Source organism: Quercus robur, chromosome 10 (genome assembly GCF_932294415.1).
Source record: "Quercus robur chromosome 10, dhQueRobu3.1, whole genome shotgun sequence".
NCBI classification, from domain to species: Eukaryota; Viridiplantae; Streptophyta; class Magnoliopsida; order Fagales; family Fagaceae; genus Quercus; species Quercus robur.
In genome coordinates this window covers 8,916,320-8,988,408 of record NC_065543.1, presented here as the reverse complement: position 1 = coordinate 8,988,408, position 72,089 = coordinate 8,916,320, and the positions used below count along the sequence as shown (strand labels likewise).

The 72,089-nt window shown below is 33.7% G+C and overlaps 1 protein-coding gene and 1 long non-coding RNA gene across 2 annotated transcripts; one reads left to right on the top strand and one right to left on the bottom strand.

Moving 5' to 3' along the window:
* Window positions 1-25,956: 25,956 nt before the first annotated feature.
* Window positions 25,957-27,541, top strand: LOC126702182 (uncharacterized). Its single transcript, XR_007647673.1, has 2 exons — window positions 25,957-26,300; window positions 27,095-27,541. It is a non-coding gene; the product is annotated as an uncharacterized LOC126702182 (long non-coding RNA).
* A 30,825-nt stretch (window positions 27,542-58,366) lies between these two features.
* LOC126703059 (uncharacterized protein At2g29880-like) lies at window positions 58,367-60,930 on the bottom strand. Its single transcript, XM_050401967.1, has 4 exons — window positions 60,727-60,930; window positions 60,581-60,627; window positions 59,307-59,633; window positions 58,367-59,206 (listed from the first exon to the last, which is right to left on the bottom strand). Exons 3-4 carry the CDS (start codon window positions 59,631-59,633, stop codon window positions 58,601-58,603), a joined length of 933 nt encoding a protein of 310 aa, XP_050257924.1. The 5' UTR covers window positions 60,581-60,627; window positions 60,727-60,930; the 3' UTR covers window positions 58,367-58,600.
* Between the last annotated feature and the right edge of the window lie 11,159 nt (window positions 60,931-72,089).

The window sequence follows — 72,089 nt, the reverse complement described above, 5'->3', positions numbered from 1 at the left end:
TTTTTCTTCTTCTTTAGATTCATGATCTAATCTAATGGGCAATAATTGAATGAGTAAATAAACAAAATTAGATGGATGTAATCATCCTCTATGAAAATATGCAGCTATATTTCATTCTATGTGACTGGATACATATATTATACGGATAATAAAAGTGAAGATAACATGACAACATCCATAATTTTATAATTATCTTGTTGAAAATTGATGCATGTAAATCAAGCCTAAAACAACTGCAATCACATAACTAACAGTAAAGTATTATGTGGACATGCATGGACCAATCCCATAAATGGTCGATAATAGATGAATGAGTTCCCAAGCAGATAACAACTACAGTATATATATCAAATTTCTTGATAGTTGGATAGTAGCAGGAAAGAACATGAATATGATCTCTGAAACCAGAGCCTTCTTCTTTTTAATACAAGAAACTTGAAGAATCTAAAGGACCATGTTTTTTGTTTAATAACATAGAAGTCTTCCATGGAAATAGCACTCAATCAGTTGCAGATAAAATTGTCAACCACTCATGTGGCGTCAGTTTTGGGTTGGAATCATATTAACCATATATTGTTTGGATAGGCTTTTTTTCTTTTAGATTATTAGCTTATTTGTTTGTACACAATGTTTTAAAGCCTTACTTTTTTTTCTACATACAGCTATACTTTTGCCCCTTTTAGGGGATTAGCATCACGTTAATCCAAACGGACCTCAAAAAAGTCAACTGATATAGCAGATACACATAACCTTGTTTTTGTTGAGAATCTGTTACGTTGTAGGTGTGCTCATTCAGCTCATGGCTAGAGCAAACTACTCTACTTCGAACTTTTGTGCTTTTTATTTACTTTGATTTGCCATGGGAAGTGATAATTTGTAAGAGCTTATTCTAGCACTACTCAAAACAAAAGCACACCAAAAGAATATAAACCATCCCCAAGCCAGTACTAAAGTTTTTTTTTTTTAATTATTTTTTTATTATTTAATTATTTTTTTTAATTTTAATTTTAATTTTTAATGCCATAACTTCCTAGCCAATAAGAAATTTTAATGATTGGGAGATTGATAGCGGCTTCATTTTTCCATCTACTAGATTCTTATATCTCACTAGGGAGGGGAGTGATAGGATGAGATGGAAGTTAAAGAGTAGTGAAGATTTCACTATTCGATCATTTTATGAGTTTTTATGGGGCTCACAATCTATTTCCTTCCCTTGGAAAGCCATTGGGATTTGGGAGAATAAAGGCTCCTAGGAAGGGTTTTTTTTTTTTTTTTTTTTTTTTTTTTTGCGTGTGTGTGTGTGTAGACAGCAGTTAGGAGAAAATTCTCATCTGCGAGAACCTCATCAAGAGGATTTACTCAATAGTGAGTTGGTGTTGTATGTGCCGTTGTAGTGGGGAGACAATAAATAACCTCTTGATTCATTGTAGTGTGGCCTCTTGAATTGTGGAGTTTGATATTCACGATGTTTGGGGTTTAGTGGGTACTACCAGGGCAGAGAAGGTTCTTGATTTAGTGTGTGAGTGGTAGAGTAAGGGAAAGAAATCAACGTACCTTTGAAGATGTGGAGCGCAAATCAACATAATTGCAAGCATCCTTCGTTAGTTCTCCTTATGAGAGGTCCTTTGTGTTGGATCTCATAGATAGTAACTCTATTCATTCTTTCATAGATTCAATCCATGTGTAGATAGTTTTCCATTTGTAATTCTTTAGGCTACTTCGTGACCATTTTCACTAGGTAACACAGTTTATAAAATTGTCATGAAGATTATTGTAGGCCACCTAAGACCTTATTTAGAGAAGCTTGTCTCCTCTCTCCAATCGGCGTTTGTTCCTGGCAGGAAAGGAATAGATAATGCTATCATTGTCCAAGAATTAATCCACTCAATTAGCAGGAAAAAGGGTGCAGTGGGGTACATGGCAATTAAATTAGATCTTGAAAAAGCCTATGATAAGCTAGAATGGAGTTTTATCAGAGAGAGGCTTTTGGAGATTAATCTGCCCTAAGAATTAATTGAGCTTATTATGAGTTGTGTGTGCTTGGTTTCATCCTCTGTTCTTTTTAATGGTGGAAGTTTGGACCCCTTCTTCCCATTGAGAGGAATTAGATAGGGGGACCCCTTGTCTCCATATCTTTTCATTTTATGCATGGAGTATCTTGGTCATCTGATAGAGGAGAAGTGCAGCCAGAAGCTTTGGAACCCAATGAAATCTTCACAGGGAGGTTTGTTCTTCTCCCACCTTATGTTTGCAGGTGATGTGGTGTTATTTGCCAAGGTTGATCATGGCAATTGTGTGGCTATAAGGGATGCTCTTGATACATTTTGTAGTAGAACTGGCCAAACAATTAGTGAAGCAAAGTCTCGGGTCTTTTTTTTCTCCAAATGTGGACAGAGATAGTAGGGAGGTGCTTTGTGGTGTGCTGGGCTTTGCCTCAACTCCAAATTTAGGCAAATATCTCGGGATTCCCATTAAACTACTAATGGGTCGTCTTTGGGGAACCCAGGAAGTGCTGGTGGAAGTGGTGTTATTCGTGACTGGTCTGGGAGATGGGTGGCTGGATTTTCTAGGAAGATTGGCATTTCGACGAGCTTATTGGCTGAACTATGGGCCATTCGTGACGGTTTGATGCTTTGTGTTGATCATAATTTGGCTATGGTTGAAGTGGAGTTGGATGCTAAGGCAGTAGTGGACATGTTAGCTAATCCCCTGTACTCAAACAATGCCATTTCCCCTCTAATAGAGGACTGCAGGTTTCTTATTTCCCGAATTCCTCATGTTAGAATCAAACACTGCTATTGCGAGGCCAATAGGTGTGTGGACAATCTTGCTAGAATGGGTGCCAATCAGATTCTTGATTTTATTTTGTATGAAGATCTGCCTGGGGACTTAGGTGTGATTATGGAGGTTGATATTAATGGGGCGAGTATTGCCAGGTAGTGTCTTGGAAATTTTGTAATTCCTTAGCTTTTCCTTCTATTGTATCCAGATGACCAAAAAAAAAGAAGAAAAAATTTAAGCTCACACCCAAATTGACCACCCCTATCGGTGCTTTTCAATGGCCTTATACATTCAATTAGTTTTGGTGCAAAGGTGAATAAAATTGAGGGACTTGATTGGTGTGTGTGTATTTGTTTAAAATGTATTTGTATATACTTAAAAATTAAGATTGGAATATGTAAGTTTGTAAACAAGTTTATTAATTATTATTTTTAATTTATTAATAATATAAATAAAGATAAACTATATATTTGGTCCCTAACCTTTATATCATTTATCAATCCGATCCCTGACCTTTTAAATGTGTTAATTTGGTCCTTAATTTTTTAGTTTTGTATCAAAAGGACTTTGTCGTTAAGTGATGAATGGAAAATAATAATGTGGCTAATGGTCAAAATAAAATAATATTTTTATGCCAAGTGTATTGCCATGTTAACATAAACTTACAAAAAAAAAAAAAGAGTTAATGTTAATTTTCAGAATTGAAAGTATCTTTTTCATTCATTTCATTTTGCTTTGCTTTCTTGGGAATCAAATAGGGGTTAAAAACCCAGAATTGAAAGCTCAACTTCTTCTTCTGCCCTTATTTTCCCAGCAACCAAAAATAAAAAACAACTTTAAAGCATGGGAAGCCTCTTTTAACAGATATAAAAATCAACAAAAACGAACAAAAACCTTGTTTCAACCAAAATATAGTCTGATCCATCCTGTTTGAGGCTCAAAATTGAACTTTTACAGAAAACATAAAACAAAAAATCTCTATCAAAACAAAGAAAATGATAAATAAGGACAAATGTGATTTCATTAAGAACAAAATTTGGCAATGGTAAAAAAAAAAAAAGTATAGAGAGAATAATTTGGAGTAATAGTGTAAATATGCTTTAGTTCGGATTGATTCTTTTTTTTTTTTTTTTGATAATCTGTTTAGATTGATTCTTTGTGATAATATTAGTTGTAGTTTCCCCAAGAAATTTCAGTTAACCCATCCATAGAGGAGGCGGAATGCTATCAAGCATAAGCCATTTGGACAAATTAATATCTTAACTTCATTATGAATACCCGTCGTAAATTATAACCAAATACAAATAATGATATTTGATTTTTTATTCGATGAAGCGCATACCAAAAAAAAAAAAAAAAAAAAAAAAAGCAAAAAGAAGAAAATAAAAACTTGAGGAGAAGCCAATATATTGTTGTACTTATCTACATTGATTCTCCATAAGACCACACAACCTGCTATGCGACTTTCTTTTGAAGGATACTTCAAAATTCAACCATTATTAGAAACAACAATGCGACAGTCTCAAGACTCTCAACAATTGAGTTTGTGAATGGCCTCTACCCTTGCAAGGATGGTTTTTTTTTTCCTCCTTCCCAACCAAACAAGAAAACGGATTAAGTGAAGTAGAAAAACCAAAGAAATCACCACAACCAAACTACCCAGAACCCATATTTGTATACTAAAGACCTCCTTATATTTCAAATAGTATAGTGAGAATGGGGTCACCATGTAGACTGCAGTTATATAGGTAATTACCAGGAATGCGAGAGTGATACATAGAGTTATTGTCAAGAGGCCCATACAAATCTTATTCTTGACTGGGAATCCACTAACACTATACCAAAATAAGTTTATTAGATCAAGTGTTAATACAACAAAATTAGTATAGTGGTATTAGACATAATATCACATCTAAAAATTAAAAGTCATTGCAATAGTAACTTAAAAATAGTAAATTATTACATTAATAATAATTACTTGTAATAATTTATAATTTTCAGTTGCAATAGAGATTTTAATACTAAATTGAATTTAGAAAATTTTTTGCAATAACTTAAATTGAAGAAACCATTGTAATAACTTGATACCAATTATATATTTTGCGATATATTATAATAGATTGAAATTTCAAAGAGATGGCTTATTGCAACAAATTTAACATTGCAATAACTAAAATATCAATTATTTTACAATCTATTGCAATGACAAATATGAAGCTGCAATGAATATATTATTATAATGATCTAATTCCAATTATTTTACAATCTATTGTAAGAAAAAATATGAAAAATTTAACTATTACAATAAATATACCGTTGCAATAATTTGAACCCCAATTATTTTTGTCAATTCTTTACAATCTATTGTAATAAAATTCATGAAATAATAGTCTATTGCTACAAGATATTCGAAGTAATAAACTGTTTATTGCAATAGCAAATACATAATTACATCAAAATTTTCATTAAAATATTTAAGGTTTATTGCAACAAATTTTTTTTGTAGCACAAACTTATTACCTCAAATTTTATTATAACACTTTGCATAAACTATTGCAATGACTTTGATGTTATTGCAACAATTTTTTTGGTTATAATAAATATTTTTTGTTGTAGTGTAATTAGTAAGAAGGTGACAATGATCGATGCAATAAAAGAGATAGCGTTGAATATTATGAAATAGAAGTAGTATAACGGATTGATAGAACCTATAACTGACATTCCAGCATCAACTTTGATGTTATGACCAGTATAAAAAGTAACATTTCCACTTTGTGACCAAACACCGCTTGGGGGGCTAGTTGCCTGTTGGAAAGTGAGAGTTGTAATCACAATAGCCACTACCATTATATAGCCACGATTCTCTTCTACCCAATTACCTCGGTATTTCAAGTGTTTCGACAAATTCTTCCACCATTTCTTCCTTGATTGTGTTGTTTTTGCTGATTCACTTGGATTATTCACTCTTTCAACCCTAGCACCGGCATCCAATAACATGTTGCGAATGGTAAAGCTATTGAAATCTTTTGGACAATTCTGCAACATTTTTAAGGTTATAAAATCCTTGTTGTTCTGGGAATCTACTTCTTTTTTCACTTTAGTCACCGAAAGTAAGTATTTTACTATCTGCAAATTAAAGCTTAAAGTGTTATAATTTTGAAAATATTTGTTTTTGAGAACCATAACGTAAAGATCAATGCTACTTAGATAGAGAATTTCTCTATTAGCAAAAAAGAAATTGTGATATATACAACAAATGTAGAAAATGGTTATTAACCAGAAGCAAGTCAATGTGGGATTTTAAAATCCTGCCTGCACCAAAAACGGCAGTATTCTAAACTTGATACAATATATCCTTTGGAATCAAATATAAGAGGAATATCGTCTGAAAAACCAAAGAAAAAACTAGGGGGTCAATTCCTTAAAAAAAAAAAAAATAGAAACCAAATCTCAATTATAAGACTAATATTAATAGAATTATAAATTCATAAAAAATTTTCTTCTCTAATTAACTATATATAGTTATTGGAAGCTAATATCACTATAATTAGACCATAAATTAATTAACTATAGCTAATTTAAAGTTGAAATCCTTGCAACTCTTGGATATATGTTTCACTGAAAAATCATTAGAGTAGATTATAAATATTTTTCATAATTTTAATTAATATCTTACATACTCAAAACATTTGACAAATTCAAACAAAGATAGTTAATCACAATTGGCACAAATTGGCTTATCCAATAGTAAATAATTAATTTTGTAGATACTATAAATATTTAAAATACCAAAAAAAAAATCAAATAAATACACAATATGCAAATTTACGTGATTTAGTTATGGACCTATGGGTGCTCATGAGTGGGGGTAAAATTATTTTTACTTAATTTATTTTTGCATTTATATTCAAGAAATAAATAAAAAGCTACCTCAATTTGTTTTTGCATCACAGCTAAATGCAAGATAGTGTTGCCATCATTAGAGGTTTTGAAATTGAGAAAATCCCCATCGTCATTCAAGGATTTCACCAATAGGTCCAAAGCCTTTAATTAATTGTACTTAACACACAAGTGCAAAGCGGGTCTGTAGCTGCGTTTCTAAAAACGCAGCTATATGTCCACGGCTTATAGCCACAGTTATAAAAATGCGGCTATAGACTCGTGAGGGGCTATTTCTAGCCGCGTTTTTGGGGTCTATAGCTGTGTTTTTGAAACGCGGCTATAGACCCCCTTTTTTGTAGTGTAGTAAGGCCAACACAAATTAAAGGATGAGAGAGGGTAAAACATGGAATAAACAAACTGTATACGGCAAATGTTGTGTGCATGCTCTCTGATTAATTTTTATTTTTTTGGTTTTAAGCTTTGGCCTCCCCAGGTTCGAATCTTGGTTCCGTCCCTTGTTGAAGAATTCAAAGGTTCTAAAGTGGTTGTAAGACTTCTCTTACTATAGTAAATTGCTTATTTGGAGAAGGTTTCCTATGTAGTGGTTTTCCCTCAGACAAATATTTATCAGTTTTTCACTTTGTCACCATATCGTGTGTCTTGTATTTTTATTATTTTATTATTTTATTTTCATAGAAGAAGTGTCTTATATTTATTGTGATTGGTTGATTTGCAATTGGTGTGACTACTTATGCTTATATTTTCTTAGTGATTAAAACCTAACTAAATAATTTGGCATAATCAAACTTAATAGGTAAAATTCATTGCATAATAAAATTTAGGGCCTAAATAGCCTTCTTAATTAGTGACGCCTTGTTCTTATACTTTTCTTAGTGATGATAATGTGAGGAATTTTCTACTTTGTTTTATTTTATTTTTTCCATTTTATTTTAAGTTTAAAATATAATTCTAATAAAATAGAATTCCTGAAAAAAAAAAAAAAAAAAAAAAAACTGTTTTGTTTTTGCCCAAAAATTTAAGCTCACACCCAAATTGACCACCCCATCGGTGCGATTCAATGGCCTTATACATTCAGTTTTAGTGCAATGGTGAATTAAATTGAGGGACTTGATTTGGGGTGTGTGTGTATTTGTTTAAAATGTATTTGTATATACTTAAAGAATTAAGATTGGAATATATATATGTTTGTAAATGAGTTTATTAGATAACAAATTATTATTTTTAATTTATTAATAATATAAATAAAGATAAACTATATATATGGTCCCTAATCTTTACATCATTTCTCAATTTGATCACTGACCTTTTAAATGTGGTAATTTGGTCCCTAAATTTTAGTTTTGTATCAAAAAAGTCTTTACCGTTAAGTGATGAATGAAAAATAATAATGTGACTAGCGGTCAAAATAAAATAATATTTTTATGCCACGTGTATTGCCATGTTAACATAATGTTACCCCCCCCCCCCCCCCCAAAAAAAGTTAAGGTTAATTTTTAGAATTGAAAGTATCTTTTTCATTCATTTCATTTTGCTTTGCTTTTTTGGAAATCAAATAAGGGTTAAATACCCAAAATTGAAAGCTTAGCTTCTTCTTCTGCCCTTATTTTCCTAGTAACCAAAAATAAAAAAAACAACTTTAAAGCACAGGAAGCCCCTCTTAACAGATATAAAAATCAACAAAAACCTTGTTTCAACCAGAATATACTCCGATCCATCCTGTTTGAGGCTCAAAATTGAACTTTTACAGAAAAAATAAACAAAAAATCTCTATAAAAAAAAAGAAAAGGATAAACATGATTTCATCAAGAACAAAATTTGGCAATGGTAAAAAAAAAAAAAAGTATAGAGAGAATAGTTTGGAGTAATAGTGTAAATATGCTTTAGTTCGGATTGATTATTTATTTATTTTTTTTGATAATCTGTTTAGATTGATTCTTTGTGATGATATTAGTCGTAGTTTTGATAAAACTAGATTTGCTTCTTTGTGAAGATCTAGACCTGCTTTGTTAGATTGTCAGGGTTTTACTTCTTCCAAAATGTCACCTTAATTAGTTTTAATAGTAATATTTTTTTAAGGGTTTAGTTATCACTAGAGCGGGGATGTAAGAGAGGCTCAAGGCCTATTTGGTATGTAATTCCGTACAATAATTATCAATGTTTAAACATTGAAAACTCTGGTTCTAAAAAATTAAAAGCTTCCTAACCTTCAAAGTTGGTTTTTTCTTGTTTGGTTTCGAGGAAAATAAGGGAAGAAAAGGAAGTTGAGCTTTCAATTTTGGGTTTTAACCCCTATTTGGTTCCTAAGAAAAAAAAAATGAAATGAATGAAACATATAATTTCAATTTAGAAAATTAACCTTAACTTTTTATATTTATAAAAAAAATTATACTAACGTGGCAATACATGTGGCATAAAAAATATTATTTTATTTTAACCGTTAGTCACATCATCATTTTCCACCCATCACTTAATGGTATTGGGACCCGTTTTTACATAATACCAAAAGGTTATGAACCAAATTGACACGTTTGAAAGGTCATAGACCAAATTGACAAACGATGTAAACGTTAAGGATCAAATACGTAGTTTACTCTATAAATAATCCATTTTATAGTAAAATAATATATAAGGATTCATCAGGAAAAAAAAATGATAATATAGGAATAATTACAAATTACTCATTAGCAGTTTGGTTCAATTTCACTTTACCTATTTATGGTTTAAAAATTATCATTCTACCTATTTGAGTTTAACTTTGAAGTGAAGTCGGATGCCAAAAAACCGTTATTTTTTCAATGTCTCATAGGATGTCTGATGTTGTTCATCTGGCAAATCACTCTGTTTGCATTTCAGAGCAAGTGGTCAAATATATACTAATATTTTTACAAGATTGGCTGCTTTTAATAGTGAATTGGACGTTAACCATGTCATGCACGAAAAATTATTAAGTTTCACAATTTAACCAAATTGAATAGTGATGTATATTTGGGCAATTTGAAACTTTTATTTTATTTATTTTATTTTTTTTAAAAAGAGTTTCAATCTATGATTTCCGCTCCTAATAGTAGTTCTTTATCATCAGACCAAGATATCAATTGATTTTTGGTGTAAACGGAAATTGGATCTTAGATTTCTTATTCAACTATCGGAGACTTTATCAGTTGAGCTAACTAAAATCCATTGGACAATCTGAAATTCAAATAGTATACATATATATATATATATTATATAAATAAAAAAAAAATTAACTGATATAGCTTTGCTCAATTTTTTTTTTTTTAATAGGAACTCATCATTTCAATTGATGGTTAATCAACTAATTCAAACATTATCAAGGAATAGAGTTATTCAACATGTTAATAACAGCTATGGAAATTTTCTTTTCCATTTGTTCTTGCTTATATCCTTCTAATCATGTCTGGTCAACCCCATAAATATTTCTTATGTTGTGGAAAATAAACCTTGTGCTTGGAAGCCTAATCAATCTTGACAAAACATGCATTTTTGTGAGTGGTATAATGCCTTTTCATTTTTCCGAGTATGTTGGGTGTATTATTAGCTATAAAGCACTGATATTAACAGGACACACGGCGATAGAGCAATTAATATATTAATCAAATATTTATTTTTAAGCACATATTATATATTTGTCGGTCTAATATATCTTAAAATTTGAAGATAAGTATCAACAGGCAAATAATAGATTGCAAAAGTAGTATATTTATACCCATTAAATGATGTTTAAAGTAAAAAATAAGAGTTCAAATAATTCAATTTAATAAATTGAAATAATACAAGTAAATGATCCTGCCCGATATATATAGTTATATTTGTATATTACAACTTACCATAAATAAAACAACAAACAAACAAATATAGAAGCAAAAATCACTAATCACGACTCACTAGCCACTCCCTAGTCCCTAGCCACAAAAAAAAAAAAAAAAAAAAAAAAAAAAAAAAAAAAAAAAAAACAATGAGAGAGTGGGAGACTATGTTGGCGTGGTATCTGTGTTCAACATGGACACATTACCCAATTTGGTTTGTTCATGTTTCCCAAATTATTCATGATACCCATTTATTTATTTGATGGTCTAGGGAAAGAAAGAATTAAGAGACAAGTAAAAAAAAAGAATAAGAAAAGATAAGCCTTATTTGATAAGGGAAGATGGGAAAGTTACATATGGATCAAGATAAATTTCCAAGCACCAAATCAAAATGCAACACCTCTAAAATATAAGGAGATATGTGGGTATAATATCGGTTGGATGATCAGGTTTTCGAGCAAAATTTTATTATGCACATAAACCTGACTGACCATTTGAATAAACTATATCCTCTGCACTTGACTTTGATCGACCCAACCAATTGAAACCGTTTACAACCCTTTGGGTTGGTCTGTATGATTACCCCCATAAAGGAACTAAGCCCTTGATGATCTCCTGTCCTCCCAGATGGGAGAGCACAGAGCAAACCCCTTTTAGGTATCATGCATATGATGTAAGTAACTTATGAGGGTGAAGCTTTTTAATTTCAGGAATATGATTTTATTTCTTGTATTTAAGTACCATTTAACAATGTACGTAGTTTCATTATCATTTAAATTTTAAATGTTGTGACATTAGAAATAGCTTTAGATTTATAGTAATGTTTAACTTAATCAATGTAAATTATTAAAGGGGTAAGCCTAGGACCTTTTAAAGCCTATTCCTGCCACATACTCAGAGGCGTTCTTCAAACAAGAGAAACCAGTCTCTAGACTTGGGGGAGTACCCATCCTCGGACCAATTGAAAGCTCCCATAGCTCGGTTACTGAGCTCCTTTAGAATTCAATATAAGGATGGAAAAACATTTTTAACCCGTCAAATGGGCATTTAATACCTTGACCAAATTCTACTCCTTTTAATTTTAATGCAAAGTGGCAGATCCCCAACTATAGCCCTGTAGTATTGGACAAATTCCATAGGACTGATCACAATTCAAAAACAGATATGTATCCTCATAGAAGCAGCAAATTCTTCCTATATTATTATTCCAGGCTTAGAAACACAAAAATTAATTTAATCTTTGGAATGCCTTTGATCAACCCTCCTAGTTGATCAGAACCCCAGGAAGTATGTCATTTTAATCTTGCGAAATTGTATTCAAAGAGCTCAATCCACTAAAATTACTACTTGATCGGAACCCTTACTGTGGTTCCTTAGTTTCACCCCACGATTATCCTCCATTTTGGTTTGTAAGTAACACTCCACGTAATTTCTAGTCCTCTCAACTCTATAGGAGTCAGATCTTACAAACTTACCCAAGATGTCAATGTCAAGAAATAAAAATCAAGAAAGCCATTGTATTGTTTTTGTATTACAGCCAAAAGATGAACTATTCTAGCAATAAGATCTTCAAATTACAAGTTTGTAGCAAAAAATTAAAAATGACCTTTTGCTACAGAAGGGAGCCTTAATTAAGTGCATGACAGGCAAAGGAAGATGTAAGACTAAGTGATTTTTGCAGAGGAGAAAAGTAACATGAGAAAAACAAAATATACCAATGAATCCTGGTGAAGAATTTGTTTTCTTGCCTTAGTTCTTAAATTACTGAAACATCAACATTTTACTATTGCCAAATTACTACTTGTACATTCTCAGTCTGAGTTGCTTGGTTATCCATGTATCAGTTGGTTCCAGTTTCTCATACATATACCATAGTTGCTTATACATTGACATTATAGACAGCAATACAATGCCATAGCAATAGAAATAAAATACTTTGCCACCTAAAGTAATTAAGCAAGGTCTCTTCATTATCCTCTATATACTACATGTTGAAGACTACATCTGATTGAAATTTAAATATTTTATTCCTTCTCTGATTTCCAATTTTTCTTCTTCTTTAGATTCATGATCTAATCTAATGGGCAACAAATGAATGAGTAAATAAAGAATATTAGATGGATGTAATCATCCTCTGAAAATATGCAGCTATATTTCATTCTATGTGACTGGATACATATATTATAAGGATAATAAAAGTGTAGATAACATGACGACATCCATTATTTTATAATTATCTTGTTGAAAATTGATGCATGTAAGTCAAGCCAGAAAACAACTGCAACCACATGACTAAGAGTAAAGTATTATGTGGACATGCATGGACCAATCCCATAAATGGTCGATAATAGATGAATGATTTCCCAAGCGGATAACAACTATAGTATAAATTTCAAATTTCTTGATAGTTGGATAGCAGTAGGAAAGAAAATGAATATGATCTCTGAAACCAGAGCCTTCTTCTTTTTAATACAAGAAACCTGAAGAACCTAAAGGACCATGTTTTTTGTTTAATAACATAGAAGTCTCCCAAGGAAATAGCACTCAATCAGTTGCAGATAAAATTGTCAACCACTCATGTGGCGTCAGTTTTGGGTTGGAATCATATTAACAATTGTTTGGATTGGCTTTTTTTCTTTTAGATTATTAGCTTATTTGTTTGTACACAATTTTTTAAAGCCATACTTTTTTTCTACAGACAGCTATATTTTTGCCCCTTTTAGGGGATTAGCAAAACGTTAATCCAAATGCACCTTAACAAAGTCAACTAATATAGCAGATACACATAACGTTGTTTTATATTGAGAATCTGATACCTTGTGGGTGTGCTCATTAAGCTCATGGCTAGAGCAAACTACTCTACTTCGAACTTTTGTGCTTTTTATTTACTATGTTTTGCCATGGGAAGTGATAATTTGTAAGAGCTTATTCTTGCACTTCTCACAAAACAAAAGTACACCAAAAAAATATAAACCATCCCCAAGCCAGTAGTAAAGGTTTATTTATTTATTTCTAAATGCCATAACTTCCAAGCCAATAAGAAATTTTAATGATTGGGAGATTGATTGTGGCTTCATTCCTCCATCTACTAGATTCTCATATCTCACTAGGGAGGGGAGTGATAGGATGAGATGGAAATTAAAGAGTAGTGAAGATTTCACTGTTTGATCATTTTATGAGTTTTTATGGGGCTCACAATCTATTTCCTTCCCTTGGAAAACCATTGGGAGAACCAATGCTCCTAGGAAGGGTTTTTTTTTTTTTTTTTTGGGTGTGTGTGTGGACAGTAGCTAGGGAGAAATTCTTATCTAAGAGAACCTCATCAAGAGAGGTTACTCAATAGTGAGTTGGTGTTGCATGTGCCGTTGTAGTAGGGAGACCATAAATAACCTCTTGATTCATTGTAGTGTGGCCTCTGAGTTGTGGAGTTTGATATTCACGAAGTTTGGGGTTCAGTGGATTCTACCGGAGAAGGTTTTTGATTTAGTGTGTGAGTGGCAGAGTAAAGGAAAGAAATCAACGTACCTTTGAAGACGTGGAGCATAGATCAACACAATTGCAAGCATCCTTCATTAGTTCTCCTTATGAGAGGTCCTTTGTGTCGGATCTCATAGATAGCAACTCTATTCATTCTTTCATAGATTCAATCCATGCGTAGATAGTTTTCCATTTGTAATCCTTTAGGCTACTTCGTAACCATTTTCATTAGGTAGTCTCATTTCAATAAAATTATTTTTACCTATAAAGAAAAAAAGAGCTAGCTCAAAATGGCAACTCTTCCCCTTGTGTAAGTAAAAAAACTAGTCAACAGAAATTTATCCAACACATAAATTAACCAAGAAACATATAATAACCAAAGTTGGGGTCTCAACTTAAATCCAACAGAATTAGCAGGTAATAATGTTATGCCAATAATGGCCACAGGTATGAATTGAAATCAAATTCTTCCAATTATAAGACTTGGTATCTACCTGAATGGGATGCACTTTGTAATGCCTGCTTCATGATGTCTTCCAAAACTCGTTTTAATTCTGATTTAGCTCTCTTGACAGATTGTTCATTAGGGCCTTCAATGAACAAGTAAAGCTTGCGTTCTCCAGGTCCCAGGATCCGACCTGGTGCGAAATACTGGCCCCTGGTACTAATAGCAGCTCCAGTCCACTCCGAAATCGGCGCCAAAGTTTCCTTCCGGGTAAGCTTCCATCGAGCATTCTGGGGGAAATCATTTATCTCCAGCTCCTCAACTCCATAACCACAATTCATGGCCAATTTAGCCTCTTCATTTTTTCTCATGAAGTACTCAAGCAACTCCTGCGCTCTCCTCCTCCGCTTTTGTATCTCCTCGCCCAATCTCCGCTGCTCCTCCTCATCCTTTAACTCGGCGTCTTCACGGGTCAGGTTATTCTCCTTTCTTATCGGAATCATTCTGGGGTTCTTTTCATCACTGTCGTCTCTCCTGCTGTGCTGCTTCTCTTCTCTCTCACGTTCCCTCTTCTTGTTTTCCCTATCTCTTTCTTTTTGCTTGCTCTCATCCATTGCTTTCTAGTATGAATTCATAAACAAACAAAAAAATATAATAAAATCAATAAAAAAAGAGCTTTGAAACCCTAGCAGATAAGAATTCATTCACAAACTACGTGCGTGATCAAAAGGTCATACTATGAGTGACTACAAGTTCTTAAAAAACCTTATGCAATACAAATATGAGCGATCGAGTTTATAAGAGACCTGAATAAAAGAGAAAAATAAGTGAACGCAAACAATGAATAAGACGAAAACTGAAAGCTCACAATCTTTCAAAAGTGGAAAAATAGAATTACCAGATAAAATTTTTGCAGGAATTAGCGGAAAACAAATTCGTGGCGAAGATGGATGTTGGATTCAGATACACCCTAACCTTCTGTTTTGCCCGAATATATAAGCGGCTTATTAGGGCCGAAATTGTGTTACGGAACCGCCTAAGAGTTTTGGAAGAGCTTATTCTTATTTCTTATATTGGATTTTTTTTTTTTTTTTTCATAATATTTTTATAGCAAATTATAGATGGTAGGTTGTTATTAGTTTTAATTTAAATCTGCAGCTTAAATTACTTTTTTACCCACTTATAACAACTAATTACAACCTATGGACATTGCATTTTTTTTTTTTTCATTTCTCAAAAAGACTTTTTTTGGGTAGTTTTTTTTTTTTTTTTTGTTTGGGGTTTCTATGAATGCCTTTTGTTCTATCTCCTTTTCTCATACATACAAATTAGGTAATTTTGTAACTCATAATCTAGTTAAATATGTGAGGCATGTTAGTGGTTTTCCGGTGTGGATGAAGGATATTTCTCCACGCTTTGTTGGTGTATTTTTAGTCAACTTTGGCTGATTTCTTCTTAATAAATGTATGTGGTTTTTCTTCTTAAAAAAAGGGTTTATTACATTTAAAAAGATAAGATAGATCAAAATTACAATGGGTGGAGTTGAAAAAAAAAAAAAAAGCTGCAATGAAAATTTCACATTCTAAGTCCAATTAAGTTCTCCAAATTTCAAATTTATTCAATTTAAGTTTTTTGTCCAATTTCCTTAAAATTTTCCCATAAAAAATATTTTTTTCGCATGAAAAAATATTATAAAATTAAGAAAAATATTTTTTAGAATTTTATGTGGGAATTTTATTTCTTTAGTTAATTGCATACTTAACTGCAAATTTTTAACGAAATTGGACGAAAAGCTTGAATTGAATAAATTTGAAATTTAAAAGATTTAATTGTACAAAAGTAAAGTTAGAAAACTAAAATAAATTTTAGTCAAATTTAGAGAGTGAAATTTGCATTTTAGCCAAAAAAAAAAAGTACAATGGACAGTGTTAAATTGTTACTGTAGTCACGTTATCAAGTTTGAAATTGTGATTAAAGTCATGATTTCAGATATTTTTGGCAATCGCAAAATATTCCAAAAAAAAAAATCATTTTAAGAAGTTTTACAAAGGCCAAAGATTTTTGCATGTGAAACACTTCAAATGTGTGTTGATAGTCATTTTCGTGACACATTTTGATTCAATCGAGTCCAATCTCGTTGTGAGCTTAATTCATGTGTACATTATATTTTATTTTTTTAAACATGGCTTAAGCCCATGCTACATATTGAGGAAATTGAGAAAGTGTGGTTTGGAGAGTATTGATCGGGTTTTTTCAGTCCTTTTGCATGAGCCCAGCATGCATGCTACAAAGTGAGCAAGGGACACTAATAGCACCCTAAGCTCATGGAGGAGGTCTTTTACCCAAAATTTCCATCCCAAAAGAGCTTTTATGCTCTGACTGACTATGGTCCAACTTTTCTGCTTTACACTTTTTTGCCTAAAACACATAGCTCAACCTAAGTGACTAGCCTTGTTTGCTGTGGGGTCCAATAATTGATGGGCCAGGCCCACTTGCTGATGGAGAGTTCAAAGGCCTAAGCCGAAAAAGGTCATGGCCTGAGCTCAAGAGTAATAAGGCCCAATTGGCCCGGAGAAGCAGCCGAGGACAGTGCAGTCCTCGGCTGACCCAAAGATCCACCAAAAAGAGGGGCAAAACGGTAAAGGGACATGCTTGAAGGGAAATCTAAAATATCTAGGAAAGGCTACCTTTACCATCTTCCCCATGCATATCTCTGCGCCTAACAGAGCCTTATCCTTTAACTTTATTAACCACTTCCAACAACTTTGGGTTTGGATTGACAGGACAAGTATCAGTCTTGGAAATGTCGACCCTACACGTGGACGAAGGAAAGTGAATGCAGACTAGTATAAAAGAAAAAATAAGTAATCTAGAGGGGGGGGGCTGGGAAGACTGGCCAAAGAAGAAGCGCTTCCAGTCCATCTCCCGGAGAAAGACTCCAAGGGTGAAGGCACTTAAATCACATATGAACACCACAAAAACCCACCGCTGGGTAACCGAGGCCTAGCCTTTCGAACCCACTCTCTACAAATGATATAGTATGGGCCCATTCATGCGCGAACCCAACCTTACCGCGGTTCGTTGCGGGACGTGACCCTACAATTGGCGCCGTCTATGGGGATGGCTTGCGCGTTGGTTTAGGTGGCGGTGGAGCTAAGCTTTTGTCGAGTGGGGGTCTATGAGGATGCCTTTATGACTGGCGACACATTGTTGTTATTCCAACATAAGTTCCCACTAGGGGCTACGTCTCACAGTGTCAATGGCATGGGCAAGTCTAGGGGCTTCAAACATCAAGCTAGCTTCCCCCACCTTGTTCGAGGAGCTAACCTTCGAGAAGTAAATAAATAAGACAATAAAGTTTTGGATAGAACCAAGGCCTTATATGGTCCTCGGACCCAAGCCTCTGGGGAAACCAACTACTTACAAAGACAATACAAGTTTTGGACAGAACCAAGGCCTTGTATGGTCCTCGGACCCAAGCCTCTGGGGAAACCAACTACTTACAAAGAAAAATACAAGTTTTGGACAGAACCAAGGCCTTGTATGGTCCTCGGACCCAAGCCTCTGGGGAAACCAACTACTTACAAAGACAATACAAGTTTTGGACAGAACCAAGGCCTTGTATGGTCCTCGGACCCAAGCCTCTGGGGAAACCAACTACTTACAAAGAAAAATACAAGTTTTGGACAGAACCAAGGCCTTGTATGGTCCTCGGACCCAAGCCTCTGGGGAAACCAACTACTTACAAAGAAAAATACAAGTTTTGGACAGAACCAAGGCCTTGTATGGTCCTCGGACCCAAGCGTCTGGGGAAACCAACTACTTACAAAGACAATACAAGTTTTGGACAGAACCAAGGCCTTGTATGGTCCTCGGACCCAAGCCTCTGGGGAAACCAACTACTTACAAAGAAAAATACAAGTTTTGGACAGAACCAAGGCCTTGTATGGTCCTCGGACCCAAGCCTCTGGGGAAACCAACTACTTACAAAGACAATACAAGTTTTGGACAGAACCAAGGCCTTGTATGGTCCTCGGACCCAAGCCTCTGGGGAAACCAACTACTTACAAAGACAATACAAGTTTTGGACAGAACCAAGGCCTTGTATGGTCCTCGGACCCAAGCCTCTGGGGAAACCAACTACTTACAAAGAAAAATACAAGTTTTGGACAGAACCAAGGCCTTGTATGGTCCTCGAACCCAAGCCTCTGGGGAAACCAACTACTTACAAAGAAAAATACAAGTTTTGGACAGAACCAAGGCCTTGTATGGTCCTCGGACCCAAGCCTCTGGGGAAACCAACTACTTACAAAGAAAAATACAAGTTTTGGACAGAACTAAGGCCTTGTATGGTCCTCGGACCCAAGCCTCTGGGGAAACCAACTACTTACAAAGACAATACAAGTTTTGGACAGAACCAAGGCCTTGTATGGTCCTCGGACCCAAGCCTCTGGGGAAACCAACTACTTACAAAGAAAAATACAAGTTTTGGACAGAACCAAGGCCTTGTATGGTCCTCGGACCCAAGCCTCTGGGGAAACCAACTACTTACAAAGAAAAATACAAGTTTTGGACAGAACCAAGGCCTTGTATGGTTCTCGGACCCAAGCCTCTGGGGAAACCAACTACTTACAAAGACAATACAAGTTTTGGACAGAACCAATGCCTTGTATGGTCCTCGGACCCAAGCCTCTGGGGAAACCAACTACTTACAAAGAAAAATACAAGTTTTGGACAGAACCAAGGCCTTGTATGGTCCTCGGACCCAAACCTTTGGGGAAACCAACTACTTACAAAGACAATACAAGTTTTGGACAGAACCAAGGCCTTGTATGGTCCTCGGACCCAAGCCTCTGGGGAAACCAACTACTTACAAAGACAATACAAGTTTTGGACAGAACCAAGGCCTTGTATGGTCCTCGGACCCAAGCCTCTAGGGAAACCAACTACTTACAAAGAAAAATACAAGTTTTGGACAGAACCAAGGCCTTGTATGGTTCTCGGACCCAAGCCTCTGGGGAAACCAACTACTTACAAAGACAATACAAGTTTTGGACAGAACCAAGGCCTTGTATGGTCCTCGGACCCAAGCCTCTGGGGAAACCAACTACTTACAAAGAAAAATACAAGTTTTGGACAGAACCAAGGCCTTGTATGGTCCTCGGACCCATGCCTCTGGGGAAACCAACTACTTACAAAGAAAAATACAAGTTTTGGACAGAACCAAGGCCTTGTATGGTCCTCGGACCCAAGCCTCTGGGGAAACCAACTACTTACAAAGACAATACAAGTTTTGGACAGAACCAATGCCTTGTATGGTCCTCGGACCCGAGCCTCTGGGGAAACCAACTACTTAAAAGGAAAAACTACGTTACATGGATTCTCTAGTTTGCTCTCGGATCCTCAACACTAAAGGGACCAGTACGGAATGGAGTAACGTGTTTCCAAAAGCATAATCGAAGTCATGCAATGCTCGGTCACTCCCTCGGATGAATTATTTAGAATTTGTCGTTCTCAGACAGTATTCTCGCACTTATTACAGAACGTTCAACCGTTATCTCGGTTAGTTTCCTAAGTTTAACTTACTATGAGTTATTATTATTATGCCTGATAGTGTCGGTAAATTAGAATTAGTTGGATTGTGTTTCAAGAGTTCTTGCTTTAAATACCGCCGAGGAGAAACACACACATGGAGCACACCCATTCACAAAGTAGTGTTGTCAAAGGAACAGTATTCAAAACAAGTAAAGAAATTTCCATTTTTTTTTACTAAAACAAAGAAATAGTACATCGTACAATGAAAAGCTGGAATCAGCTTGTGTCAAAGCTCACTACATAACCAAAAAGAAAGGAAGATACAAGAGAATAAGATAAAGCCGAGGAAGTAGATCAGAGGAGAGGTTGGCTACAGCTCCAAGATCTTGTTCTTCCTCAATGCTTTCACATGCCCACAACTCAAACAGCAAAAGAGACCCAACTTGAGCCTGACACCGCTGAAGGAAAGGTGCAGGGAGTTGGAAGTTGAGGGGCTTTCTCTAAATATTTGCCCACCACAAGGCAGAGGCGCTGACGGCGGAGAATCTTTCTTCTGACACACCAAAACTCTGGCATGAACAGAACCTGCTTCGGATTTTGACTAAAAGAGGGAGAGACACCCTCTCCCTTCGGTCGAAATGGGGTATTCTCTTGAACTTATGCTTCCTGTGCCCGTACCTCGCTATTTTGAGTCTCAGGAGGACACGACGATTCCATGGCGGAGAGAGTTCCTTCTCCCCAACCCTCGCCTCAAACATGTTATGCTAAGGGAGGACAGCACTGAGTATAGGAGCTGTGATTTGGGAGAAAGCTGAAGGAGTTGTGGTAGGGAAAGCAACTATGTCTCCCATTTATTTAAGGGAATAAGGTGGTGACAGTTAATTCATGCAACATCCCAAGGGACGCTACAGAAAAAATAGTTCTGGCTCAACTTCCAACGTCAATTGCAACCACAAGATTAAAGAAGCCTCGTAAAGGCGCACCTCGATCGTTGGGACGTCAGAGAGTACCGCATGATCAAAGACTACAGAAATATCTCCTAATTTGTGGGCCTAGCGGATTCGCGGCCCAGGCCCGTTCCGCATGAGGGCCGAGGGACTATGGCCCACGCCGAGGAATAGTCGTTGCCGAGGACAACTTCCTGCTCGGCACCTCGTGAAATACCTGAGGAAAGGGGGAAACTGAACTCAAAAAGTTTTGGACAGAACCTAGGGCTTGCATGGTCCTCGGACTCAAGCCCATGGGGAAACCAAGTATTGAGAAAAAATCTAAGTTTTAGACAGAACCCAGGCATTACGAAGTCCTTGGACTCAAGCCTTTTGGGAAACCGACTACTCGAATGGGGAAGGTTCTCGGCTCAAATACTGTAAAAGGTTAAAGCCAGTGTGTTAAGAAGATGGCGAAACGACCCAACTTTCATTAACCTAAGGAAACTGTCCATTTGGCGAGTGACATGTCCTCGGATAGTTACTTCCTACACCGTATCGAGCACTTAGTCCTCATCTTGGCTAATTTTAAGGTGAGTTTCGTTCCTCACTGGTCGGCTTTGCTATGTTAAATAATTTTATTAAAGTTATGGTGACACCTTTTTATTAGCAAACATTTTAGCCTTAGTTATCATTGATTCAAATGCTATATTATGGTGCAGAGCAGCGTTTGTAAACTTGTAAAAACATAAAAACATAACATGCGAAATAAGGTAACAACAACTTTTATTAATATGAAAAATTATTACAACGTACAAAGAAGGGCTTAAACAAGCCTATACAAAAGATGAACTACCGAAGCAACAATAGCATCCGCAATACAGATAAGTAAACAGTCAGATGTCTTTTAAACTCGCCTTCAAAGTCTCTCCACTCTTTGCCTCAGTACTGCTCATATCAGGAGAAGAACCTTCTTTAGAAAAAGATGAAAGAGAAGGAAGAAGAATTGGAACACATGGAAGCACTTCAGCAAGCTCTTGTCATCAAGGAGCGCAAAGGAAGAAGAGGATGGAGGAGATGAATGAGGAAGATGGAGGACATGAGCAGAAGATGGAGGAGATGAATGAGGAAGATGGAGGACATGAGTAAAAGAAGGAGGAGAAGAAGAAGGAAGAGATGAAAAGAAAGAAAAAGGAGCAAAAGAGGGAGAAGGAAAAGCACCAGGCCGGATCTGGTGGTGGAAAGAAGAAGAAAGAGAGGCAAAAGGAGGCGCCAGTGAACGAAGAGAGGAAGAAGCAGGGGCACTTAGTCCCTGCCCCAGTCTTGACTCCTAACACACTGGTGCCATGTTAGATATGCTCATGACAGAGCGGAGGGTGGTGATAATGGATGTCTTTGACTCGGTCACACCGAAAGTGAGATGTGATGGGTCCCTGCTTCGGATTTTGGCTAAAAGGAAGGGGAGACAAATCTTGAGTCTCCGCCATCCTTGCCCTGACCGAGCCATCTCGAGTTTTATTAGGACATGGTGTTTTTGGGAATGAAGTGGTCTATTCATGGCTGACTACTGTGGTGAACTTTCTATCGAATAAGGTATAACCAGAGAGAAGAAGTGGACTCTGGGAGGAATCTGAGGGACTCAGGTATGAGAAAGTAAGCTTTTGTCTTCTCTCTTTATATAGGGGACGAGGAAAAGGGTACGTAATACGTTCAGATCTCCAAGGAAATCTGCAAACATGAATGCGTCCGTTTCATTCCCCCACGCCATCAAAAACCGTTGAATCTGGGAGGCCTCGTAAAGGGAAGACATTAAAGACGCGCTTCAGATAACCAAATGGCATAAACGCATCGTGCGCAAATCAAGGGGAACGTCTTGTAGGCCGGTACATTCCCTGGGCAGATGAAGAGTCGCTAGCACCAGTCAAGGGATGAATTAAATGAGCCATAATAAAGGCTCGGTATTACCAAAACCCCCCTCCCCAACCATGATGTCGGACAGTAGGGTTTTGAGGGGCTATTGTGGGGTCCAATAATTGATGGGCCAGGCCCACTTGCTGATGGAGAGTTCAAAGGCCTAAGCCGAAAAAAGTCATGGCCTGAGCTCAAGAGTAATAAGGCCCAATTGGCCCGGAGAAGCAGCCGAGGACAGTGCAGTCCTCGGCTGACCCAAAGATCCACCAAAAAGAGAGGAAAAATGGTAAAGGGACATGCTTGAAGGGAAATCTAAAATATCTAGGAAAGGCTGCCTTTACCATCTTCCCCATGCATATCTCTGCGCCTAACAGAGCCTTATCCTTTAACTTTATTAACCACTCCCAACAACTTTGGGTTTGGATTGACAGGACAAGTATCAGTCTTGAAAATGTCGACCCTACACGTGGACGAAGGAAAGTGAATGCAGACTAGTATAAAAGAAAAAATAAGTAATCTAGAGGGGGGGCTGGGAAGACTGGCCAAAGAAGAAGCGCTTCCAGTCCATCTCCCGGAGAAAGACTCCAAGGGTGAAGGCACTTAAATCACATATGAACACCACAAAAACCCACCGCTGGGTAACCGAGACCTAGCCTTTCGAACCCACTCTCTACAAATGATATTGTATGGGCCCATTCATGCGCGAACCCAACCTTACCGCGGTTCGTTGCGGGACGTGACCCTACATTTGCTATAGCAATCAAATGCAGAGTCCAAGGGCCTACAATGTCTAGGAAATATCAATCCATGAATTTAGGCCACTTTATTTCCCAAATTATGCAAAAGGCAAGCCAACCTTTTACCCAGTTAAAGCAAATCTCCATAACCTCTTTGATTGAGACTTGGGGGTTCAAAGCCTCTTTTATTAACAAAAAACTAGTCACTTAGAGCATCCCAAACTCAATACAAAAGGCCCCAATTAGATTCAAAAGGGACCAATCACGTTTTACCCACATAGCTGAAACTTTAAAGTAAAAGTCCATTCAGCTAGCCAACATTCTTACAATTTTGAAGTTTAGGAATGAAAATATGGGTGCAGGCGAACCTTCCCTCTCTCGAGTCTCTTCCTCACAACCTCTCTCAATTTTCTCTTCTTGCTGATTATAGGTTGAAGTTTTGGACTTGTGTACTTTTTCTGCATTTTCTTGTATTTTAGTTATGACATTTTGATTTGTCTCTTGTTAAAGCACCACTAACCTTTTGTTTATTATACATTCGGAATTTTGGGTTTGATTCTGTACAAATAAAAATTTCTAAAGAACCCAAGGGGAGATTTGGGCTAATCTTGCATTTTTTGCCCTTGTTGCAAAAACGTCCTGACAATGTGTTAGTTGCATTGTTCATTAATCAAGATGCATTGTTATCTATTAACAGATTTCCAAGGTCACATGCAGTTCTTTTAGTACTACACCATTTGCCATAATTTGATGAAGATTGATGAGTGGTGGACGATTGTTGAATGATTTATTTTATTTTATTTTAAAATTGTCTTGTATATTAAAAACTTAAATAAAAAAAATGCTTGTATGTGTATGGAGTACGGTTATCTCTCTAGGAGTTGCAATACTTTTTCCCCCAAAAAATAAAAGAGTGGCGCAAAATCACTCATACCACTTTTTTTTTCACCATTCATGATGCTATTAGAATCTTTTTTAAATGAATCCTCCAATTCTCTCACATTTTTAACTAGATGTGAAACAAGTGATATTTATTTGATATTTAAATACCATACGTCTTAACTCCACTTAAAATTTAAAAATGAGAGCATTTAATGGGAGGGGATGAGTTTTTTATATATTCATGCCACCCATTTGTTTCTTTGAAGGGTAGGTTAAAAGTTAATGTCTTCCATTACTAGTTTACCAAGGTATATGACATGGTTTTTTTGTTGTCAAACAAAACAGGAGACTTAATTGCATTATGAAAAATTAGGGCCTGGGCTGGGACTGAGCTGACAGTTATTAGTATGGTCTAATTTTCGTGCGGGCTCTGACAATGATTTCTACTTTTACCAAATAGTTCTTCGGGGTTATTTTTAGCCCTATTTCCCATGAAACGCTATGTGCAAATCATTGATTGTTGGTAGATATATCATGACTCAAGTGGCTCAAACCAATTGTAGACTCATGAATTTGTAAAACAAACATATTAACCTTAGGTTAGTATATGATTGACCTATAATTAGTCAAGTATGTTCTAGTATATAAACCTTACGTACGTTGAATTCATTGTAACACAAGTGCTTAAGATAATATGTAACCATTAAGGACTTGCTCATTGTGGACGTAGACCGTTAGGCCGCATCACATAAACTTTTGTATGTATTCTTTCTTTCATGCTTCCGCTCATTATTCAATCATCACACACAACAACTCATAAAACAACTTTCACAATTATGCTTGCCTTGTTACAGTTAGCCTCAAAATACTTTTTTTACAAAGGGAACATATAATTTTTATATGTTCATAAACATAAATTATTCTATCTAGCTAATGAACTAAACTTAATTATTAATTTTTAGCATATATTTGTAAGGGGTAAAGAATTTGGTTATAATGTTTACTATATATGGGAGTGAAATGAATAAAGTAATTATGTAGTTCATGAACAAACACAAACTTGTTTGAAAAAAGAAAAAGAAAAAAGAACTAAATTTGAACATATAATCTTGTTGGATATTGGACTCAAACTTAAATCATGGTAAAAAATGAACATTCATGAACTATTAATATTATGCATGTCATCTAGAGACAGAGTTAGGACTTGAAGTTAGAGATGGCAAAAATACAAACAAAAAAAGATTACATGAAACTCCAAACAAATACACACAAGCACTATGCACACAATACAAGCACTCAACAACTAACCAATCCATTTCAGAATTACAAATAATCTCTTTAATTATTTACCAAACAAAATAAAATATCTGTAATTTTTTAAAAGAAAGTAGTCACTAATGGACGAAAACAACATCACATGGGACATGGCAGAAGCTATTATCTATCAAACAATACAAGAGTAAACAAGACTCGATACTCACATTTATTATCCATTAAAAAAAAATTATTACTTTTAGCTATATTAAAAAGAGAAAGGTGGAGTCAGAAGCTCTCTTTCTCAGTTTCTCTGTTCTATTTTCGGAGAGTGTGGAGCTCTCAATCTCATCTCTACCTCATTGCCTCTCTTTCTATTTTCACAACTCATATCATCAAATCAACCAAGCACTAGTCTCTAGAGATTCATATATGATAGGGATAAAATATTATCATCTAAAAAAAGAGAGATTAGATATAAATACCAAATTTGGGTGGTGCTGCGGTGGACTAGTGGTGGCGGCGTGGTGCTGATCTGGTCTGCTACTCTGCTTCTACTCTGGTCTGGTTTGGTTCCGCTGCCGTTTGCCCAACCCCGCCCACTCCCAGGTCCTAGTATTTAGTAAGTTAGGTTTTCTTTTCTTTTTTTTTTTTTTTTTTCTTTTTTTCACTTTTATTATGTGGCTTGTTGCGTGTTGTGAGATTTGTGTGAGTGTTCTGCTGCTCCTACATCTTAGGCTAGTTGGAATCGGAGGACTCAGTTTCTGTCTAGTGGCCAGTGGCCACCGGACGCGTTGGATACGCGACTACTGGCCACTGAACAGAAACAAGACCCGAAATTGGCTAAGGATTTTTTTTTTTTTTTGTTGTCTTGTACTCTTGTTTGTGTTTGTTTTGGGGGTGTTATTTGGGCTTGAGCTAATGTATATATATTTTTTTAATTTTTAAAATATCAATTATATTGTTGAGGGGATAAAGTAAAATTTTTTTTTGGGTTAAAATTGATAAGTACAATTTTATTCAAATATATATATATATATATATATATATTTATACATACGAAAAGGAACAGATGGCATCCACATACACATTATTATTATTATTATTTTTGATAAGCACATATATACGCATTGTTGGTTATAAGCAAACAAGTGATTGTAAGGATATTACAAATTTCTACATAAGCATCAACTTTACAAATAATTGATGATCCACCAACCATGCACATAATGGTACTTCATATCACTTTTATTTATTAGATTTTTAAAATCCTCTAACAACATTCATTGTCCAATTTGTAAAGGTAAGATAAAATAAAATACATTAAACTTACAGTTAAAAAGCAAATTCAATGAAAGAAAAAAAAGGTGCAGTATAAATTAATTTATTGGCCTGGTGGTGGTGGTGATGGTGTAGATTCCTCATATGAGGGTGTTGGCAAGGCTGACTTGGACTCTGAAGGAGGAGGTGGTGGCGATGATGATGAAGAATTCGAAGTGAATCCAGAAGCAGGATGTGGTGGTGGGAAATGATTAGTACGGCAATCATACGGTTCTCTAAATTCTTGATGGCCGGTTCCACAACTTGTATTGGGAGACGGCGGTAATGGTAGAAATCTTCTTCCTAAAGCCTCCGGGAGCAAACTAATGAGAGTAACAAAGACTATAAAAGAAGTGGCAGTGGCAATGAAGGACATGGAAGCTATACTTTCTCTTGCCATTGGTAATTACTTATCCTTTCTATATGTAACTCTTATCACTCCAGAAATATATAGTTCGCGTGGTGTGGAAAAATCAACCTTTTGCGTGTGGAAATTTTGATCAGTCTTCACAAATAATGCATTTTTTTTTTTTGGGCGTGTGAGACGGTATTGTCTTTTCTTTTTTCCTTGTGTGTTAGGTCATGACGCAATTACTTCCTTGAACAGTTAAGTTGCATGGAAATGTTTCCCACTACTAGTTTACTAAGGTTGTAAACTAATAATGGTAAAAACTAGTAATCATATTTTCACCAAGGTCGCATTTCAGTGCAAGTGGTCAGCAGGGCAAATATTGACGTTAACCGTGTAATGCATGAAGAATTATTAAAAGTGTAACATGGAATTAACCAAATTGAAGAGTGATGTATATTGGTGCAATAAAATATTATATTAGTCATATATTTTTGCTCGTATATATTCATAGGAACTCATCATATATATCAATTGATTATTTATCAACTAATTAAAACATTACCAAGAAGTTTATACAAAAACAAAACATTATCAAGTAAGAATGATGTCGTTAAGGAAATTTCATTTTAACAACAGAAATTAAAAATATCTTTTTGCCATTCGTTATTGCTTATCCTCCTAAGCAACTCAGGTCAACCCCATAAATATTTTGAGTCTTGTGGAAAATTAATCTTGTGCGGGGAAACCTAGTCAATCTTGACAAGACTGTCAAAACATGCATCTTCATGTGGAGAAATGTTATGTCCATAATATTTTTACAACATTTTTATAATAAATTTTAAGTGGTAGGTTGTTAATGGTTATTATTGTTAGGGCAAAAAAGTAATTTCAATAGTAGGTTCAAATTTGAACCAATAACAACTAACTACTTATGATTTGTTGTAAAAATATTGTAAAAATGTTGTGAACGTATCATTTCTCTTTCTGAGTTTGTTAGGTATATGCATATTATTTTTTGAGTGGTCTAATAATCTAATTATAAACTGACACTTATGCAAGTTATTACACAAAATGTGTGGCTAAGTGTATGGTTCTAAAAGCACTTACGAGTTTACTAATAAAGCCAAATATTAAAGAGTATATATTATGATATGTAAAAGTAAAATTAATTATGCTTCCAAGATTTAAATGGTTACTTCACAAGTATAAGTACTTGTAAGGTGTGGGGAGTAAGAGCCGAGATTCAAGTCTCTAGAAAGGATTTTCACACACATATACTTAAATTAGGTTAAAGTAGAAATTCTATCTTGTATTAAAAAAAAAATGATGAGTAATGTTAGAAATACAAACATTTTTACAAAAATTTTTACTCACTGTTGATGTAATAAATAGTTATTGGTAAATGAAAAAGTGATATTAATGGTTTGCCTAGACAAAAACCAATAAGTAGGCCATATTATCAGTTTGTAAAAATGTTGTAAAATAGTTTGTGACTGTAGCATTACTCTTAAATGATAAACCTTGTAAAGGGCATTATGATATCTAAACAAAGGATTAGGCTTCTAAACCTTTGGACAAAAAGCTAATAATTAATTCTCTTCATTCTTTCTAGGAAAATGTCTCTTACACAAACTCACTTACACACATCATATGCACATACAAATTTTTCAACTAAAATCATGACTTCAATTGGCATGTGTACAATGTAAATGGGTGTGTGTAATAGACATTACCCTTCTTTGTAAATAAAATTAAAAATAAAGAAGTAATAATAAAGAGAACAAATAATGAGATTGGAAAAGCAAACTCTAAGCCTACATTAAAGGCATTCTACTAACTTGTACATTGGACCACTACAAAGAACACTTAAAGTTAGCTGAAAACATTTTCATTGTTTTCAAATGTTTGGTGCAATACAAAATATCCTTGTCAAACTGAAAATATTTTTAAATGCCCATTCCATTTCAAAACTCATTTATCTTCTCCTTCAAAGTATAAGATTGCCAACTTGGTAATTTGGAGTGGAATATCTGTCCACAAAATCTACTTTCAGTGGTGAGTTGCAAAATACTAAGACAAATATCTCATTCGGTGAAATTGGACCCATTTTTGAACTTTAGATGTCTCAAATTAATAAAGCATCAATAAAAATATTCGGAAAGGTGTTACGACATTGAATAAATGCTGTTTAATAATAAGTTGTCAAGAAAAGAAGGAAAAACTTCGATAAACAAAATTTCAACAAATCAAAACAATAAAACAAAGAAGGATACAAATGATAAGAGAAAATGTTATCACATACCTTGCGTGGTAAAATAGCCAGATCATTATCCACAATCGATACTGCCCTATGACCCATGGTATGCAATACCTCTTCATAACTGCAAAGATTTAAAGTGTAGACAAAGATCCATGCAAAAGTTTCCTTAGTAATATCGATACTAGAGTTTGCTATTGACTCTCTCTCTTTTATATATATATATATATATATATATATATAAATAAGAGATATATATATGTATGAAGAATAAGAGAGGAATTGGAAGCTGAATTAAATACTTTGTAATAAATGTTTTGAGTAATAAGAACATCCTACATCCTTGTTTTAACCAACACTCTTTGGTTTACACAATTGGCTGGGAGAAAAAAACACTTTGAGCACAAGAATTCATGAAAAGGATGCATAATTTTTTGTTACAAATTATGTGATAAACTTGTTGACATCGTATTTTGCTACATAATTTTTTTTAAACAAAAAATAGTTATTTAATGATGCCCATGTAGGTATTCAAAAATTATTGTTGTATCCTAAACTGTAATTGAAGCATTGGAAATCAAATTGATGATTCTTGTTTACCTCAACTAAATGTATGCTAAAAGATTTTCATAAAAAAAATGGTTAAGTCTAATTTGACCAAGGTTGAACAAATTTGTCCAAATTAAATTTGAACAAAATTTTGATCATCCAGTTAGAGTAAATGAGTTGCCATCTTAAAAAGCATGGAAATTTCTCTCAATTTTACTTCTTATGCTACAAAATCGAATCTGAATTGGGAGATATTTTGAAATTAGAGTTGAAATTTCTTATCAAGTAATCTTTGGGGTCCTTAAATTTCTCCACCATGATCCAAATGAACTAAAATTAGTTGTATTTGAATGTTGAATTAGAGTTTTTTGATTGTTTGAAATTCGCCAAAGTAGAGATTAGTAACTAGTAAGGCCAACACAAGTTAAAGGATTAGAGAGGGTGAAACATGGAATAAACGAACTGTATACAGCAAATGTTGTGTGCATGCTCTCTGATTAAATTTTTTTTGGTTTTAAGCTTTGGCCCCCCCAAAGTTCGAATCTTAGTTCCGTCTCTTGTTGAAGAATTCAAAGGTTCTAAAGTGGTTGTAAGACTTCTCTTACTATAGTAAATTGCTTGTTTGGGGAAAGTTTCTTATGTAGTGGTTTTCCCTCAGAGAAATATATATATCTATCAATTTTTCACTTTGTCACCATATCGTGTCTTGTATTGTTTTTATTTATTTATTTATTTTTTTTATAGAAGAAGTGTCTTGTATTTATTGTGACTGTTTGATTTGCAATTGTTGACTACTTATGCTTATATTTTCTTAGTGATTAAAACCTAACTAAATAATTTGGCATAATCAAACTTAATAGGTAAAATTCATTGCATAATAAAATTCAGGGCCTAAATAGCCTTCTTAATTAGTGACGCCTTGTTCTTTCTCAAAAAGAAAAAAGAAAAAAAAAATTGGTGACGCCTTGTTCTTATACTTTTTTTAGTGATGATTATGTGAGGAATTTTCTACTTTGTTTTATTTTATTTTTTCCATTTTTATTTTAAGTTTAAAATATAATTCTAATAAAATAGAATTCCTGAAAAAAACTGTTTTGTTTTTGCCTAAAAATTTAAGCTCACACCCAAATTGACCACCCCCATCGGTGCTTTTCAATGGCCTTATACATTCAGTCAGTTTTGGTGCAAAGGTGAATAAAATTGAGGGACTTTATTGGTGTGTGTGTATTTGTATATACTTAAGAATTAAGATTGGAATATATAAGTTTGTAAACAAGTTTATTAGATAACAAATTATTATTTTTAATTTATTAATAATATAAATAAAGATAAACTATATATTTGATCCCTGACCTTTTAAATGTGTTAATTTGGTTACTAATTTTTTATTTTTGTATCAAAAAAGTCTTTGCCGTTAAGTGATGAATGGAAAATAATAATGTGGCTAACGGTCAAAATAAAATAATATTTTTATGCCACGTGTATTGTTATGTTAACATAAACTTACAAAAAAAATAAAAAGTTAAGGTTAATTTTCAGAATTGAAAGTATCTTTTTCACTCATTTCATTTTGCTTTGCTTTCTTGGGAATCAAATAGGGGTTAAAAACCCAGAATTGAAAGCTCAACTTCTTCTTCTGCCCTTATTTTCCTAGCAACCAAAAATAAAAAACAACTTTAAAGCACAGGAAGCCTCTTTTAACAGATATAAAAATCAACAAAAATGAACAAAAACCTTGTTTCAATCAGAATATAGTCCGAACCATCCTGTTTGAGGCTTAAAATTGAACTTTTACAGAAAACATAAAACAAAAAATCTCTATCAAAACAAAGAAAAGGATAAATAAGGATAAACGTGATTTCATCAAGAACAAAATTTGGCAATGGTAAGAAAAAAAAAAAGTATAGAGAGAATAATTTGGAGTAATAGTGTAAATATGCTTTAGTTCGGATTGATTCTTTTTTCTTTTTTTTGATAATCTGTTTAGATTGATTCTTTGTGATAATATTAGTCGTAGTTTCCCCAAGAAATTTCAGTTAACCCACCCACAAAGGAGGCGGAATGCTATCAAGCATTAAGCCATTTAGACAAATTAATATCTTAACTTCATTATGAATACCCGTCATAAATTACAACCAAATACAGATAATGATATTTGATTTTTTATTCGATGAAGCGCATACCAAAAAAAAAAAAAAAATACAAGCAAAAAGAAGAAAATAAAAACTTGAGGAGAAGCCAATATATTATTGTACTTATCTGGCATTGATGCTCCATAAGACCACACAACCTACTATGTCACTTTCTTTTGAAGGATACTTCAAAATTCAACCATTATTAGAAACAACAATGTGATAGTCTCAAGACTCTCAACAATTGAGTTTGTGAATGGCCTCTACCCATGCAGGGATGGATTTTTTTATCCTCCTTCCCAGCCAAACAAGAAAACGGATTAAGTGAAGCAGAAAAACCAAAGAAATCACCACAACCAAACTACCCAAAACCCATATTTGTATACTAAAGACCTCCTTATATTTCAAATAGTATAGTGAGAACGGGGTCACCATGTAGACTGCAGTTATATGGGTAATTTACTAGGAATGCGAGAGTGGTACATAGAGCTATTGTTAAGAGGCCCATACAAATCTTATTCTTGACCGGGAATCCACTAACACTACACCAAAATAAGTCTATTATATCAAGTGTTAATACAACAAAATTAGTATAGTGGTATTAGACATAATATCACATCTAAAAATTAAAAGTCATTGCAATAGTAACTTAAAAAGAGTAAATTATTACATTAATAATAATTAGTTGTAATAATTTATAATTTGCAATTGCAATAGAGATTTTATACTAAATTGAATTTAGAAAATTTTTTGCAATAACTTAAATTGAAGAAATCAATTTTTTTTAATAACTTAAATTGAAGAAACCATTGTAATAACTTGATACCAATTATATATTTTGCGATATATTATAATAGATCGAAATTTCAAAGAGATGGCTTATTGTAGCAAATTTAACATTGCAATAACTAAAATATCAATTATTTTACAATCTATTGCAATGACAAACATGAAGCTGCAATGAATATATTATTACAATGATCTAATTCCGATTATTTTACAATCTATTGTAAGAAAAAATATGAAAATTTTAACTACTACAATAAATATACCGTTACAAAAATTTGAACCCAAATTATTTTTTGGTCAATTCTTTACAATCTATTGTAATAAAATTCATGAATTAATAGCCTATTGCTACAAGATATTCGAAGTAATAAATTGTTTATTGCAATAGCAAATATATTATTACATCAAAATTTTCATTAAAATATTTAAGGTTTATTGAAACAAAATTTTCTTGTAGCACAAACTTATTACCTCAAAATTTATTGCAACACTTTGCATAAACTATTGCAATGACTTCGATGTTATTGCAACAATTTTTTTTTTGTTATAATAAACATTTTTTTGTTGTAGTGTAATTAGTAAGAAGGTGACAATGACTGATGCAATAAAAGAGATAGCATTGAATATTATGAAATAGAAGTAGTACAACAGATTGATAGAACCTATAACTGACGTTCCAGCATCAACTTTGATGTTATGACTAGTATAAATGATGTAGGACACAATTTACTATTTAATTATTGTAATTTATTATTTTTGGTATTTTTATGTAAAAAAACATTATTTTAAGTTTAGGTGATTTATTTCCTTGTTTTTAGGTGCATTTAATGCTCTTTAGGTCAAATTTGATTCCTGTTATGGTTAGGTATCAAGTAGGAGTTATTTTAGATTATATTTTCTTGTTTGTCAAGACTTAAGGGCCTATTTAAGGGCTCCTTAAAACTTGACAGACAAGAAAATATAATATAAAATAATTCCTAATTGATATCTAACCATAACAAGAATCAAATTTGACCTAAAAAGCATTAAATGCACCTAAAAACAAGGAAATAAATCACCTAAATCTAAAATAACGTTTTTTTACTTAAAAATACCAAAAATAATAAATTATAATAATTAAATAGTAAATTGTGTCCTACATCAGACCCCTCCACTTGAAACAAACTCGTCCTCGAGTTCATCTTTGAAATTTGAAATCTCCCATGCCAAGAGAACAAATACTTTGAATACTTCATCTTCTTTGTCTTCTTGCCAAACTTGAAAGTCATTAATTGGGCAACTTGAACTTCTTCTCCCTTGATCTTCATGTAATTGACAATATTCACCAAATAAGAGTCAATGATCAAATCAAATCTTTCCACCCCAATAAAATCAATAAACTTTGTTTCAATGTCTCCCAATAAAATAATAGGAGTTTGAATGTTGCAATCATGTAACTTGATTTCATCGAGATCGTTGACAACTTCCTCTATAATTCCTCTTTAATGGTCTCCACCATCTCAACCTCAAGATCTTTCTCTATAATGGGGTCTTCATTAATCTCCTCCACAATCTTGATTTCAGGTTCTTCTTCTATAACAAGGCCTTCATTAATTTCCTCAAAAATCTCTATATTTTCTTCTTTGACTTCTCCATATTCTTCAAGAATGATATTTTCTTTAGCATGTAATTCTTCCTTTAACGGTGGAATATTTGGCTCTTCAAAATAATTCAAGTATGAACTTCTTGGCCAATAATAATCTTGTATTGTATATGACAAGATTTATTCACAATCCAAAGGATAAAATTTGATCGCAAGCATCTTTTTCATCCTTGGCCATGATCGAATTTTGTCTTTACCTTGTCGGATTCTATCAGATTGTACTCGTTCCCACCAACATAAGGCATACTTACTAAGTTTATACAAAGCAAGTCCAACTTTTCTCTCATAACAAATATTCTCATAGTCAAATAAATCCTCTAGATCAAGTAACCAATCAAGAAAATCTTCTTTTAAAAAATAACCATTAAAACTTGCAATTCTCTTATACGGTCTATATGAAATTTTCTTACCAATAGGTTGCCCGTGAGTTATGTCTTCGCTATAGTTATCCCTATTGTTTCCATTCTTCAATGGCGCCATCCTAGCATAGATATTTGTGAGTGCTTGTTGTACGTCACATAATACTCGTTAAGTTATTTGTTGTTGTTGTGGTGGTAGTTACCGTCTCGTCGGTTAGCAATCAGACCAGGGTAAGTCAAGGCTCTGATACCAACTGATGTCGCGGAAGCCTAGAAAAAGCACACACGATGCTCTCTTTGATGGATAGAAACTAAACTGTTAGTTCCTGGTAGTAAACCTCGAATCCACGAGGGGTTCCTTGAATCCACAAGGTGATAGGTCTGGAATCCACCAGAGAACACAATTGGCACAAGTCTAAATTTTTATTGATAATAAACTATGAAAAACGTTTACAGACTCAGGGGCCTATTTATGGGCTCCTTAAAACTTGACAGACAAGAAAATATAATCTAAAATAACTCCTAATTGATACCTAACCATAACAGGAATCAAATTTGACCTAAAAAGCATTAAATGCACCTAAAAATAAGGAAATAAATCACCTAAACCTAAAATAACGTTTTTTTACATAAAAATACCAAAAATAATAAATTACAATAATTAAATAGTAAATTGTGTCCTATATCAATAAAAAAGTAACTTTTTCACTTTGTGACCAAACACCGCATGGGTGGCTAGCTACCTGTTAGAAAGTGAGAGTTGTAATCATAGTAGCCACTACCATTATATAGCCACGATTCTCTTCTACCCAATTACCTCGGTATTTTAAGTGTTTCGACAAATTCTTCCACCATTTCTTCCTTGATTGTATTGTTTTTGTTGATTCACTTGGATTATTCCCTCTTTCAACCCTAGCATCGGCATCCGATAACATGTTGCGAATGGTAAAGCTATTGAAATCTTTTGGACAATTCTCCAACATTTTTAAGGCTGTAAAATCCTTGTTGTTCTGAGAATCTACTTCTTTCTTCACTTTAGTCACCGAAAGTAAGTATTTTACTATCTACAAATTAAAGCTTAAAGTGTTATAATTTTGAAAATATTTTTTTTGAGAATCATAACGTAAAGATCAATGCTACTTAGAAAGAGAATTTCTCTATTAGCAAAAAAGAAATTGTGATATATACAACAAATGCAGAAAATGGTTATTAACAGGAAGCAAGTCAATGTAGGGTTTTAAAATCCTACCTGCACCAAAAATGACAGGATTCTAAACTTGATACAATATATCCTCTGGAATCAAATATAAGAGGAATATCGTCTGAAAACCAAAGAAAAAAACTAGGAGGTCAATTCCTTAAAAAATAAAAATAAAAAAGAAACCAAATCTCAATTATAAGACTAATAGTAATAGATTTATAAATTCATAAAAAAATTTCTTATCTAATTAACTATATAAAGTTATTGGAAGCTAATATCACTATAATTAGACCATAAATTAATTAACTATAGCTAATTGAAAGTCGAAATCCTTGCAACTCTTGGATATATTTTTCACTGAAAAATCATCAGAGTAGATTATAAATGTTTTCATAATTTTAATTAATATTTTACATACTCAAAACATTTGACAAATTCAAACAAAGATAGTTAATCAGAATTGGCACAGATTGGCTTATCCAATAGTAAATAATTAATTTTGTAGATATTAAAAATATTAAAAATACGAGAAATAAAATCAAATAAATACACAATATGCAAATTTATGTGATTCAGTTTTGGACCTATGGGTGCTCATGAGTGGGGCTAAAATTATTTTTACTTAATTTATTTTTGCATGTATATTCAAGAAATAAATAAAAAGCTACCTCAATTTGTTTTTGCATCACAGCTAAATGCAAGATAGTGTTGCCATCATCAGAGATTTTGAAATTGAGAAAATCCCCTTCATCACTCAAGGATTTCACCAATAGGTCCAAAGCCTTTAATTGTTTGTACTTAACACACAAGTGCAAAGTAGGTTTATAGCTGCATTTTTGAAAATTCGGCTATAGGTCCGCAGCTTATAGCCGTGGTTATAAAAATGCAGCTATAGACTTGCAGGGGGCTATTGTTGCATAGTATAGGCCTAGTTTGTAAATGCAGCTATATCCTATAGCCGCGTTTTTGGGGTCTATAGCCGTGTTTCAAAAATGCGGCTATAGACCCCCTTTTTTGTAGTGTAGTAAGGCCAACACAAATTAAAGGATGAGAGAGGGTAAAACATGGAATAAACAAACTGTATACGGCAAATGTTGTGTGCATGGTCTCAAATTATTATTATTTTTTTTTGGTTTTAAGCTTTGGCCTCCCCAGGTTCGGATCATGGTTTCGTCCCTTGTTGAAGAATTCAAAGGTTCTAAAGTGGTTGTAAGACTTCTCTTACTATAGTAAATTGCTTATTTGGAGAAAGTTTCCTATGTAGTGGTTTTCCCTCAGAGAAATATTTATTAGTTTTTCACTTTGTCACCATATCGTGTGTCTTGTATTTTTATTATTTTATTTTTTATTTTCATAGAAGAAGTGTCTTGTATTTATTGTGATTGGTTGATTTGCAATTGGTGACTAATGCTTATATTTTCTTAGTGATTAAAACCTAACTAAATAATTTGCCACGATCAAACTTAATAGGTAAAATTCATTGCATAATAAAATTCAGGGCCTAAATAGCCTTCTTAATTAGTGACGCCTTGTTCTTATACTTTTTTTAGTGATGATAATGTGAGGAATTTTCTTCTTTGTTTTATTTTATTTTTTCCATTTTATTTTAAGTTTAAAATATAATTCTAATAAAATAGAATTTCTGAAGAAAAAAAAAAAAAAAAACTGCTTTGTTTTTGCCCAAAAATTTAAGCCCACACCCAAATTGACCACCCCCATTGGTGCGATTCAATGGCCTTATATATTCAGTCAGTTTTAGTGCAAAGGTGAATAAAATTGAGGGACTTGATTTGGGGTGTGTGTGTATTTGTTTAAAATGTATTTGTATATACTTAAAGAATTAAGATTGGAATATATATATAAGTTTGTAAACGAGTTTATTAGATAACAAATTATTATTTTTAATTTATTAATAATATAAATAAAGATAAACTATATATATGGTCCCTAATCTTTACATCATTTATCAATCTGAACTCTGACCTTTTATGTGTGGTAATTTTGTCCCTAACTTTTTAGTTTTGTGTCAAAAAGGTCTTTACCATTAAGTGATGAATGGAAAATAATAATGTGACTAGCAGTCAAAATAAAATAATATTTTTATGCCATGTGTATTGCCATGTTAACATAAACTTACCAAAAAAAAAAAAGGGTTAAGGTTAATTTTCAGAATTGAAAGTATCTTTTTTATTCATTTCATTTTGCTTTGCTTTCTTGGAAATCAAATAAGGGTTAAAAACCCAACTCTTCTTCTGCCCTTATTTTCCTAGTAACCAAAAAAAAAAAAAAAAAAAACAACTTTAAAGCACGGGAAGCCTCTCTTAACATATATAAAAATCAACAAAAATGAACAAAAACCTTGTTTCAACCAGAATATACTCCGATCCATCCTGTTTGAGGCTCAAAATTGAACTTTTACAGAAAAAATAAACAAAAAATCTCTATCAAAACAAAGAAAAGGATAAATAAGGATAAACGTGATTTCATCAAGAACAAAATTTGGCAATGGTAAAAAAAAAAAAAAAAAGTGTAGAGAGAATAATTTGGAGTAATAGTGTAAATATGCTTTAGTTCGGATTGATTCTTTTTTTTTTTTTTTTGGATAATCTATTTAGATTGATTCTTTGTGATAATATTAGTCATAGTTTTGATAAAGCTAGATTTGCTTCTTTGTGAAGATCTAGACCTACTTTGTTAGATCATTAGGGTTTTACTTCTTCCAAAAGGTCACCTTAATTAGTTTTAATAGTAATATTTTTTTAAGGGTTTAGTTATCACTGGAGCGGGGATGTAAGAGAGGCTCAAGGCCTATTTGGTATGTAATTCCAAACAACAATTTTCAGTGTTTAAACACTGAAAACTATGGTTCTAAAAAAAAAAAAAAAAAAGCTTCCTAACCTTCAAAGTTGGTTTTTTCTTGTTTGGTTTCAAGGAAAATAAGGGAAGAAAAGGAAGTTGAGCTTTCAATTTTGGGTTTTAACCCCTATTTGGTTCCTAAGAAAAAAAAAATGAAATAAATGAAAAATATAATTTCAATTTAGAAAATTAACCTTAGCTTTTTATATTTATAAAAAAAAAAAATTATACTAATGTGGCAATACATGTGGCATAAAAAATATTATTTTATTTTAACCGTTAGCCACATCATCATTTTCCACACATCACTTAATGGTATTGGGACCCCTTTTTACATAATACCAAAAGGTTAGAGACCAAATTGACACGTTTGAAAGGTCATGGACCAAATTGACAAACGATGTAAACGTTAAGGATCAAATACGTAGTTTACTCTATAAATAATCCATTTTATAGTAAAATAATATATAAGGATTCATCAGGAAAAAAAAAATGATAATATATGAATAATTACAAATTACTTATTAGCAGTTTGGTTCAATTTCACTTTGCCTATTTATGGTTTAAAAATTATCATTCTACCTATTTGAGTTTAAATTTGAAGTGAAGTCGGATGCCAAAAAAACATCATTTTTTCAATGTCTCATAGGATGTTGGAAGTTGTTCATTTGGCAAATCATTTTCTACCTAGGACTACTGATAAAGTGATTGTGGAGACTATGGAGGTGTTTAAGTTATAGCCTCTTCATACTTAGGACTTGTTTGGGATCCGTTTATTTTTTTAAAATTGAAAAACTTTTGCTGGAAGTACTGTAAATAAAAGTAAAAATTAGTTGAAATAATATAGTGAGATCCATAAATAGTACTGTGGGGCACAATAGTTTGTGGGCTCGGCCCGCTCGCTTATGGGGAGTCCACAGGCCCCAAACTGAAGGATGCCAGGGCCCAAGCTCAAAAATAGTAAGCCCAGAGTGGCCCGAAGATACAGCCGAGGACAGTTTAGTCCTCGGCAGACCCAAAGCCTCATTGATGAAAGTGGCATACAAGCAAACTTAAAAGATCAGAAAATATCTCGGGGAAATAGTCCTTAATACCCTTCATTGATATGACATTGCACCTGACAGAACCGGATTCTTAGGCTTTATTGACCATCTCCAACCATTTCGGGATTAGACTGACGGGACAAATATCTGTCTTGGAAAAGTCGACCCTACACGTGGACGAAGGACAACGAACGTAGGCTAGTATAAAAGAAAACGTAAGGTAACGAAGAGGGGGATCCCATCTCACTTCCTAGGAAAAAACTCCAGGGAGGAGAATGCCCGGATAATATATGTACACCACCATGAAAAACCCATCGCCGGGTAACCGGAGAAAAGCATTAAGTACTCCTCGGACCTTATCCGAGGAGTCCAATCCATCAAGTTATAAAGTTGTGGGGCTTGGAAATCTAGGCTGAAGCCTTTCCTTATCTAAGCTCCTTAAAATCCGGTTTGGACCAACGCCCTGTGACCAAACGCTAGCCTTTCAAGCCCACTCTCTACAAATTTTATTGTGAGGGATCCTTCACGCGCGAGCCCAACGTCATTGTTGGGTCGCTTGAGAATCGTGTCCCTACAATTGGCGCCGTCTGTGGGGAGGCTTGCGCGTTGACACGGGTGGCGCATGAGTCAACTCTCTAGCAATCAGAGATTCGCGAGTTTTTCCCATCTCCGGCGACGTGCAGTTGTTGCTCTGACATAAGCTTCTGCTAGGGGCTACGCCTTGCACTGTTAACGGCGCGGGCAGCTCTAGGGGCTTCCGGCCTCAAGCCAACTCTCCCCTCCCTGGCCTAGGGGTTAACCTTCGAAAAATAAATGAGTATAGAGAAAAAATTACTTAAAAAGAAATCTTACAAGTTTTGGACAGAACCGAGGCCTTGCATGGTCCTCGGACCCAAGCCTATGGGGAAACCAAGTACAGAAAAGAAGTCATACAAGTTTTGGACAGAACCAAGGCCTTGCATGGTCCTCGGACCCAAGCCTATGGGGAAACCAAGTACAAAAAAGAAATCTTACAAGTTTTGGACAGAACCAAGGCCTTGCATGGTCCTCGGACCCAAGCCTATGGGGAAACCAAGTACAGAAAAGAAGTCATACAAGTTTTGGACAGAACCAAGGCCTTGCATGGTCCTCGGACCCAAGCCTATGGGGAAACCAAGTACAGAAAAGAAATCTTACAAGTTTTGGACAGAACCAAGGCCTTGCATGGTCCTCGGACCCAAGCCTACGGGGAAACCAAGTACAGAAAAGAAATCTTACAAGTTTTGGACAGAACCAAGGCCTTGCATGGTCCTCGGACCCAAGCCTATGGGGAAACCAAGTACAGAAAAGAAATCTTACAAGTTTTGGACAGAACCAAGGCCTTGCATGGTTCTCGGACCCAAGCCTACGGGGAAACCAAGTACAAAAAAGAAATCTTACAAGTTTTGGACAGAACCAAGGCCTTGTATGGTCCTCGGACCCAAGCCTATGGGGAAACCAAGTACAGAAAAGAAATCATACAAGTTTTGGACAGAACCAATGCCTTGTATGGTCCTCGGACCCAAGCCTATGGGGAAACCAAGTACACAAAAACACAGTCGAAGTTCCCTACTTCCCGGTCGACTGCTCGCATGGATTATTTAGAGATTATCAGTCTTGGACGGTATTCACGCGCTTATCACAGAATATTCAACTGTTACCCTGGTTAGTTTCCTACGTTTGATTTACTATGAATTATCGATATAATGCCTGGTAGTATTGGTAGATTAGAGTTAGTTAGATTATGTTTCAAGGTATCTTGATCTAAATATTCTTGAAGAAACACACCCATGGAGCACACCCATTCACAAAGTAGTGTTGCCAAAAGATCAGTACTCAAAACATGTAAATAGATTTCTATTTTTACTAAAACAAAGAAATAGTACAGCGTACAATGAAAAGCTGGAATTAGCTTATGTCAGAACTCACTACGTAACTGAATGGGAAGATACAAGAAAAAGTATATAAAACAAAGCCGAGGAGGTGGCACAGAAAAGAGGTTGGCTACTGCTTCAAGACTTCCTTCTGCCTCAGTGCTTTTACATGCCCAAAACTTGGGCAGCAAAAGAACCCAGCCTGGGGCCCGCAACCTCGAAGCTCTAGAGTGCAGAGAGAACCCAACTTGAGCCTGACACCGTTGAAGGAAAGATGTAGGGAGCCGGAAGTTGAGGGGCTTTCTCTAAATATTTGCCTGTAACAAGGCAGAGGCACTGATGGCGGAGAACCTTTCTTCTGACACGCCAATATTCTGGCATGAACGGAACCTGCTTCGGATTTTGACTAAAAGGGGGAGAAACGCCCTTTCCCCTCGGTCAAAATGGAGTATTCCTCTAAACTTATGCTTCCTGCGCCCATACCTTACTATTTTGAGTCTCATGAGGATACGACGCTTCCGTGGCGGAGAGAGTTCTTCCTTCCCAACCTTCGCCTCAAACATGTTATGTTAGGGGAAGACAGCACTGAATGTAGGAGTTGTGATTTGGGAGGAAACTGAAGGAGCTGTGTGTATATAAAGCAACTCTCTCTCTCCCTCCTATTTATTTGAAAAGACAAGGTGGTGGCTGTCAACTCACGCAGCGTCCCAAGGAATGCTACAGACAAAATGGCTCTGGTCCAACTTCCAACGTCAACTGCAACCACAAGAATAAAGGAGCCTCGTAAAGGCGCACCTCGAACACTGGGACATCAGAAAGTACCGCATGGCCAAAGATTGCATAAATACCTCTTAATTCGTGGGCCTAGTGAATTCGCGACCCAGGCCCGTTCTGCATAAGGGCCCAGGGACTATGGCCCACGCCGAGGAATAGCCGCTGTCGAGGGCAACCTCCTGCTCGGCGCCCCGTAATATACCTGGAGAAAGGGAGAAATTGAACTCAAAAAGTTTTGGACAGAACCAAGGCATTGCATGGTCCTCGGACCCAAGCCTATGGGGAAACCAAGTACTCTAAAAAAGTTTTGGACAGAACCAAGGCATTGCATGGTCCTCGGATTCAAGCTTATGGGGAAACCAAGTACTCTAAAAAAGTTTTGGACAGAACCAAGGCATTGCATGGTCCTCGGACTCAAGCCTATGGGGAAACCAAGTACTTGGACGGGAAAGTCCTCGGATCAAATACTGAAAAATGTTAAGGCCAGTATGTTAAGATGGCAAAATGACCCCCTATTCAATAGCCTAAGGAAACTGTTCGTTTTGCGGATGACATGTCCTCGGATGGTTATTCCTTACACCGTATCGAATACTCAGTCCCCACCTCGGCTAATTTTAAGGTAAGTCTCGTTCCTCACCGGTTGGATCGTTATGTCGAATAATAATTTTGTTAAAGTTATTGTGGCGTCTTTTTATTAGCGAGTATTTTGGCCTTAATTGTCATTGATTCAAATGCTATACTATTGTACCGAGCAGTGCTTGCAAATTTATTAAAACATATAAACATAACATACGAAATAGAATAACAATAACTTTTATTAATAAGAAAAATTATTACAACGTACAAGGAAGGGCTTAAACAAGCCTATACAAAAAATGAACTGCCGAAGCAGTAATAACATCCGTAATACAGATAAGTAAACAGTCAGGTGTCCTTTAAACTCGCCTTCAAAGTCTCTCTAAAATCTCTGCCTCAGTACTGCTCATATCAGGAGAAGAACCTTATATAGAAAAGATGAAGGAGAAGGAAGAAGAATTGGAACACATGGAAGCACTTCAGCAAGCTCTTGTCGCTGAGGAGTGCAAAGGAAAAAGAAGATGGAGGACATGAGCAGGAAGGAGGAGAAGAAGAGGGAAGAAATGAAAAGAAAAAGAAAGGAGCAAAAGAGGGAGAAGGGGAATCAAAGGATGGCGCCAGTGAACAAAGAGAGGAAGAAGCAAGGGCATTTAGTCCCTGCCTCAATCCTAACTCTTAGCACACTGGAGCCATATTAGGTATGCTCATGAGAGAGCGAATGGAGATGATAATGGAGGTTTTCGACTCAGTCACACCGAAAGTGGGATGTGACGAGTCCCTGCTTCGGATTTTGGCTAAAAGAATGGGGAGGCAAATCTTGAGTCTCCGCCGTCCTTGCCCCGACCGAGCCATCTCAAGTTTTGTTAGGACATGGCGTTTCTGGGAGAGGAAGGGTTTATTCATGGCTGACTACTATGGTGGATGTATTATTGGATAGGGAATAACCAAATGGAAGAAGTGAACTCTGAGAAGGGCCTGAGGGATTCAGATATGAGAAAATCGCCTTTTGTCTTCTCTCTTTATATAGGGAACGAAGAAAAGGGTATATACCACGTTCAGATCCCCAGGGAAATCTATAAAGAAGAACGCGCTGTTTCGTTCTCCCACGCCATCAGTAACCGTTAGATCTGGGAGGTCTCGTAAATGGGAAGATATTAAAGGCACGCTTCAGATAACCAAACGGCATAATGGCAATGTGCGCAAATTGAGGGAAACGTCTTGTAGACCGGCGCATTCCTCGGGGAGGTGAAGAGTCGCCAACGTTGATCAAGGGCTGAATTGAATGAACCGCAATAAAGGCTTGATATTACCGAAACCCACCTTTCCAACCAAGACGTTGGACAGCAGGGTTTTGAGGGGCTAATGTGGGGCACAATAGTTTGTGGGCTCGGCCCGCTCGCTTATGGGGAGTCCACAGGCCCCAAACTGAAGGATGCCAGGGCCCAAGCTCAAAAATAGTAAGCCCAGAGTGGCCCGAAGATACAGCCGAGGACAGTTTAGTCCTCGGCAGACCCAAAGCCTCATTGATGAAAGTGGCATACAAGCAAACTTAAAAGATCAGAAAATATCTCGGGGAAATAGTCCTTAATACCCTTCATTGATATGACATTGCACCTGACAGAACCGGATTCTTAGGCTTTATTGACCATCTCCAACCATTTCGGGATTAGACTGACGGGACAAATATCTGTCCTGGAAAAGTCGACCCTACACGTGGACGAAGGACAACGAACGTAGGCTAGTATAAAAGAAAACGTAAGGTAACGAAGAGGGGGATCCCATCTCACTTCCTGGGAAAAAACTCCAGGGAGGAGAATGCCCGGATAATATATGTACACCACCATGAAAAACCCATCGCCGGGTAACCGGAGAAAAGCATTAAGTGCTCCTCGGACCTTATCCGAGGAGTCCAATCCATCAAGTTATAAAGTTGTGGGGCTTGGAAATCCAGGCTGAAACCTTTCCTTATCTAAGCTCCTTAAAATCCGGTTTGGACCAACGCCCTGTGACCAAACGCTAGCCTTTCAAGCCCACTCTCTACAAATTTTATTGTGAGGGATCCTTCACGCGCGAGCCCAACGTCATTGTTGGGCCGCTTGAGAATCGTGTCCCTACAAGTACCAAAAAGTGCAGTGGGGTCCATAAATAGTAGCACAAATAAGCTGGTTTTTTAAGCTGGAGCCAAACACACACTCAATGAAACTAAAGCTTTCCCAAAAATTAAAAAATTTAGGCAAACTTCTTTTCGCTGTATTTGCAATTCTTGTATTCATGTTTGTTTAAACACTTAAAAGTTTTGCCAAAGAGAAAGAGGTATTCGTTTTAAACGAATGTTTATGTTTTCTATTCCCCATTGTATTGTTAATTTTATTCAATAAAATCTACTGTCGATTCCTTAAAAAAAAAAAAAAAAAAAAAAAAACTTTGCTTAACAATTTTCCACTTTTTAACATAAAAAAATATGACAAAAATAATTAGATAAATTAAGATTGAAAAGGGCATCTGTAAAAATAAATAAATAAAGTGGAATTTGCTTAGAATTTTCCGCTTTTTAACATAAAAAATATGAAAAAATAATTAGATAAATCAAGATTGAAAAGGGCATTTGTAAAAAAAGAAAAAAAAAAGTGGAATTTGTTTATACTCGACTAAAGAACACGGTATGGAAATGAAAATAAAGAGATAGATATCAACTAAAATTTTAGACAACAAAACGCAACTAATAAAGAATACACAAATCTTGCAAAAACAATTACAATGATAATTATTGTTGCTCTTCCTATTATTTGATTTGACAAAATTTTGTTATAAATTTAGTTGTACCATTGTAACCTTAGGCTACTAGGTTTGTAGTCAAATTTTATCCAATTAGATTAGACTCAATTTAATTAGTTTATAAAGAAATAAATCAAGAATATCAATAAAATAAAATAAAGAAAGAAAATTGTTGATTGATGCGGCTAAAGCCATGAGACTAGTTCAACCCCGGCAGCTCCAATCCATTCAAGCCACAGCCAAGAGCTCTCCCTCTCTCCTCAAATCAAATCCCTCCTCCACGTAATCAAGTTACTCCAATGATAAAGCCAACAATGCATGCTTCGTGTCATTTGTTACACTGGGCCGATCCAAAGCAGAAGGGATGCCATTGCATTACACTGCTACGTCGTGTCTTCACCAAGGGCCGCAGTGAAAAGGAGAAGAGGGCGAAGAGAGAAAAAATGGAGAAATATGAGTTAAAAGACTATTGTAAACTTCATTTTAAGCGTGAAAATTTAAGTTGGGTTATGGCTGCTTAATGAAATTAATTTTAGATAGGTAAAGTGACAATTTTCAAATAACAAATAAGCAAAATGAAATTGGATAGACCAGGTCAAGATGAGGAATTTGTTTTTAACAATGTAAGGTTGGTGGATCTTATTTTTATAAGTTCATAAACAAAAAAACATTCTATCTAATTAAATATGTATGTTGTAGCATTTTCATATTAAATAATTAAAATGAATAAAACTTGGCAATTTAGATGTAAAAATATGGGAGTTAATATGAAAGATAAAGAGTTAATCAAATGTGTAATCCTATGTTGATAAGAAGAGAGACTCATTTATTATTTATAAGTGTTGTGATTAATAGGTTAAAGTGTATTGGAGCAAATAATGGGTCAGATATGTGCACCATAGTTGTCAAATCGTGAATCATATAATGAATCGATTTTTAATTTTTATATATCATGTATCGTATTAAATCGTGTATCATAAGATATACAAACATCTAATAAAATTATAAAATAATTATAGATATACATATATAAAAGATATACTCATTACAAATTTGAAATATATTCAATTAAATACCAATTTAATCATTACTTATGCAATAAAAGTTAACAAAGCTAGCTAAATAAATCAAATTAACTTATATTTGTAATATGTACATTCAAATTGATTAAACTCAGAAGTGAAAATACATGATATATGAACCAAAATATAATATCTTTTCATCATCTTTTCTAATAAACTCCATCTAAGTTAATGTTATCATCATATTCAGCATCTTGCAAAATTATTTTTTCATAGATATTTTCTTCATTATTATCAACATTTACTATTTTTGTTTTGTTTTTTTATTCTAAAAATTTTTTCTATATATTTTTTCTTGGCATTCTAGCTTTTTAGACTCATAATAATAATAACAAAATAAAAAATAATTATATTTTCATTTTATTATTAATAGCATAGAAAATATATTTACATATATGAAAGTGAGTGTTATGAGTATAGTCTAAATTTTGTAGGAGAAAGAGATGGGAGGGGAAAAAAAAACTCATGGGAATTAGACTCAATTAAGTTTACCAATAATTTTGTGTTAAAAAAAGTCTAACAACTTGTTTAAATCAAATAAAACCACAAATATTAAAAAAAAAAAAAAAACCCATTTTAAACTCACATATCTATGTATCGTATGATACGTACGATTCACTAATACGATACAATTCATACGATACACATCTATGTATGGGACGATTCATGAGTATTTACGATACACACTTATGAGATACGAAACTTTTTGTACACAATACGATACGTATTATACTGACAACTATGATGTGCATAGATATTGAATCTTCTTAAAGAAAATGAGTGTCGTACTGTTGAAGATAGACTTGTATAGAGGGCCACAACAGAGGTTGAAGATGAAGGTTTCAAAGGATCAAAATGACAGTGTTTAGTATTAAGCTAAACACATCGTTTCATTAAAAGGAAAGGTATTGTGCTAAACACATCATTTCATTAAAAGGGGCATTAGTAGTGAAACAGGCCGTTTTACTCAGTTCAAAGAGTAGTTGGTTGGTGCGAAATTCAGTTAAAGCCATTGTACATAATTCCCGAGATTTATGGGTTTAGATCTGTATAATGTGAAAGATTAGTTAAGTAGTTATGATTATTGTGTTCTATAAATACAGAGCATCAAGCTCAGTTGTAATTATGAGAAGAATTTCAAATAGTTAGTACAAGTTTTTCTCTCTTAATCTTTCTCTCTTCGTTTCTCTCCTTTCCTCTTTTTTTCTCTTACTTTCTCTCACTTTCCCACACTTTCCACCTTAAGTTTCTCCGATACAATCCTACCTTTACTGCTAGTAACGTTTTCTTGACTTGTAAAATCAATTTTGTTATTGAAAATTTCTTCACGTACCTTAGTCCAAATAATGTTGTATAATTTCTTCCAAATAAATATTACCCGTTATTTTTTTATTTAGTTTCTCTTGTACTATCTTCATTTTTCTTGGGTTTTCACCAACTTAATTATTAACTTCAAGCATATATTTTAGGGGTTAAAGAATTTTGGTCATAATATTTACTATATATCAAAAGGAAATGAATAAGTTAACTACGTAATTCGTGAACAAGTGTACAAGCTTGTTTGACCAAAAAAAAGAAAAAACAATAAAACTTGAATATTTAATATCGTTTGAAATTGAGCTTGAACTTGGCTTACGATAAAAAACAATTAAATGAACATTTATGAGCTATTAATATTATGCATGACATCCACGTGTTCATTATTATTTATAAGCAAACATGTGATGCTAAGGATATTACAAATTTTTATATAAGTTTTACAAATTGATGTGCTAGCAGCCCCATAGTAGTACTTAAGATCACTTTCATTTATTAGGTTTTTAAAATTTGTTAATCACATTCATTGTTACACAAATTAGAATATTTAATAGTAGTTTAACCATTTCGGTAAGCTTATATATATTACACTTACAATTAAAAGCCAATTCAAGGAAAAAAAAAAGGTGTATTATAAATTTATTGGCCTACTAGTGGTGTAGATTCCTCGTATGAATGTGTTGATGAGGCTGACTTGTTCTTTGAAGGAGGTCGAGTTGATGATGACTTTGGATTCGAAGTGAATTCAGAAGCAAGTGGTGATGGTGGTGGGAAATGATTAATGTTAGGTTCTAAAAGTTTAGAACAATTGGCAAATCGTGAACACACAAGAACATACAAGTTACAGAAAGAAGATTTCAGAATTTGCCTGATTCGATCGATCGAAGAACAGGCTCGACCGATCGAAAGTCGTATCTGCAGAATTTGAATTAAGCCCAAACAGCAGTTCAATTCCATTAATGATTAGGGTTTCAGATCTACTTCTCCTAGTATATAAAGGAAACCCTAAGCATGTTTTTATAAGGTTTTTTTAGAGAGAGAAGAGTGTGCCTCTTTTGTATTTAGGGTTTTGTTCCTAAAAAGCTCTCTCATATTTTCTACCGGTGTTATTACTTGAAAAATCTCAAGATCCGGTGTTGAAGAAGTTGCCGCCTTCTCTAGTCATTAAAGGTGTTGATGATCTAAACCTTCAAAGGTGGTCTTGGAGTCACAAACATGAGAGTTTGTGTTGCTAAACCTTTAAGTGGGATCTCAAAGTCACAAACGTGCGTGTTTGTGTTTTGCAAAGGCTAAAGAAAGAAGTAGTCCGTGGACTCGGAGCTATCATGAGGTCAGGGTAGTAAGTTTTCTCCTTGAGGTAGCAATAAAATGTTAGTAGTCTAAATTCTATTGTACAAACTTCATTTCTTTCATAGTGGATTTGCTTTTTACCATGAGGATAGCTAGGTTAAATCCTCCTTAGGTTTTTTACCGATTTGGTTTTCCTGGGTCATCATATCTTTGTGTTCTTTATTTTCCGCACTTTACATTGATATGATATATTTGTGTTAACCTAGATCTGATAATTTGACTAAGTAATCACTTGGCTAAATAACTAGGTTAATCTGGTTGTCTTTTAAGGGGTCTAAAAACAAAAAATTAATATGGTAATCAAATAAGTTAATACCTTCACGATAGTGGAATCCACGGCCTATATCGGGAGATGGCAGTAATGGTAGAAATCTTCTTCTTAAGGCCTCCTCCGGCTTTGGATGCGAACAAGTGAGAGTAAGAAAGACTAGAAAAGAAGTAGCAGTGGCTATGAAAGTCATGAAAGTTATACTATCTCTTCAGTGGCGGCTCCATAAATTTTTTTAAGGATGGTCACCAAGAAACTTAAATTATACAGAATTAATAAACAGACAATTTGAATATAATAATGTTACCTTCTCCAAAATATATATATATATATATATGTTACATAAAAAAAAAAAAAAAAACATGCAAGTACATGAAATATTGCAATTTTTTTTTACTAACAAAGAAAATGAGAGAAAAAATAGACTAATAAAAAATAAAGTGTAAATTAAAAATGCTGATATGAGAATAATAAAATGACCACAACAATTTATAACAAATTTTATGCAACAAGTTGTTAGCTTGTTATTGGTGGGTAATGTTGGAAAAATCATGTTTGTATCGCATACAAAACGTACGCAGGGAAAATTAATGGATTTACTTCATTCGCAATTGATAACATGTACTATGTAAATTTCAGAATTTAAGAACAAGAGAGCGTATCTTGGTACGATGAAATTCAAAAACAAAGATAAGAAGTACTTGAAAACACTTTTAATCTTCACTCTAATTCAACTAACGCCCAAGAAGTGTAGTCTCTCAATCAGTTCAAGGGAGAATAAGAGAGTGGCTTACACTCACAAACATACCATTTCATTCCACAATTGTGTGTCTTAAAATTCTGTATGCTTCTCCCTTTATATCTAACTGATAATCTAATTGGGCTAGCCTTTTGAGCCATTTCAATTAGGCTTAAGTATGTGGCTTGAAGTGGGACCAAAAGGGAACCAATAAAACTCTAACTCCAATGGGCCTTGGGTTTTTTGTCAACTCTTGACAAGTCCAAAGTTATCATTAATTATATTTAATACCACTATATAAATATAATTGCACTCTAGGTCTTATTAATAAATTATATCCGAAAACTTTATTGTACATGCAACCACTTCATAAAATATTCGTACTAATACAAAGTCATGAATGTAAACTACCACTTTGAAAATTACTACATTTTAATCCTTGAGTACCCGATTTAATTCTTTAAGTTATTCATCATATAATTATGAAATCCAATTTCAAAAATATATATTTTAGTAACTCCTTACTAAAGTAGTTAGGCCCTAACATTCTGAATAACCAAAACTATTAAACTTATCTTAATGAAATATTTTATATCTCCGTTAAGAGATTATGAATTTCATCTTGAGAGTATATGTTCCATCAACACTAAACGTGGCTGCCCAACATATTAAGGTTTTGATCGTAATTTTAGATCTCACTTCTAATCTATCAAAGCAACCTACACTTTATGATCAAGTCCATTATTCTCTCAGGATTAAGAGTTCAAGTAAATAAAAGTCGTGAGATTTATTATTCATTTGACAGTCGTTAGGAGAATAATAAATTTCACAGCGGTCCAGTTCAATATGTCTTAACTCTTAAAACATATCAACTAGAAGTCTCTACTTCTATGATCAAGACAAATTATCTTAGTTGATATGTTATAGTCTTCATAGATGAAATGCCCAATTTCATTACCAACTATGAACTAAAATTCCGAGTTTACAAAAAACTTGTGATCTATATCTTTTATGACTAAATCACATAAATCACGTACTATGCATCTCATGGATTATATGATAATGTCCAAATATTCATGTTACCATTATTTTAGATGATAATAAAACAACTTTATTAATCACAACATCAAGTCATACATAATGTCATACATAGCATCATACAATATGATTTAAGGGCATACATCCTAACAGGTAAAACATGTCAATATTGAACTCAAATTAGAATTTGTAACAGCTTACCAAATAAGATTTATTGTGAAATTATTGTGAAAATATTGTAAATATGACATTATTCTTATATTTATTGAACTCAAATTTTTATGATTCTCAAATCAAGGTGTTCAGCATTTTTATTAGGGTAGTCAAAATAAGTTAATTTAGTATATAATATATATTTTTAAAGTATATATATACATTTTTCTTTTTTTAGTTAGGATAGTTACCGAATATATTAATTTAAAATAATTTTTTTTGACACATGCAAATAGAGCCGCCAGTGTATCTCTTGCCATTGCTAATTACTAATTGCTTATCCTTCCAAGTAACTCTTGTCACCCCCATAAATATATAGTTCGCATGGTTTGGAAAATCCTTTTGCGTGTGGAAACTTTGATCAATCTTCACAAATCATGCTTTTTTTTTTTAGGCGTGTGAGACGGTATTGGATCTTATCCTTTGTGCGACTGTGTTAGGTCATGAGTCGTGAGTCACGAGTCACGACACAATTACTTCTTTGAAGACTTACATGGAAACTTTCATCGCACTTTAGAGCAAGTGGGCTGATATTTTTCCATTATGCATTTCCGTGCAAGTGGTTCATGAGTAGGACAAATATATATAATAATAGGTGATGAAATTGAGAGAAATTCAAATTACAATTCTAAGTTAGAGTTCTAATTTTGTGCCATATGTCCTAAATTATTTATTCTTAAAGTGTTTTATTTTTTAATTTTAAAATCATAGTGAGTTATTAAGTACAAAAACAAAAAAACCTAGAATAAATGAATCGTAAAAAAAAATGTGTTTCACAATAATTAAAAAGAAAATGGGCAATTTACATTTTGTGAGCGTTTGGTTTTAGCTGAAACCAACGTTCACGTTTCCATCTTTTTTTTTTTTTTTTTCAGCGCATGAATAGTAAATTTACTGTGCAGAGACAAAAATTACTGTTCATGCGCTGTAGCAGTACTGTTCACATACTGTAATAGTACTGTTCATGCATTAAAAATATTAAAAATGGGTCTCACGATACTTTTCACACATTTAAAAATTATTTTGTTACAGTGTTTTCAGTTTTCAGTTTCAACAACAATAAGCTCAATCCAAACGGACCCTTTATACCTAATAATATCTTTACAAATTTTTTTAAAGAGTTAACAAAATATAAAAATGACTATCAATAGCATTTAAATTATATATACAAAAATTATATTATGCATCTTCTTGTATCTTTAAGTGTATCTATGTATATACATGAGGTTACAAGTTAGTATTGGATAAAGTTTAGCTACAAACTTGGTTTTTAAAAAGTAGTTTCAATTCTAACTAAAAATGTTAACTTGACTACATATTTTGAAAATCTAATTGTTATCTAACCATTTGATTGTATTCTTTTTATGTTCTTTACATGTATGTTAAATTTTGTGCTAATCAAATTTTATTTATTTATTTTTTTTTTAATACAAGATAGAAATTCTACTCTAGCCTAATCTAAGTGTATATGTGTGTGAAAGCTCCCTCCTGGAGATTTTGAACCCCGACCCTTTCCCCTTACACTCCACAAACACTTATACTTGTTTAGTAATCATCGCATCAAGGGTGTGCGGTGGTAATCAAATCTAATTTACTATTGATTCATAAACTTATTTTTTTAAGCATAATTTTAGATTATAAATACTTAAAATTAAACATTTGATTAATGACATAATTATTGATCTTTGATTTTTTTAAATTTTGCAAGTTCACATCCAATGAAAGGATATTGAATGGAGTTGAGCTATTGACTACAACCAAGTTTGTAGCAAAACTTTATTAGCAAATATTTAATTTTTTTTTTTAATTTTTAATAGTTAATTAGACATTAACCATATGATGCAAGAAAAATGATTAAAAGTGTAACATGAAATTAATCAATTGAAGAGTGATGTATATTTGTGCAATCTAAATGGTATAAAAAAAAATTATATTACTCGTATAGCTTTGCTCATGTTTATTCATAGGAAGTCATCATAAAATTGGTAGTTTATGAACTAATTAAAACATTATCAAGAAGTTTATAAAAAAAGAAAAAAGAAAAAAGAAAAAAAAAAACATTATAAAGAAAGAATGATGTCATTAAGGAAATTTTATGTTAACAGCACAAATTAAAATTTTCTTTTTTTGCCATTCGTTATTGCTCAATGACATCATTAAGCAATAACGAACGGCATAAATATTTCTTTAACAACACCAATTAAAGTAACTCAGGTCAACCCCATAAATATTTTGAGTCGAGTGGAAAATTAATCATGTGCATTGAAAGTTGAAACCTAATCAGTCTTGACAAAACATGCATCTTCTTGTGTGGTACAGGGATACTGCCTTGTCCTTTTTCTGAGTGTGTTAGCTATACATATACTATTTATGTTTTTTTTTTTTCATCACTAAGTGAAGGATACATGTTTCATTCATTCATTTTCATTCATTCTCAAGTGAAGGATACATGTCTAAAGTGGTATAATGCATTTTCAAATTGACACTTATGCAAGGTAGAGCATCCACATTAGTGTTGCTAAAAAAGAGCATTCATATTAAATGCTATTTTTAGCACCACTATATACAAAAAGGGTTATACATTAGTGGTGGTATAGGTAAAATTTTTACCTGCACAGCTAAGTGCACGCTATTTATGGCTATGCACTGTAGTTGAAAGCTAAACTCACGCTATATTGTTTTTCTATTTCTTTATAGTCGACCCAATTCAGTTTAGATCAAACTCTCAACTTTCTCTCAACCCTCAACTCTCACCTCAGCCAAAATTCATCATCCTCTCACCATCACTAGCCCGCCACCAAAGCTCAACTCTCATCCTTTTTTTTTTTTTTTTTTTTTTTTTTTTTTTTTTTTTTTTCTTTTTCTTCTTCCACTCCTCACTGGTCCACTCTCTTGCCCCATGCTGCCGACCCATCTCGCCTTTGCCACCGACCCTCGGTGGGCTGTGGTGTGGTTGGTTCGATGGCTGGGTGCCTTGCTTTGTTGCTTTTTTTTTTTTTTTTTTTTTTTTTTTTTTTTGCTATGGGTTGTTGCTGTTGTGGTGGTGATGGTGGTGGTGGTTGTGGTTGGTTACTGAAGTTTGTGGTGGATGTTTTTATTATTGTTCTAATGAGTTATTTGTATTATTTTAATCAAATGGTTAAAAATATAGACTTATTGATGATGGGTGTATTATAAAGTGAAAATGGAAAATAGATAAAGTAACTTTTGTAAGTGTTAAATAGCTAAATTTTTAGCTCCAAGAATGTGTATGCTCTTATAACCCTAAATGTGTAGCTAAGTGTGCGGTCCTAAAAGCACTCTATTAATTTACAAAAGTACGACATGGTAGAACCTACTTGGTCCAGCTCTTTGTCCACTGCATCTAATTCTTGCCTGCACATGGATTTATGAAGTCCAGCAAAATAAGAGACTTGTTTATATTGGGAAATTTCAAATAATACTAAAAAAAAAAAAAAAGTCATATTTAGTGCACAAAATTTTCACTTTTGTGGGATTAAGAAATAAGGCATTCTAACCCAAATTTTTATTGGTGATATTGACTCTCGAACTCAAACCTACAACTTGTCACTTTTTGTAAAGACACTTGTTATTGCCCTAAACCCAACCTCTTGATTCATAGGAACCTATCTTATCAATTGATTGTTTATCAACCAATGGAAACATTATCCAGGAAGCATGATGCATGGAAATTTAAAATGTTAATAAAAACAATAATAAAAAATTTAAATGGATAAATTGTCATGCAATAGCTACGATAATTTAGAAAAATATTTGTATCTATCTCAATTAGGAATGTCCATGGGTGGAATCGAGTCAAGTTTGTGCTCATCTAGAGGTGTACCCAACCCAACTAGGCTATAATAACCCCTCTCTTGAAGAGCTCAGCTGGACCCTTGGGGGAAAGAGAGGATTATGTCTTAGGTTGAGCCCACCTCCACCATTGCCATTTGAGCCTCTCTTCACCATAGCCTCCATTGACCGTGCTCTTCAAGAACACAGCCAACTTCAATTACGCATGCTCTTCAAGAACCATCAATTGGGAATGAACTTGAGTCTGATATCAGTAAGTGTTGGTCATTTGATTGCCTTATTCTTGGATAATAAGAAGCTTACTTGGAACTGGGATAGCTAGCTGGTCATTTGTGTGTATAGTTATGCATACATGGCTGTGTGAAATAAACACCACCCATCAAAAAAAAAAAAGGAGACTCAAGTCGCATTTTGGAAAATTAGGGCCTGGGTTGGGACTGAGATAACAGTTCTTGGTTTGATCTAATTTCAGTGTGGGCTACAACATCGATCTCTACTTTTATCAGATAATTCTTCTACTAAACAGTTGCCCCCATGTCTGATACATTGATTTATCTTTATGTTTTCAATATATTCAATCTGTATTTGAAAGAAATTACCCGCCCCTTTTTTAATCTCATCGCCCATGAAACACTATGCGCAAATCATTGATTGTGCTTGCCTTGTTACAGTCTACCTCAAAATACTTTCATTACAAAGTGAACATATAATCAGGACACTTAAGTCTGTGACTTCATGAATATTTTATCCATTGTTACTGTGTAGAACATGTTGCCTTGAGGATTTTGTAATTGCAATGTACAGAGATTTACTTAACTGAATTTTGTGTCTGATAACATATTTCTACAGCAATTTTTATTTCCCCTGTACCTTGTTTCACATGCTTAAGGTAACGATTTTCCTCTTATATGAGCAAACTTTCCGTCTATTTTGCACACAAAAAACTATTTTTTTTATTTTACATACCCATTTTTACAAGCACTTACATCAGTCTATCTATTTTACACATATATTCAATTAAATATTCATTCTTTTACAATTTTTTATTATTTCCTCACTCACTACACCTCTCTCTCACAGACCCAACACTCCAAAAAATACTAAAATATTAAATGCATGATTTACCACCAAAAAATATTAAATGCACGAGTTATGGTAACCATGCAAACATGCAAGGTTACTGTAACATTTGTGTATTTATGTACAATTTTACACCAACTGATGTGGGTGATTTTTTGCTCAAAATGTGTAAAATGGATTATTTTTTATATTTTGTAAGATTTTGCATGAGTTAATGCGGTTGATCTAAATGTAATATATATATATATATATATATATATATATATATAGCAGGGCACAATAACAGAGGCATGAAACGGCTTTGTTATACTCAACATATCTTTGATTTTCCACTTGAAAAGCCAAACATTTATAACTGATCATAAAAGATTTTCCTTACTCTAAAAGAAGCGTAAAGAACTACAGAGAAAACTTGAACTAGAAAATCATTGAAATCACACCACTACAACAGAAATTATACATAATTTCCTTTCTTCTCTCGTAATACTTTTGATTACACCATTCCATTGCCACGTAGCTCTTGATAGACTTAGCAGATGAGTACTCGCTCTTCTTATTCATGCATTTGGGCTTATATTCCTGCATTGAAGTAGATTATGAGCAAACAGTGTAGTAAAATATGTATTAATTGTGGCATTCGATAATTTGTGTTTGATTATATAAATGGTTGGAGGAATATATTTGATTTAAATGTCAAAAGCTAACAAGTCAAGAGTTTTGTGACCCAAAAATACTGATTTGCTCGTGAAAGAGAACCTGACCTTAAATTCCTATTTCTTTTATAAGCAAAATATATATTAGACTTATTATAGTTTCATCTAAAGCCATATTTTTTAAGAAATTAATTTATAGCCAATTGAATGAAGTGAAAGGGATATATAGATTTATTGGCCTAGGGGTGATGTAGATTTCTCATAAGAATGTCTAGTCGCCAAGATCTTAGTATTTTATACAAACACGTTTAGTGATAAAATCCCCACACCCCCAATTATCAAATTACACACACATATATAGAATGTGTTGTCGAGGATGACTTCTACTTGGAAGAAGGTAGTGGTAATGATGACGTTGATGTTATCTTGTGAATTTAGATGCGGGAGGTGGAAGTATGCAAAACCCAAGTTCAAGAGTTGGAAAACATTTGACAGGCCTTAAAACATGGGGTCGACAGTGGAGTTGGAGGTCATTGTGAAGCTCTACAAGAGGCAGAAAGGGCATCAATTGATACCTTTTCAATTCAACACATAAGGGACGAAATACATTTATGTCCATTCGAAACCTGTCATAACACCACGCTAGATTCCAAAGTGAAATTCATTCATATAATCATTCCTAGACAAAATACTAGTCCGCATTAACCTTTTATCATAGTGACTATATATAATAAAGTGAAGCATACAAATATCTCAAAAGGCTTCAACTTTCAAATACTTCCCCATCAGAAATTGCAGCCAAATCATACTAGTTAGCTATGACGCATAAATGAAAGGACAACCACAAGTCGATCATATTCCTTTTGCAATAAACTCCATCCATGCTTTCTTCCTCTTATCTGACAAGGTAATGAAGACAATTCTACGTTTCAAATTACAGAGTTCCTTAAGTACCTTAAAATAGGTATCATGATCCAGGTCTGTGTACTCATTGAGCATCCCAATAGCTTTCTCAAGAGAGAATTTATCATCAATGGTGACAGATTTACTAAATTTCTTAGCGCTGGCCTTAGCCTGACTAGCTTGAAACCTTGCCCTACATAGTTCAGTATAGTCCCGGAGTCCCTGTGCAAACTCACTAAGTTCATCCATTTTCTTGGCAGACTTCTTCCCCTTATTAGACCATTCTTGTTGCATTGGACGCTTCTCACCACGTGTGGTGCGCTCATGACCCCTTGGGACATTGTTTGTGTTGTCATCACTATCATCATCCAGGTCAGCATGTAATCCAGCACTGCGAAACTTCTTATCTAGCTCACGCTCTTCATCACTATTTGGAGCTGCTTGGTTGGAGGAAATTTGGAGGATACCGGTGGCAGTAACTTTGTTGAACAGTATTCTTAGCAAATGATAGTGTTCACATCTTTTTTTCCAAAAGTCCTTGGCTTTAGGATTTGCCTACCAACAAGCAACATAAACAAGTGAAATACATATACCATAGTATATGGCACAAACCAAGAAAAGACTTCTAATATAATTGAACAAATAAAACACTTACCGCAAGTACATCCGCCCAAACTTCATCACTGGCAATAACTGTGTTTGTCTTAAAATCCCAACCCATTCCAGAATTTCGTAAATCTTGAAAAATGGTCTCGTGTTTTGTTCTGAGCCTATTAAATTTTGTCTCAAGTTGTTGCATGCCAAAGCACCGATTAGCTCGTGCATTGAGTTCATTTCGAATTTTCGTCCAAGTTCTCTTCTTAAAAACACCAGTTCTCATGTTCCCTTTCACTTGTTCTTCGATCATAATATCTAAAAACAACTTTTCAATTGCAGGAGGCCATAGTTTGAGGTCTTCCGCCTCATTCAATTCATGTGCCATCTATTGAAGATCATTCACATTAGCCTCAAATGAACAATATGCAATATAAAACCTGAGATATATAGAATGACATAATATACACACTTCATCGACCATACCACAAGTTATCCAACCCATATGCACAGAAAAAGTTATAAGTTATAGCTGATACAACATCGTCCTTTACTTGCCATTATAAATCTATTTCTTCCTTCAGCTGAGCATCAATAGCATTACTAAAATGTAAAAATTCCCTTTGAACATGAGATTCAATAACACCACCCAATCTACAACTTCAATTCCAAGTCAAGCTTAATCCCATCCACCATAATACAAATTTAATGTGGCTGTTTCAATTGTGCTTGTTCTCTGAAACCCATAAATAAATATTTGTGAATCTCATATTTCAGTTTGGTGCATGCATTGACATACATTTCAGGTTTCACAATGTGATCGAAGATCATCATTATTTCAGGTTCACAACAGAACAAATAAATTAACTATGAAAGTCTTCAAATATTTTCACACAATGGATTGTTAACTTTGCCTCTGTCCTGTAGCCCTTAAAGCCTCACTTTGTGTTAATGCTCAAAAATTAAGAAAGTTTCAAACTTTATCTTTGTATAAACATTTCTTGAGCATTTCTTACACTTTCTGTCTCATGGAGATAAGTTACATAATTAAATATATCAGTGAAAATTGCATCAAAATTATGAGAACATAAAATTAACATTGAGAGTTAAGTTAACCTATAGTTAACATAAAGAAACATATCCCAGAAACCCATGCACTCCAATGTCTCAAATATAACCACAAAATAATTTATTTACAAGAAAAATAATGATAAACCCAGATGGGGTTTCAGGTCTGTTTACCCTGTTTCTATGCATATGAGGAAATGAAACCTATAATGTCAGATTTAGGACAAACCAACCAAAAAACCCAGAAAACCCAATATCCATTATCACCTTATACGGCTTGAAGTTCAGAAATCACTTCAGATCCACCAATGACCCTGCAATATCATACAAAGAAAAACAAAAGAAAAAATAAAACTACCAATAATTTTATAAAAATTTGTGACGTATTTGAGAGAGAGAGAGAAGCTATAAACCTTTTTGACGACTGAGAGTAAGCTTCGACACCAAGTGATAGGGTTTCCTTTGCTTTAATATGGGTGATTTATAAGGAGTAAAACTGAACAGAAAACAGAAAACAGGTGCCAAACAAGTGATGGATTACATTTTTCTTTTTCAAAATTCAAAAGCAGAAAACAGTTTTCAACTATTGGTAAGTGTTTTTCAGTTTTGTGTTTCCGGTTTTTGTTTTCTAGTTTGTGTTGGGTGAATAGGAGATAGAGAAATAGAATTTCTTTTGTAATACTTTTACAATAAATTTTAAGTGTTAGTCTATTATAAGTTGTTATAAGGCGAAAAAAAAAATTTAAGTTGTTAATTTTTAATTAAAGCCAATAACAACATAGAGTTTATAACTTATAATTTAGAGTTTATCACTTTATAATTTATTGTAAGAGGGTTATGGACGTAGTATTTCTTGGAGAACTATAAATTAATTGATGGATGTGTGAGATATTTGTAAAATAAAAGTTCACAATTTAGATAAAACCTTCCGCAAATCCTACATAAAACCTTCCGCAAATCCTACGTTCTCAACAGTCTCCAATCACCTTATTTCTTATCTTTCTAGAAATTTAAATAGACACAACTTTTTTTTTTTTCTTGCTACTTCTATGTTCTCTTTTATTTTGAACAGAAAAATTCTAGGTATTTAACAAACTCAAATTCATCATAAATTTTTAGTGCAAAAAAAAAAAAAAAGAATAAATGAAAATTTATGATACTCTAAAACTAAAAAAAATAAATTAGTAATTTACATTTATTTGCTTGTTACATGTATGACAAATATACTGACATATACTAATAGTTTAATTATTTTATTATTAAAATAATTTTACTCTCAATTTTTTTTTTTAATTTAGCCTCCGTTTGGATATAGATTATAAATGAAAATTATTTCACTATTTAGCTTATTTTTGGTACTATTTATGAGCCCTACTGTACTTTTTAATATTATTTATGAGCTCCACTATACTATTTCAACTAACTTTTATCTTTATCTACAGTACTTTTAGTAATAAATTTTTAGTTTCAACAAAATAAACTGTATCTAAACATATCCTTAATTTTAAACTTGGCTTTTGGACTGAAATCTTGACTCCATTTGATTATTTAACGAATATGTGTCGTTCTAGGCAACTCTGGTCAACCCAACCTTGTGCATGGCCATGGACTGATGTTTTCACAAAGATTGCGTTTAAGCAAATGGTCAAATATTTTCACAAGAATTGGCTGCTTATTTCACTATAGTTAACTAGACGTGGACTTTTCTAAGAAAAAGAAAAACCACATATTGATGACAACATGTAATCAACCAAAGAATTGAGTATATTTGTGCAAAAAATAATATAAAACAAATCTTACTGATATAGATTTGCTCATGTTTTAATCAAAGGAACCATCTTAATTATCTATCGATTGTTTATCAACTTATTGAAGCCTTATCTAAAAAGAATGATATAAGGAAATCCTACATGTTAATAAAAACACTCAGAAATTTGAACTGATATAAATTATTATGTAATATGTACTACGATAATCACTATTAAAGCAAAAATTTGAGAGCCTATAGAACTAATTACTAGCCACTACGTACTACCTGTAAAAGGAAATAGGTTAAGCAAAAATTTTTTCTCCTAAATATAGATGAGAGAGTGAGGTAATAAAGCAAAGTTTATACTCCATTTTTTTTTTTTTTTTTTTTGACTACAAAGTTTATACTCCATTTGTTTTGAAGGAAAAACGTTTTCCGCATAATGAGTCGTTTGGTATGGGGATTTTTTTTAAAAAATAACTAAATCTTTCAAACAATTTTATTAGTTGGGCAACTTTTCAAACTATTTGCATTTCTAACAAATCGAGTCTAATAGACTCGATTTTGCCCTTTGAAAATACACTTGAAAATCGAGTGTGAGACACTCGAGTTTGAAAATCGAGTGTCTCACACTCGATTTCCAAGTGTATTTTCAAATGGCAAAATCGAGTCTATTAGACTCGATTTGTTAGAAATGCAAATAGTTTGGAAAGTTGCCCAACTAATAAAATTGTTTCGGATTTATAGTTATTTTTTTAAAAAATCCTTGGCATGGTGGAAAACGCATGTCAACTAAAAATGTTTTCTATAGACTATAGTCAACAGAAAAAAAAAAAAACCTAATAGAGCAACAAGACAACCACGCATTTTCCTTTTTTTCAAGAGTGGAAAGCATATGACAGATTGCAATAAAGTCTTGATGTTTGAGACAAGGTTGGTGTTGGGTGCAAAGTACCGTGTGGGTCCAGCCCACATGCCTTGTCAAGAGCTCATTTAATCAGCATGTCACTCTTGTCTTATGAGAAGAACTTCTCTCAATGAGAAGTGATCCAAAGCGTTCCTCAAAAAAAAAAAAAAAAAGTGATCCAAAGCGTGTTGGACACGCTGAAGAAAAAAGAAAAGAAAGAAGCAAAGGCCATTCGGCGGGAGAGCTAAAAGAAAAAAGAAACTGGCTGAAGCAAAGCAAGGCAACTAAGCTGTATTTATTGTGATTTGATATAAAAAATGTGAAAGGAAGAAAAGAAGAAAAATATGAATAAATAAAAGGAGAGGTCATTCGGTCAGTGAGTAAAAGAAGAGTGAAAAGAAATCATAGTAAGTGAGATCGAGAACACTGCAGTTTTGGAGAAATGCGTGAGTAAGAGCAAATAAAAGAAAAGAGAAAAATATAGAGAATAAGAAAAAATTGTGAAAATATACAGTAAAAAAGAGAGTGAATGAAAAGAAAAAGAGTTTTTTTTTTTTTTTACTTAAACTGTATTTTTAAATGTTATAATCTCTATTTAATATAGTGAAATTATTTAAAATTTGTCTCGTGATTTTTTCCTTCAAGGAGAAAGAGTTTCCACGTAAATCTTTGTATTTTTGTGTGATTGTGCTTTCACTGTACTTGCTGAAATTTATTCACAGTTATATAGAATTTTTCCCAACAAGTGGTATCAGAGCGTAGGTTCGATTGGGAGCAATGGCCAGAGAAGAAGGAAAGACATTAGGAATCAAGAAGTTTAACGGCACAAACTTTGGCTATTGGAAGATGTAGATCGAAGATTATTTGTATGGGAAGAAATTACATCTTCCTCTTTTAGGGAAAAAAACCAAATAGTATAGAAGAAGAAGAAGAATGAAGTCTTCTTTATAGACAGGTGCCAGGAGTTATATGATTAGATATGACAAGATCAGTTGCACACAACGTTGTAAAGGAAAAGACTACTGTGGATCTGATGAAGGCTTTGTCTTGTATGTATGAAAAGCCTTCGGCTAACAAAAAGATGTATCTGATGAAGAAGTTGTTTAATCTGAAGATGGTGGAATGTACTCCTGTGATGAGAAAGAGAAAGAGAAAGTTTGAAGAATCCAAATTCAACCTTGATGAGAAAGAGAAAGATTGAGTCATTGCATTTTGTTAATTTTGACCTTTATAAAGTGTTAGGACATATGTGATTCATTTATTAGGAACATATGTCACTATTTTATGTAATTGACTAATCCTTTGACAAAATGCACTTTACTTGTATTTAGGTAGATCTAAGATGTGTTTAATACTTCAAGAAACCTCGTTTCAAGTTCAAGTGTTAAAGTCATGAAAATTTGTCCAAGATTCAAGTGCATAAAGTGTTGTTCATTAAAATTTGACAGCTAGCCATCTATCGAACCTTGAAGAGCTGTTCTAGCTCGTGGCTCGACAGCAGCTCAACAGATAGACATCTGTTGAGGTTTACGAAAAACAAAGTTTCAAGTCTGTTTTGACTCCAATCCATAATTGTATGTTTAGGCTTTCTTTTCTCACAACCCTAGACATATAAAATGATTATTTTAAGAGCCGTCAAAGGTGGAGAAAGTTGTACAAGTGTTGAGCAAAGTTTGTTCAAGCAAATTGTAACCGGAAACAGAATTCTCTCTAGTTCATCTTTTTTGTAAAGAAGCTGCTGTGTTTGTGTACTATAGGATTTTGTATCAAGGAGCTTCTCGATCTTTATCGTGTGATAAATTGAAGAACTTTGCAACCAACAACTTTTTCTAGTTGGTGATTGAAGTTGCGTACTGGGGTCCACGCAATTGGTTAGTCACGTACTAGGAGCCGTGCATTACAAGGAGAGATTGTCACTACAGAACAAGTCCAATTGAGTATTGGGGTAAGGGTTCAACTGTAGTTGGTAAAAGGTACTGGGATTCCTTTACTTGTAACCGCTTGTTTTGATAATAATGGATTCTCGAGAGTGGTGACTTTAAAATCATTCGGTGGGGTTTTTGCCGTGTTGGTTTTCCCCATTCTTTAACAAATCACCGTGCTAATTTATTTTCTATTGTACTTAGTTTATTGGAGATTTGTTTGTGCTACCACGCGTTTGTATGTTAATTTGATTAATTAATAAACTTGACTAATTAATCAATTAATTTATCACAAGGGGTCAATTCGTTTTTGGCCTATCATAAAGATTGAAAAAGAATAGGTTAGATTCTTTTTTTGTTAATATTGAGATTTATGTTAGAATGATAACATTTACCATTGGTTAACTTTGAATATATATTTACTATTGGTTAACTTTGAATATATATAAATATTAATTGATATAAATGGAAAAATAATATTTCAGATACATGTTGGACATGCAAGTTGGAGACACAATAGAATTTGCAAATATGTAAGTCTAAATAAGCATAAAGATGTGCCAAAGAATCAAATGCAAGGCATAAAAACAAGGGAGACAAAGAGAGAAAAAAGTACTTGTAACGCAACTTTCCAATATAAAAGAAGAGGTAAGAATGATAGAAATATGTTATTTGTTTAATCAAAATTTGATAGGTTTCTCACTATTGTTTTGTATATATAATTTTTATGTGTATATATATGTGTGTGTATAGTTTTTTTCTAAACAAAAAATGAGTAGAGAGGAACAACTTGAGTTGACGTCTTCCATCTCAAATTTTATTAAATGTTTCAAGTAATTTAAAATAAATAAAATATTTTGATTATATATCACAATTTTATGTTTTAATATGTAAAATTTATATACTACACACCATTTATACACAAAGTGACTCAATATATTTATGCACACATGTTGCGAAATTAATTTGTTTTTAATGTGTGACTCATAAATTATTAATAAAGTTTTAACTTTCAACATATATAATATTTAATTAAGCCGTGCATCGCACGGACTTAATACTAGTATATATATATAACCGAAACCTCTGAAACTCTTCTAATTTTCCACGTTAGCACAATATTTAAATAAAATTTTCATTTTATTTAAATCTTTTTGTTTAGTTCAAACTTAATAAGGAATAAAACTCTGTTTTTCTAACAAGTCTAACTCAAACTCAAACTCATCATTTTTTTTAAAATAAATTTTTTTTTTTTTTGGTTCAAACTTAATAAGGAGTGAAACTCTATCTTACAAGTCCACCTTAAACTCAAACTCATAATTTTTTTTTAAACAAAATTATTTTGTTTAATCCAAACTTAACAAGGAGTGAAACTCTATCTCTCTAACAAATCCAACTTAAACTCAAACTCAAATATTAATAATTTTTCTTTAATATTTTTTGGTCTTTCAGAAGTTTTAATATCTGAATTTTTGAGTTATTTTTTTACAGTATTTGAAATTATCTGACAAAATTTTTGTAAGCCATTACACGTTCAAGCAATGGTTTCTTCATCAATTTGTAATGCAAATTGAAATTATACAAGAGCAAATCATGTAATTTCTTAATCAATTTAATATTTTATAAAATTATTTTAATCTATCTCAGAAATAGGTAAATTTCCATACATAATCCATGTTAGCATGGACTTTTCTAAGAAAAAGAAAAACCACATATTGATGACAACATCAAATCAACCAAATTGAAGAATTATGTATATTAGTGAAAAAGTAATATAAAACAAATCTTACTGCTATAGATTTGCTCGTGTTTTATTCAAAGGAATCCATCTTTTCAATTGATTGCTCATGTAAACGAAGGTTATGATTGAATGATATAGAAGGAAAATTATGTATAAGAGGATTGAAGGAACATGGTACTTAAAATGGAACTACCAGAATGATGGGAAAAAGAAATTCATGTTTAGGCTGAATCTAGTTAGATTTTCTTGGAGAAAGAATATGCATTCAATAATAAAGAGAAAATCTAAACCTCTATTTGAATCTCAAAGAGAAATCTGTATTTTTCTGTCACAGACACAATCAATGAATCGTCTCTCTAATTAATTAAGCCTATAGTTACCCATTAAACGCATGACAAAATTTAAGCAAATGGCTTACTAACAATGAACTTCCTAAAATTAGCACACCTATAACTAATTTTCCCACCAAAATTTGGAGGATGCACATTGCACAATTATCCATCACAAACATATTCTGCCACTCTTGGCTTCACCACGCTACTCAGCCACCCTATGAAACTTCAAACACCAGCGTGCCACATCACATGCTGCAATGTCACTTTGTGCATCCATGAATTCATTACTTTTTTTTTTTTTTTGAGAAAACATGAATTCATTACTTGATATAAGCAAAGATATATTAAAATTATAGTTTTATTTGAGGCCAATTTAATGAAGGGAATTGGCCTGGTGGTGGCCGGTGGTGTAGATTTCTTATAAGACGTTGGCTAGGCTGACTTTTTTTTTCTTCTTTTTGCTAGGTAACTTGAAGTTAGGAATTTTTCCAAAATCAGGGTAATATAGGAAATGATCATTTGTTTCCTGATGCATTATAGGGCCGGGTTTACATTGGAACATGGTGGCGATGATGGTGAACGTCTTGCTAAGGCCTCCCGGAGCAAACTGATTAAAGAGAGTAACAAAGACTATAAAAGAAGTGGCAGTGGTAATGAAAGTCATGAAAGCTATACTCTCTTTTGCTATTGATAATTGCACACACATTTATACAGCTTAAAAAAGCAACTGAAATCATAACTTTTAAGCCACGAAAATATGAGCAAGTACTGCAGTAAAATATATGTTTGATAACATTCGATTTGATTAGGTTTACAAACCAGAGTAATATATTCAAGAGTTTTGTAACTCTGTTACACTGTCAGGTTCTTCCATGAAGGAGATTTTGATTCAAATCTTTTCTCCCCACTTATTATAATTTCATTTAAGGCCAATTCAACGAAGCAAAAAGGTGTAGTATAAATTTTTTGGCTCGGTTATGGTGATGTAGACTTCTCATAGGAAGGCGTTGGCGAGGCCGAGTATTACTAAGAAGGAGGCGGTGGTGGCAAAAGTTGATGAAATTGAAGATCTCGGTCGACCTGTTTACTTGACGAAATAGAGTAACCACCATGGTCACGGTGATGATGAGGAATGGAAAGGTGAGGCGGTGATGGCACTGGTACTGAATTTCTAGGTGGTGAAGTCACCGATTGTGGAACTATTCCAGAGGTAGTATGGAGATATGGTGAAGGTGTTACTGCATCTTTTGCTAAGGCCTCTGGAAGCGAACTGATGAGACTAACAATCACTATAATAGAAGTGGCAATGGCAATGAAAGTAATGGAAGCTATACTGGCTTTCGTCATTGGTAATAGCTTGTCCTTCTGAGTAGCTCTTTGTCACCCCATAAATATATTTCGTGTGGTGTGGAAATTTTACCTTTTGCGTGTGGAAACTTTGGTCAATCTTCACAAGTCATGCATTTTTGAGTGAGATACCACCTGTCTGCTCTTTTTTTCCTGAGTGTGTTAGGTTTCACAATTACTCCTTTGAAGAGTTACATGGAAATGTTTCCCACTAACAGTTTGATAAGGTAGAAATGGTTCTATATATCCTATAAGACTAGAGTCTTTCATCGCACTTTAGAGTAAGTGGTCTGATATTTTTCACTAATTAAGGTCACATTTCAGTGCAAGTAGTCAGCAGGGCAAATATTTAATGTTTTTTAAAATAAAAATAAACAGATTTTAGCTTTTTCAATTGAATTTTCATTATTATTATTATTATTTTATAAAAGCATACAGAAACTTAATTATGAAATTTTGCTAATAATTGTTTATTTGATAATTTTTTTGGGTAGACAAATTGTTTTCCTAATTGGTCCAATTAATCATTGTTAAGTTTTATTAATTTTTTAATTACATTTTTTGTTGTTTTGGATTGCAGGAAAGAAAAAATAGGGTTTGAGAAAGTTTGTTTAAAACTTAAATAATAATTTCCAAATTTTATATTCTTTTTAATGATTCACAAAATGTATAAATAAAATTATTAAAAAATGAATATTTTTGTTAACTTGCCTTTTGAATTCCTGAGAACAATTGTATTATTTTATTTTGGTACGATAAAATTTAATATATATATATATATATATATATTATTTGTGATTGTTCCTATAATAAATAAAAATATGATTATGAAATACATTACTCTTTATCAAATTAGTCTAAATTGTAAAAAATAAATTTAATGAGACCACACTAAAAAATAATTATTATGCGCAATACGCGAATATGCAATTGGTTATAAATAAAGTATGATGTCATTAAGGAAATTTCATGTTAACAACAGCAATTAAAAATTTATTTTTGCCATTCGTTATTGCTCATCCTCCTAAGCAACTCAGCTCAACCCTAAGAATGCAATTGGTTATAAATAAAGTATGATGTCATTAAGGAAATTTCATGTTAACAACAGCAATTAAAAATTTATTGCCATTCGTTATTGCCCATCCTCCTAAGCAACTCAGCTCAACCCTAAGAATATTTTCTGTCATGTGGAAAATTAACCTTGTGCTTGGAAACCTAGTCAATCTCAACGTTGACAAAACATGCATTTTCGTGTGTGTCATAGGTATGCAATTCATGATTCCCCCTCCTAGCGCTCCTCCTCCTTCTTATTTAAAATTTATTATTATTATTATTATTTTTTTTTTATGAAAATGTTTCTTGTTACTGGTTTCAAAAAGTCTAGTGACATATATTTTGTTACACATTTTGCCACAACTTAGGCACGTGACAAGTGGTCATTAGATTACTTTTCAACAAAATCTAGTTATAGATGCATGTTTAAATGATGTAATTAAATTACAAGCTCATACTTATGCATTTTATTAAAAAAAAAAAAAAAAAAAAGCTCTTACTTTTGCAAGTTATGACACAAAATGTGTGGCTAACTGTGTTGTCCTAATAGAACTCATACTAGTTTGCTAAGGTGGGACATGATGGAATTGACTTAGGTCATTGCTCTGTCCAGTGTCCACTAGATTTAATCCTTGCCTAGACATGATTTTGTGAAGTCCTACAAAATAGGAGACTTAGGGGCTGTTTGGTAGACTTGTTTAAATACATGTTTTCAGTTTTTAAACAACATTACACACATTTTCACACTTTTTTAGCCACACGTATTTCCATACATGTTTTCAAACAACAAAACACATATTTTCAAACACATGTACCAAACACCCCCTCTGTTTGGATACCAATAAATAATGAAAATTATTTCACTATTCAGCTTATTTTTGCTGGTGAAAATGGCCAAATACCACCATTTCATAAAATTTGTAGCAAAAAAGCACTGTTTCGGAACTAAATGGGGATCTACCACTTTTCTAGTACTCAAGTTCACTAAACTCGAGTTCCAAATGGTACTTGAGTTTAGAAAACTCGAGTTCCTAGTTTCTATTCCACCGTGGCGTTGGCTGACATGGCATTTGGGCATTAAAAAATGCCACTTGTTACTCGAGTTTCCTGGACTCAAGTATTGTATTAGTGTGGTACCCTAGTCCACTAAACTCGAGTATCAATCTGTATGAGAGGCCCCAATTTCTTGAGTGCAAAAATCATGTACATTGATACTAGAGTCCATGAAACTTGAGTACTGTGTTAGTAGTACCTGAGTCCATTAAACTTGAGTATCAATCTGTATGTGAGGCCCCAATTTCTTGAGTGCAAAAATCATGCACATTGATACTTGAGTCCGTGAAACTCAAGTACTGTGTTAGCAGTACCCGAGTCCATTAAACTCGAGTATCAATTTGTATGAGAAGCCCCATTAAACTTGAGTGCAAAAATTGTGCACATTGATACTCAAGTCCGTGAAACTCAAGTACTGTATTAGCAATACCCGAGTCCATTAAACTCGAGTATCAATCTGTATGGGAGGCCCTATTCTTGAGTGCAAAGAAAAAATGATTTTAAACCGATTTTCTTTTGTGAAGGGAGATACTGAGGATGTACTTTTGTCATCATGTAGAAATTAAAAAAATATATAAATACATTTGATCTACATAGCACTTGAAAGCCTTTGCGTAACCGTTTATAATGAGCTAAATCTTTGTGTTTTGGAATTCATATTCATGTTCTTTTCAGACAGAATAATATCAATTTCTTCATCCTTTCAGATAGGGATTACTTTTTATTGATTAAGGTAGTTGTAGGGACATTTGAGTGACGCTGAAAATTTGTACTTGAAATTGACTAATGAAATTGGTTGTACTAACAGGTTCACTGCAAATTTGAGCTTATGGACGAGACCTTATTCCTCACTGTCAACCTTATAGAGAGGTTCTTAGAGCACCAAACAGTTCTCAAAAAGAAGCTTCACTTGGTTGGGTTGACAGCCATGCTATTAGCTTTCAAATATGAGGAAGTTTCTGTCCCTATTGTGGAAGATCTTATTATGATATCAGACAAGTTTTTGTCCCTGAGAGGGAGATTGAGAGTGTGTGGGAGAGTGAGATGGTAGCAAGATTGAGAGGGAGATTGAGAAAGTGAGAGTGATGAGAGAGTAAGACTAAGTGGGAGAGAGGGAGATTCAGAGAGTGTAAGTGTGGGTAACAGGGGCCATACTCGAGTTTAACAGACTCGGGTACCAGACTAGCATAGTACTCGAGTCCAAGAAACTCGAGTACCAAGTGGAATTTTTTAATGCCCAAATGCCATGTCAGATGGTACCACGGTGGTAGAATTAGGCAGAACTCGAGTTTACTGTAATCGAGTACCATTTGGAACTCGAGTTTGTAGAGCTCGAGTACTAGAAAAGTGGTAGATCACTAATTAGTTCCGAAACAATGCTTTTTTGCTACAAATTTTGCAAAATGGTAGTATTTGACCATTTTCACTTATTTTCACTACTATTCATGGGCCCCACTGCACTTTTTGGTACTATTCATGGACCCTACTATACTATTTCAGCTAACTTTTACCTTTATCTACAGTATTTTCAGCAATAAGTTTTTTATTTTAGCAAAATAAGCGGTATCCAAATAGACTCTTAATCGCATTTTAGAGCAAAGTGTGGTTTGATATTTTCACAAAGGTCGCCTTTTAGAGCAACTAGTCAAATTTTATCTTAAGAATTGG

Excerpts from the sequence above, each read along its gene's own strand:
- LOC126703059 (XM_050401967.1), bottom strand. The coding sequence starts at position 59,633 with ATGGCACATGAATTGAATGAGGCGGAAGACCTCAAACTATGGCCTCCT. Across the intron at positions 59,207-59,306 it reads TTTGGGCGGATGTACTTGCG|GCAAATCCTAAAGCCAAGGA; the intron begins GTAAGTGTTTTA and ends GCTTGTTGGTAG.